The sequence below is a fragment of the Macadamia integrifolia genome, unplaced genomic scaffold (assembly GCF_013358625.1).
Source record: "Macadamia integrifolia cultivar HAES 741 unplaced genomic scaffold, SCU_Mint_v3 scaffold1044, whole genome shotgun sequence".
Taxonomy (NCBI): Eukaryota; Viridiplantae; Streptophyta; class Magnoliopsida; order Proteales; family Proteaceae; genus Macadamia; species Macadamia integrifolia.
In genome coordinates this window covers 5,268-77,356 of record NW_024868063.1, presented here as the reverse complement: position 1 = coordinate 77,356, position 72,089 = coordinate 5,268, and the positions used below count along the sequence as shown (strand labels likewise).

The 72,089-nt window shown below is 37.8% G+C and overlaps 1 protein-coding gene and 1 long non-coding RNA gene across 2 annotated transcripts; both read right to left on the bottom strand.

Moving 5' to 3' along the window:
- Positions 1–19,154: 19,154 nt before the first annotated feature.
- Positions 19,155–58,640, bottom strand: LOC122062472 (putative SWI/SNF-related matrix-associated actin-dependent regulator of chromatin subfamily A member 3-like 1). Its single transcript, XM_042626122.1, has 3 exons — positions 56,900–58,640; positions 44,379–44,667; positions 19,155–20,197 (listed from the first exon to the last, which is right to left on the bottom strand). The coding sequence occupies exons 1-3, from the start codon at positions 58,490–58,492 to the stop codon at positions 19,392–19,394; spliced, it is 2,688 nt and encodes an 895-aa protein (XP_042482056.1). The 5' UTR covers positions 58,493–58,640; the 3' UTR covers positions 19,155–19,391.
- Positions 58,641–66,455: 7,815 nt separating this feature from the next.
- Positions 66,456–68,446, bottom strand: LOC122062473. The gene is made up of 2 exons (XR_006134982.1): positions 67,416–68,446; positions 66,456–66,760 (listed from the first exon to the last, which is right to left on the bottom strand). It is a non-coding gene; the product is annotated as an uncharacterized LOC122062473 (long non-coding RNA).
- Between the last annotated feature and the right edge of the window lie 3,643 nt (positions 68,447–72,089).

The window sequence follows — 72,089 nt, the reverse complement described above, 5'->3', positions numbered from 1 at the left end:
AGATGGCAAAGTCTACACAAGAAAGGCTCACAACAAGGGCTCGAAGAGCGTACCTCAATACCAACCCTCTCAAACCACGGGTCCTGAGGGCGGCAACTCGTCTCAGCAGCTGTTGCTCACTCGTTTCGATGCCGCTTTTGATGATTCGTCGAGTCTGAACCGTTGTCAATCCGCTGCGGCCAACATTCGTGAGCCGCCTTCCAGTAATGGCTCCGTTCGCCTGGTTTTTCCTAGGTCGAAAAATCGTGTCACGAAAGAAGGGAGAGATGAAGGGAGTCACGGACTCACCGGAGCACCGGACTACGGCTACGAACACAATTTCAGAAATCAGAAATTCAGAATTAGGGATTTGGGGAAGAAAACGAAGGGAAGGGATTTGGGGAAGAAATCATAATTCAGAAATCTTAAAACGTTTTCTTCGGTTTTGGGTTTTTTTTTTTTTTAAATAGTATGACAAAATTCCCATTTTGCCCTTACAAAACGTATACGCATTTTAAACTTGCGTTTAAAACGTGTTTAAAATGTTTTATACAGCCGTACCCATTTTTTCCCGCATTGTATGGAAGCATACGATAATATGCGTTTTAAACGGTAAAAAAATGCGAACGCATTTTAAATGCGTTTTAAGAGTTACAAAAGGAGAAACACGGTTGAGCTTTTGACCATGAGCTGGCAGGACTGGATCAATTAGGGGAAAGAGGCCACCCGAAGGATCTAAGCCTACTAGACAGCCTCAAAAGTGCAATAATGAATCAGATATATGGCTCTTTGAATTTCCATAATAAATGGTGGCCACGGCCCACTGAAACCTTTTTCTTTTTCTCCTCTTTTATGGTGGAAGAATGTAGAACACGCCTTCTCAACTCAAATAAAATTGTTTCTCTGAATATATAGTGGAAGAATATAGAACATTCATATGCACACCTTTAAAAGATTTTTCTCTTAATATATTTCTTTTGGACAAAGCTCTCCTATTTTGTGCAGTTAAAGTGTTTTTTCCCCAAGATTGAAAACTTAAGGTTCATTTAATTTTGTTTTTAAAAATCGTTTGATTTTTTTTTTTATTTGTTTAACTTGTTTTTCAAAATTAAAATAAAAATTTATGTATATTTCTGTGTCAAGAAACAGGAATAGAGAAACAAGTCAAACTTATTTTTCTATTTTTAATAACAAGTGGGAAGAGCAAAAATTGTAAAAAACCCAATACTTCACTCGACTTACCCCCGACTACAACCCATTGTTGAAACTTTTTGCTATCCAGAAGCGGTGACTCCAACCTGGTTGTGCAAAACTCATATTTCTAGATTGCATTCATCCTTCTGAAGCTCATCTCCATGAAGCATACCTGCAATTCCAACGCAGTGCCTTCACTCGTGAGACGTGTAACTGCAACGTCGTGCCTTCACTCGTGTCTTGAACCCGACTACACTATTGAAAATGTTACAGAAAATAGAAAAATCAAACACCTTTTGGTTCCAAAATTCGTTTCTTAGCATAGACTCTGTTGTTTCTGTCTATTGTTTCTAGACACGGAAATAGCAGAAACAAAATCAAATAGGCCTTTAGTTCAATCACATGGAAGAATGATGTGGCGTTTCATTGTTGAAATTGTCACCTAACCAACTTAATTTCACTGAAATTTGAGATTTGAACAAGAGTAATTTGGGATTTACTTGTCTATAAAGATATTTATAGATAAAAATCTTTTAAAAGAGATACAACTTACAAAACTCTTCAAATAATTAAGTAAAAATATTTCAAAATTGATGCTCATTATTATTATTATTATTATTATTATAAAATTGATTCTCATTCAATGGCTAGCGATATCCATAGTCGTGATATAAAAATCAAAGATCATACTAAGAATCATAGCCATCCATTGTACAACTTATTCCGGCAAATTTAATATATACCATATATATACCTTCACATGTATGATATGTATACATATATCTACACTTGCATCTCATATAAACACATCCTAATAAAAGGATGTTCTCGAATAAAATCTATTCCTATTTTACTAAACATATGATGAGGGATTATTCTTTCTCCCCTTGCTCCAAAGATGAATAAGGGAAGAAACACAAAGGAAGATAGGTAATTAAAAAATATATTCCATAGGTTGATTACCTTTGAACCTATATATGGTTAAAAAAAATAATAATAATCTAAACCTATGGTTAAAAATAATTAAATGTTTAATCTAATTTGATTAAGATGATAAATCATGACTTGAACCGTAAAACCGTATATATATATATATATATATATATACATTTGAGGGGTTCCTCGTTAGCAAAAAAATAAAACAAAATAAAATGTTGATCTTAATCGCGAAGAGAATTAAATAAATAATGTTCAACTAGTGAATATATAAAATAGGCAGCATCCATGTAACAATTAAGTCACATAAAATGGCCCCATCCAAGTCCAGCCCAATGAAAAGAGAAAAGAAAAGAAAAGGAAAAAAAAAGGTCCAAATACATATAAAAATATTGGTATTTTACAACCACACCCTCGCCCTTGCCCTGACCTTGCCCCCACGGTTTGGTGCAGATGTGCACATGTAAAGAAGCGCCTCAAACTCTCCGACATATAATACCTCTCTTTCTACTCATCCTCACGCAATATGGATAAAAATTTCACAAAAGCAAGACACACATGTAATGGACAAAAAGAAATGCACAAAGATAATGTAATTTTTGAGCCATGAGTTTTGAAACTTCCAACAACTTGCCCCAAAATTTTTAAAATGTAGGAAAAACACGAGAGAGAAATAGAGTATATTAGAGTGATAAAATACATCACTGCAAATATCTCTTCAACTTGAATCTACACTATGTCTAACAAGCCACATTACAAAGTACGGGTGAAGGCAGACTTCTTGAACATTTCTTCATCTATGTAGCTGACTGAAACTTTACTCATATTCTACCACTCGACCTTCAAGCATCCCTTTCGATCACCTAAAGATATGATGCACCTTATTGGAGATGCTTGTAACCACCGCATTGGAATCACATTCCAGCCAAAGATATGATGCATCTTTGCTTTTTCTAGTTGGATTCCAAAGAAAAAGTCTGCAAATTCCATAGAGAAAATTGTATGAATTTGAAGGAAAAAAAAAAAAAAAACTCTATACTAGCATTCCATTCAAGTTTCGAAGAATACCACGTACACCTGAATTACCTAGATTACCAAGGGAACAACCATCAAAATTAAGCTTTAGCTAGCCTATATCAGACTTATTCCAAGAAACCTCCATAATACATCTATGAAGTGGTGAAAGAGATGATATTCCAAAAATTTAGGACACCCTCAGATCCTCCACCGAATTCACATTTATTTTCTTCTGGGGTAACTGATTTGTATATTTTCCTTGCATATTCGACCAATTAAATCTTGGAGGTGGTTTTTGTTCACCCATCAAAAAAAAAAGGTATACCATGGGCCATGATGGTCATAGAATAAAAGTCCAAAGTGATGTTTTCAGAATTTGCCTAACAAAAAATGGACTGAGTTCTTCTAAGACAATGGTAAACGGGTATCCATTCATAGCATGGCCTTATGACAACTCAATGGGATAAAAGGTATAATGGTATACATCTCTACTGTTGATGTAATAAAAAGTTTGTCCTAAGGCTCCGTTTGTAAAGGGAATTAAATGGAAGGGAATTGATAGTTTTATATTTAAAATATATATATATATATATATATATGTAATCATTACCCATGTGATTTTAACATTGACTTCAAATCATTTCATATTTGGTTATAAAATTTCATTTTACTTTGCATCCAAAATCATTTGCTATATAATATGTAAAATAAAAATTACAAATAAAATATATCATTACTAAATATGGTTAAAAAAATTAAGTAGTTTATACAATCATATGGGGTAATGATTATAAACTTTTCTTTTTAAAGTATGAAAATTTCACTTCCTTTCTGTTTAAATTTCCATTACAATCAAACGGAGCCTAAAGAAATACTAGTGACCCTAGATTTGTGGGTTTTGGAGAAAACTTTCTCCTTAATCTTTGATCCACATTTTTCATTTGGGGCTAAATTTTACCTTTAAGATAGATGTAAAAAGGAAATCCATATATGATATGATAACTTTAAAAAAATTTATAATAAACTTTACTTGATTTTAACTTGATTTATGGTGAAATCCCAAGAGAATGACTACCTTTCAGAATCACTTTTGGAGCACATACAAGTGTCAAGGAGATGGCGTCTGTTTTATAAAAAGTAAACCGACACTACCCCACCAAGTACAAAGCTGCTTTTTCTTTTATTCAAACCAAGTTGTTCTCCTTGCTTTCCATTACCTTAACCCTTTTCTTCCTTTTTCTAGCTCTTTCATTAGCTTTTTAGAAGGCCATACCCAATGAAGAATTGCTAGTGGAATATGAACCGTTGGACAGTCACAATCTTTTTTGTCCGTAAGCTGACTGGTTGTAAACCACAGATTTGACTCAGTTTTGGACGTCTCTTATAAAGGTCTCCTTCAGGAGCTTTTATTACATAAAAATGGATTCTATATTACCTTGTCTTGTATATCGCAGGAGTTCACATCTTTTACAGTGAACGGCGAAATGCGATGAACATTTAACGACTGAGAATATCTAAGCATGCGTTTCAAGGGGCTCTAGCCACCCAATGCTCACTGCTGCATGCAGCAGTTGCAGACGAATTTCACACTTTGTCACAGGGATTTTATGGGTATTTAATTAAATGTCTTGAAATCTTAAATACATCTCAAAACATTAACACCCTAACAAGGGTTTTATTTGATCTGTAAAATTCTTTAATAAAAGTCTTAGTAATTAAAGATTAACACACCTAAAGAGTACTACTAATATTCATCCTATCATTAGGTGTGCCTTCTCTTTCATCATTTTTCTTTTTTGGCTTAAAATTAGCAAATGATATATATATATATATACTATTAAAATAGACATGTGCAATTGCACATGTGAGCACATGTGAGCATTTTGTCAGGTGGCAAAGAAATTAAATGTCTACAATAATCTAAATGCATTCAAAAATAATCCTTTGTAAAATTTATTGATCCAAATTTTTGAAAGGCTCAATTTATTTCAATCTAAATTATAAAGAAAAGAAAAATAATTTAAACACGAGTTTAAGATACAAAAGATTAGAGTTAAAAAAAAAAAGACAAAACAAAAACAAAGCAGATTATGAAGCAAGGCTGATCTAGTTTGAATACAAACTTTGTAAAGTTAGATTACAACCTCGAATACAACTTCTCTAATTGATTTATTTGACTGCCAGTTCAAATTAGAGAATCTTCAACAAAAACAAAATCAAACACAAAAAATAGAAAATAATCACCACCTCCTCGACGGATTGTGTTTTACTGTGAGAGTAATAAGGGAGAGAAAAGTGTTATAGAAAGGGAAGGAAAATAGATTGTATGATAGAAGAAGGGAGAGAGTTAGAGGAACGTAAAACCCCATACTTGTAAAATAGACAATGGTCATTCATGGTGAATTTAGATGGCCATTTGTTGGTAGGGACAGACATAATACAAAATGAACAATTGAACATTGAACATACTTGCTTTCAATATTGAAAAAGATCCCATCTAAGCGGAAAAATATTAAGCAGAATTTCATCAAAAACACAAACTAAAACTCAAACAGAGTGAGAAGAAATTAAAACTTATCAATGTCCTTAATCATCAAGGAATCATATAAAACCTATGAGTACATTATCGGGAGAATGACATAGGAATTGCTTCGGACGTCCATTAGACCAAATAAAACCCATGAATGCATAGGAAACATTCTTCAATGCATAAAGAAGACTAAGGGATGGGGAGGCTAATAGAAAACTAAATTCATCTACCCAGTATTGTGCACTCATTCCAGCAAAAAACACTAATAATAAAAAAATAATAAAAAATAAAAATTCTAAATTTATCTACCCAATATTGTGCATTCATTCCAGCAGAAAAGACTAATAATAAAAAACTAAATGTGTCAACCCAATTAATTTATGCACTCATTCCAACAAAAAAAAAAAAAGTTCCTTATTCAAAAAGGTTGCAAACTTACAGTTCCTCCATTAACCATTTTCCGTCAAAAAATATAGGAAAGATAATAAGAAATGGTTCATGCAACATTACTTGCATAGGAGACATTATTCAATACATGAAAAAAAGCTAAAGAATGGGGAGACTAATAAAAAAAACTAAATGTATCTACCTAGTTAATAAAAACACTAATTCTAACGAAAAAAAACTAATAATAAAAAACTACATGAGGACATGGATTTTGAAGAATATGGAGATATTGAAAGAATATATGAAATAATTGTGATGGAAATGATGGTGGTGGTCCACCTAAGAGCACCAAGTACTTTCTAAGAGTACAGTGGTTACCAAACACAACAAAAAAATGTTGAACATTAATTTCTTGAAATATATGCACTGTGTTAGTTTACATCTCTTATAATATTACAGGAGTCAATCTGTAAAATTTATAATTAAATTTAGGCAAAGTAACTATCAATAGGGCTTTTATAAAAATAAAAAGTTTTAGACTGCTTGAACTAATTGAATTTAAAATGGTTATTTATTTATTTATTTTATTATAACTGAATTTAAAATGTTGAGATTCAGATTTTGTGCAAGGAAATAATAATCACAACTTCAAGTACTAAATCTGGAAATAACACATAAAATCTAAGGGTGGGAGGGGAGGTTGTAAAACAAATCCAAAAATTGCCACACTATAGATGAAATTGAAGAATTGATAAGACATAAAAATATATCATCTGAAATTGATAAAATAGTTTGAATTAAAAAAGGGATTACAAAACTTCACAATTTAAGTCTTTAACATAAAAACTTTAATTTCAACAAAAAAAAAATTTTTAAAAGTACTCAATTCAGTACATAACTATATTTTTTATTTTATTGCTTTTTTAAACTAATACCCTTGACCTAACACTAAAAAGGTTGATGAACGGCCAGGTTAGAATATTTTCACAAACAGATTCCTTTTTAAGCATGTGGATTCAAAAAATATAAGAAGATTTAAGCTAATTTCAAAGATGTCTTTTGTTCATCCTGATCAGCAGAAACTAAATCTCTATTTAAACGATTAAACTAATTTAAATTGAACAAAAGACGCCAATAACTTTTTACAAAACAATTAACCAACCACAATAATCCAGAAGAAACACAATATAGAAACTGAAAATTTTAATAAAAATTGCAAGAGAGATGGGGTAGGATTAGGACCTTTTTGAAATCTTGTAATTTCAAATAACAAGTAGCTCGATTTCTGTGTAGATCAGCGCTCTTCTGCGCTTTTGTCTTCTCCATAGTGAAGGCTTCGGTATAAAACGCTAAACGTTTTTCCTTCTTTTCCTCCCTTCTTTGCATTAGGATAGCAACCAATAAGGAAAAAAAGAAGAACAATGAAAGGATCAGAAACCATAAAACCTGAACGGGACATTCTTTTGTAAGGTGCATCACTGAAGGAATATCCTGTTAATTACGCAGGCTCATCTTCAAAACTTCCACTTATTCACACCAACTACCAGTGATTTGCATAATTTAAAAAACAAAATACACCACCAGCAATACCACATCTATTGCTTCCTCCATGTCCACATTACGACCATACATCCAAAGCCATCTCCATATGTCAATAAACCCCCTTACCATTCTCTTCAAAATAAAAAACACCAAATTCCAACACTACAACATAATTCCTGTCAATAACAAAACCACAATCTCTATTGAATGTAATAAATCTTAATAGCCAACATAATCTCCGTTGAATGTCATAATAACCAACATCAATACCTTTTAAACTCAAGAGAGATAATTCTTCAACTATTGCACTTCATTGGTAAGAAGCTCAATTATCTCCTATAAAAAATACCACAGGGACCCATCAGGTTTGATCAATAAGGATAAAATTGAACCAAACTCCAATACTAGAGTGAATGTAAAAGTATCCCTCCTGGTAAGACCAAGAAGAAGGGGGAGGAAGATTTTTTTTTTTTTTTTTTGGTGGGGAGAATGAAAACGATAACAAAGGGAAGTAAAGAAGATTTTTCTGTTACCGTTGACCGCAAAATCGGCCATGCTTGCATTGGTCGTCTCGTAGCAACCAAAAAGCTTGAGGCTAGTGAGGTTACGGAAGTGGAGAGAGAAAAAAAAAATTCCAAAAATATAATTTTTTTGTACAAAAATTTTAAAGTATAGATTTATTTTTTATTTTTTTCATAGAAAGAAAAAGAGAAAGAGAGAAACGTAATAGGAAAGAGGGCAATGTTTATTTAAAAACTCCTAGAATATACATTTTTCTTTTAGAAAGATAGAAACTTGAGAGAGAGGATGGAGAAAATTTAAAAAGAATTTTATTTTTTTAGGTAAAAACGATTTCTTAAATATAGTTTCTTTTAGAAAGATATAGATTAAAAGAGGAAAAGAGAGGGGGGAGAAAATTTAGAAAGATTTATAAAAGAGAGAGAGAGAGAGAGGAGGAAGAAAATTTAGAAAGATATAAGGTAAAAACAACTCCTAAAATTTAGATTTTTTTTTTCTTTTTTTACTTTTTCTTTTAGAAAGATATGGATTAAAAAAGTAAAAGAGGGGAACGTGAGAGAGGGGAGGGAGAAAATTTAGAAAGAATTTTTCTTTTTTTTTTTATATTATGCTATAAAAACTCCTCAAAATATAGATTTTTTTTGCTCTTAAGAAAGATGTGGATTTTAAGAAAAAAAGAGACGAAGCTAAGAGAGGGAGGAAATTTAGAGAAAAAAAAAATGGTAAAAACAACTTATAAATTATAGATATTAGAAGAGAAAAAGAGGGGAACGTGTGAGAGGGGAGGGAGAAAAGGAAAGTGGGAAAGAAAGATAAGGAAAGGGATGTGATAGGAATAAAGAGGGAGGAAATTTAGAAGAAAAAAAAATTTGGTAAAAACAACTCATAAATTATAGATATTAAAAGAGAAAAAAAAAGAAATGTGTGAGAAGGGAGGGAGAAAAGGAAAGTGGGAAAGAAAGATAAGGAAAGGGATGTGATAGGAATAAAGAAACTAAAATTTTAAAAATATAAAGGGAACCAACAATATCGAAAAAATAGAAAGGACTGACAAAAAAGATAATGAAAAAGATGACGAATTTAAATAAGTAAGAGGGGGAAAAGTAGTCAAAGAAAATATCAGCCAAGAAACATGAGTACATGCTTTTTTATATATATATATATATATATTATATTATATAACAAAATGGGATCTTTAAACTTCCTCCACCTTTGGCATTGCCATCAGAAAAGGAAACGAGACACACCATTCAAAAAAAACCCTTATTAAAGGTTAACAATTAGTGAAAATTTAAAACCTTGGTCGGTCTTGAGGGTCCCAAATTAACTCATTATGAATAAAAGATAGAAGATCATTCTAACTTTCAGAAATTCTAGTCACTGATGCTCTTCGAGCTAAAGCATCTTCTACCCTTTTCACCTTCCTATGATAGTGGGAATAATAATCCATGAAATACTCTACAGATAAGGCCATACCACCATCTATTTCTATCTGACACACCAAGGAATTGATTGAGTTATGATACTAGCCACAACAGAAGAATAATCACATTCAATCCAAACATAGGAGAGGCCTTTTATTCTAGCCAGCAACATCACTTCCATGAATATTCAAATTTTCCTATAAAGTTAGAATATCCTCATCCACTAATAGCACAACACGAATAACACCACCAGCACCTGCATGACGAGTGTTGATCAAGTTCTCATACGAGAACCATTCTTGCATCAATAAATCAGATATAGAGGAGATGTTTATAAGAATACCAGATGAAACGAGATCTAAGTCCTGTATCCACTTTTCTATATTGGCCATGATACTATGAGGGTTGGGGGGTTTATCCTGTCCAACACAGTATTTTCTAGCAATCCAAATAAAATAACAAGTAATAACAAATACTGAAATAAAGAAGGAAAAATCTCTTTTATTTGCAAAGTTTTGAAGTAAATGTCTTAAATAGGGACCACTTGGATATTTTCTAACACCCAGTAAAGGTGCTGCCCAAATTCTTTTGGAAAGATAACACGACAGAAAGAGGTGCCGCTTAGTTTCCTTTTTAGGGAAAAGAAGGGGCAAAAATCATCAATACAGAGAAACTTTGATAAAATTTCTATAGTCAGGAAACCATGATTTAAGAGCTTCCACAAAAAATCTTTGAATTTCGGGTGCAAGGATGATATCCACACATTGGATCAGATTGGGCTTTTGGAGCCCAGGGAAGATGATGGGCCCTAATGAGTAAGAAAATTTGCAATCCTCTCTTGCTTGGTTGTCTACGTGCTTAATGTCTTGCTTTTTGTTACCAAATAACATTTGCATGAAATTAGATTCTATCTATCTTCATTTTTCGAATGACCATGGAATCAAACATAATAGGCCTCACTTGATCGGATTGAAGAAAATCAGTTAACCCATATTTTTGGAGGTTTGGGTATCAGAGATTCTGAAACCCACAACAAGGCTTTGCTTCTTAAACTAGGATGGAGGATGTTGAATAGTGATCAAAGTCCATAAGTTTAGGGACTCAAATCCAAATACTTCAATAACAGGTGAGTGTTCCATAAAAAAACCTTAAGAATCCATGGATCTTATTGCTTGAACAGCAGTCTTTGTGCTTTCAACTCTAAAAAACATCATTCATTTCAATAGTAAAATTGAAAATAGGCAATGGCAACAACATATTTTTCTGGGATGATCCTTGGATCTTATCATCACAATCCAACAGAAAACTTCATATTTCCAACCTTATCCTAAATCCTCCCAAGCAATTTTACTACACTGTCAGTGAATTTGTGATAAATGATCAATGGAATATGGGACTCCTGAATATTGCTTTACCTATTCATTTCACTAACAAATTAAATGGATGCTCAAGCAGGTATTGTTGCTCTTACCCTTGCTCACAATGGTGGTGTTTTTATTGAAAAATCAATATCCATCCCAAGTTTAAATTCTTCTTTTGGAAACTCATCAATGCGGGACTACCCACAAAGGTTATCTTATCTAAATAGGTGGACATTGACCCAATTTGTGGGTTCTGTCACATCCATCACAAATCTTTGCAACATATTCTTTTTGGATGTGATTTCACCAGACGAATTTGGGTAGCTGGCCCATTGGTTTTCAAACCAGATCACAACCAAGGCCTATCCTTTAATAATTTTTTTATTTGTTTCTACTCGGGTGATATACCTAAGACAGACTTGCGGAGGTTCTTTTCTATTTTTATGATTTATTGTTATTTCATATGGAAACATAGAAACCAGATTATGCTGTGACATTAAACCAGAATTCTCTGCAATATTGAAACAAGCTGACTTTTGGATCTTCAATGGATTACACTTCGGTAACAAAAAGCTACATGTGAAATCCAAGCAATATGGTAGCCCTACCCCACCCCAAATAATGATAGTATTTTAATAATCACAAATAGTTCAGACAAATATCAAAATTTTTGTGCGTGGGTAGTTTGTTTCTTTTTACAAGGTAAATGCATCTTATGTCATGTTGACTATTTGATGACAAGAGAAGATGGTGAGGGAACAATTATAGGATTGCTCAAGGGAGTCACAGTGGCACGGGATCGAATGTGATAGTGGATGCAGTATGGGGTGGTTGGGAAGAAATAGGATCAGTTCTACAGTGGAACTTAAGGACCCCCCCTTTTAATTAATTATAGTATATTAATATCTCTACGAAGAGAGATAGACGATTACTCTTTTAACCCCTATTTGTTAATTAAAACTAACAATAGAATACTAGGGGTGCTTAAGAAGGTAGCCTTACAGGCGATAGAAGAAAAAAATATATATAGTTATATAGGATATGACATGTATAAATCCTTAACGCTTTTATTTGCTTTCTATATCAAAAAAATGAAATAAAATAAAATAAATCTTGGACAAAATTCCCTTTTTGTTAGCATGAAAAATCACAAAATCTTCATGAATAGAGATGATATTTGTATACAAGTGGCATGAGAAACAAGGCATTAAGGAGTGGAACATTCCACTGTTTATGGAAAATTCTATTTGGGAATATTTTTTTTTTTTTTTTTTAATGGGGAGAATGTGGATAATTCTATTCTAAGTCCACGAACCCAATCAGGGTTAGGAATCACCATCAAGAAGGTTATGGTGGGGGAAATATTTGGCAAGAGTGTGTTTACTAAAGAAAATTTTCACTTTTGTTAAAATAAATGTTTTGTCCTACAAAGCCTTCGAAAAGATCAAGAACTACCTGTAATGTTTGGATAAAGTGTGGCCCTACAAAATAGAAGAGTGTCGTCTACAAACAAGAGATGGGTTATTTCCGGAGCACTTCTGGAGATCAGAATACCTTTAAAAGATTTAGATCTTTGAAAACTCTCAAAATATAGGAGAGACCTTCCATGGTTAAAATAAAGAGAGATTAAGATTAGAACATTTTAATTTTATGTAATAGGAAACCAAAGAGATTAAGACATTGATAAGGTCGAACCAAACCCCTAAAAAACATAAAATTGGAAAAGGGTCTTTAAATCCCTAATTAACATGATCATAGGCCTTAGACATGTCGAATTTTATCACTGTCAGCCCACACAACGCTTACTATGTTTCATAAAGTAGACAAACTCTGGTAATAATTGTGTTGACAAAAATTTGATAGGTAGGAGGGAAGTAAGTAACAGTCAAAAGGTTAGTGCTTGAGACATCTTGGGTGAACATAAATTTTTTGCACACCACAGCTCACCAATTACGTTAGGTAATTGTTGTTAATTCAAACACTTATTATAAAACATGGTAAGAATCCCATCATGACCAAGAGATTTGAAGGCAAAGGGATGGCACATAGAAAATTGTTATCCGCAGCCACCAGCGACTCAGAGACAGGATGACTGGGTCCTTGAGGTTTGATGTCATAAAAATGGAATCAATTTGTTTGGCAAAAATATTAGCAATATCTCTTTTTTCAAATACAACATAGCTATCCTCATCCTTCGAAAAGCTAATGGATAGGATTTTTCTGATTAATTGTTGTAGCCATGTGATAGAATGCCGTTTATTCTATCCCCTTACGAACATAAAGATGTCAATATTTTTAGAATCAGAAAATTTCTTCAGCCTTAAGCATCCAATCAAGGTTTTGAAAAAAATCATTCACTAAAAATAAATTGGCTTCTACGGGAGAGGAGTCTTTTAGATTATTAATATGATTTAAGGGAGCTTGGAAACTAAAGACGTCTTTGTTCCGTTGAAGAATAGAATGCATTAGATCGAGTTTCTAGACAAACTATGACATTTCTACCACTGGTGGAACAAAGTTGCTTGGAAGATGTAACGCATTGACCCCATTAATCTTGGCACAATATTTCATTTGTTGTCCATGGGTCTTAAAATTGTAAACGGCGTTGTATCTTGTTAAGGAGGCTAGATGTTATCAACTAAGCTTAGCTAACAACCCCCCTAAGCGATGTGAGACTAAAGTTTGCACAATCTCACCAATCTCCTAAACCCCTTAGTACTTGTTGTATTCTTAGTAGAGACACCTCACCGATCTCTCAGATGGATCCAGTACACTTTTCGTATTCATAATCAAGACATTTCACCGATCTCCTAAACAAATTTGGTACACTTACCGTATTCTTAGGTGCTATAGAAAATGAGCAACTACTTAAAATGAAAAGAACTAAGATTTAATCGGAGAACTGGGGCCTAATGATCTTAACCGATTTTTAGGAATGGTCAAGAGAGATTCTACCCCAAAACGGAAGCTAAAGCGTGTGAGCAAGACATCTGTTAAGGATCTCCTCGAGTAAATGAGGGGGCTTCCTTCAATAAATCCAAGTAAAAGAAGCATCTGAAAGAGGAATTTCAATTAATTCAAAGGAGGAAAGAGAAGAAAGACCCTGAGCAGCAGGGCTAATGGGGTTAAAATCCCTACTCCCAAATTCTCATTTGGGTCCAAAACTTGATTAAAATCCCCGATAACAACAAAAGGCATCGATAATTAAAACCATAAAAGAGGAAATATGGGACGAATTGAAGAAGATTGTGACTTGTCCTTATTCATAAATGATCGATAAAAAAAAAATTAATAAAAAGGCTAGGGACACTTAATGCGAGACCCTAACTATCATGGATATCTTGGAAAAAATTTTAAAACCTAATTAAGCAAAGGAAGTGGCTCAATATTGAAGATCCAAGTTTATTTGTTTCTAATAGATCTTAATTAATCTTACTTGGATCGAATTTTCCTTAAGCCACAGTGAAGGATGAATTCCATCAACAATAAACATCAGTAGCTCATCATGCTAGCATAGGTATTTGGAATAGTGAGGAGTATTTTGGACCTCCAACAGATAACGCAAAATAATGATGATGATAATGTCAAGATTTGTGGGTGAACCCTTGGATGTAAAGTAAAAATTTTCTCATTTTTTTCAAACTTAGGCAGCGTTTGGTAACATTTTCATTACCAAAGGGTACCTCTAGATTGACATCAAGTTTTGTTGCATGGAAAAGTGATGTAGCAATGTTATATCCGGAAATAGTCTAGAATGACTACATTTTAAATTCCAGGAGTAAATTTAATCATATACCCTCCCATAATTTGCATATTCTTTTGTGTATGAAAAGTTTCATTTCTTTATTGGATTATGAAAGCTTTATTTTGCTACTTCAAATTCAAATCTAACCTGTTAGACCAAAAACTTGTCCACAAACTTTAAGCACTTTCCCTTATTAGGGATTATGATAAGTCAAGGTTCTTGAATGAAAATTCATATTCCCTAGTTGGCTTCTCTACCTAACACCTTAAGCTTATGGGTTTGATAATTCAATATTCTCATTATTTAGTTTTCGTAGATGCAAGTTCAAGTTAGAAGAAAAAAAAAAGAGCAACTCAGTGCACGAGGCTCCCGCTACTGCAAGGTCTAGGAGGGCATTAAACCTGTGAACAACATGTTATAATAGTGCAACTTAACCATTGTGCCATGGGTTCGCCCACTGCAGATCAGGTTTAAGTTAGATTCCAACTTATTCCCCCTTGATCAATGACTCAACATGAACCTAACCGCAATCCCCCCCCCCCCCAACTGTAAGGCCACAAAATAGGTATAAATCATAGGTGCGTCCTTGTGATAGAGAACACCACACCCATTAACTTAGCAATCAAACATGAAACAAAGAATTATTTAAACTGAAAATGAATTTTCATAAGAATGTCGCTTCTTTGTAATTGAATCTTGTGGTATTTAAAAATATTTTTATAATTTTGGACTTCTTTTTTAGGCACTTACTCCTACTTATTTTGAGCTATGTAAGGTGCAGGGTTCTCATGGTTGCTATGTGATTAGTTGGGTACTAATGAACACAAACAATTGTTAAAATAAAACAATTAATGTGAGATGGCAAAACTGGACACTACTGATTCTTACATGGATCAGCTGATTGGCTAGTATTGGCTGGATTGGAGACCCTGATCAGCCAATTCACCTGATCCTATTCTCAGACTTAAACCTTGGTGGCTATTCCTGATAATACCCACTAATTAATGGGTCAGGTTCAGTTTAAACATTCAACTTGAGCCTTATTAATTTTTCCTAACCCAACAAAATTTAGGCTAATTACCCGATTAGGGTGGGTCTTCAACCCAATCTATGGACAGGTCATCTCAGATTGGATAGCTCACTACCTTATGTGGGAGACTTGAAGCAAACCCTAATCACCCTTGTTTAAAGATATTGCATGCCCTAGGATTGGAATATCGAGCTCATATCATTATCATCATCATTGTCATTGTTGTCGTCGTCATCGTCATTGTCATCGTTATTATAAGCACAAGCTGTTACATGATGAATGTGATTATGGTGTTTCAAGCTCATTGTTCAATTCATTCTAAATCAAGTGTCTTTGTTTGTTAATATTACTGTTAATACACTTTTGCATATCTTAAGAGAAGGTTTGCATTCTTAAGCACATCTTGTTAATTTTTTTTTATGGTACTCTCTAATAAAGATGGAAGAAATGAAAATGTATTTGGATTAAGAGGATGAGATAGATAGACAAGTAGTGAGTGCAATTTCTAATGATGCCTTTGAATTGATTTGCTTCACCAAGAAAATTGGGAAGGGAAAGCCAGAAAGTAGGTAAATTAACATTGTGAGGCAAACCCTTTCCCTTGTTTTATCTTCAAATTCCAACCAAACAATATTATGAGGGGGAACCCCTAAGTGTGGATTTATCACCACATTATGTTGTGATCTAGTACGGACGGTAGATTCTCCCTTATCCAATAGGTCTTGGATTGCATGTTTGAGCAGTCACTCTCTCTTATTTTGTGTCTTGCTGGTCCTTCTCCCCTCTCCCCTCTCCCCTCTCCCCAAAGAGGATCTAATTGGGATAAAAAGGATCAAAAAAGATTGTAACTTGTCCATATTAAAATGATGGATAAAGGATTAAGAACTAGTGACACTTAAATGGCGAGACCTACCTTGTAAATTAGTGTGAGATCAAAATTGGCATGGACATCCTTGATAAAATTTTAGCCCCAAATAAGCAAAGAAAGTCACTCAGCATTGAAGATCCAAATTCATTTCTCTAATTTCATAATTTTCTTGTACCAAGTTTTACTTAAACCACAATGAAGGATGAATTCCTTCGCCAATGGCCATCATTATGTTGGGATAGGTACCTAGAATTAGAGGTGCAAGTTTAGCTCTATCAACCCGAACCCACTCTAACTTGCCCTGAGCTTGAATAGGACTTGAGCTAAGATTTCTGACCTTGAAAGTAGGTCAGGTTAGAAATCTATGGCCTTGAGTCAAGGTCAGGCCAGGCCAGGCCAGGCCAGGGTTGAGGCCCTAGGTTGAGGTCGGCCTGACCAGTCCAACCTGACCCTGATTTTGAGCCTGATTTTATATAATGATGAATATATCCTCACTTTACATAATGACTATTCTTCTTACACCGCCTCTCTCTTCTCCTTTGCCCATGGGAGTGAAAAGTCAAAAAACCCTCATTTCATCATTTTTTCCTTTTTGTTCCCTAGATAATTGACCCCTTGGTTTCCACATTCATGGCTTCTTCTAGAGTAAACCATCCCAACCAGCCTTGCACCTACGGTGCTCTCTCTCTCTCTCTCTCTCTCTCTCTCTTGCTAACCACGGGTATCCAAGCCTTTGGCCTGACTATTCCATTCCCGTGGGTCCATACTGATCCCACAACCACATGAACCGACTCATATCAGGGTTGAATGAGAACCATTCAACTTTCACTGAAAGCAGTGACGAACATTAACACCCCCGTGTGAGTGGCCCCAAAGAGATAAGAAGAGTCAAACTCAAAACCATACGCTTCCTAAGGTAAAGGTCCCTTGCCAACTCAGCTACCCCCTTGGGTCTCTCTCTATCTCTCTCTCTCTCTCTCTCTCTCTCTCTCAATTTTGAGCATTCATACACATCATCGTCTTCTTCACTCATGTTTCCTTCTTAGCCATTCCTAATGTCTATAGGAAAATGTTTTCTGTCACTACTATCGAAATAGTGACTATCATGATCATAAGCAGTGTCTACGCCATTGAATGTACTTTTTTTTTTTTTTTGTAGGTACTATATGGCCTACACCATACATACCAAAGTTGGAATTGGTGGGGTTTTCATTAATTTTTGCTAGGAAGAACATCGCCAAACAACGAGTTCATGGTTCTCTCTTTTGTGCTTCAAGAATTATAAATTTGTTTATTAGAATCTCACTTTTATCAACATTGAAGTCAAGGTCAATTAGGGTTAGCTTGGCCTGGCCCTAATGGTGGGTCAAGGTTGGGTGTGGGCCTAGCTAAGGGAACTCAGGGTTGGGCTGTAGTTTTCGAAAGCCTGACCCAACCCGTCCCTGTTGCAACCCTACCTAGAGCAGTAAGGGTATTTTAAACCTCTAACAAGTAAGGGAGAGTAATGATAACGGTAGGTTTCAAGTTTTATAGGTGAACCTTTCAACAAAGTAAAACTTTCTCTATTTTTCAAACCAAGTTTTTCTTGAGTGGCAAGCCTAAATGGTAATCTCTAGATTGGCATTACGAGTTGTAACGTGGAAAAGTGATGTCTCCCATGATTTGCATATTCTTGTGTATGAAAAGTTACATTTCTTCATTGAATTATCAAAGTTGTTACTTTGCTACTTCGAATTATCAAAGTTGTTGCTTTGCTACTTCAATAATCCAAATCTAAACCTGTTATACCAAAACCTTGTTCACAAACTTTAAGCACTTTCCTTTGTGAGGAATTATCATAAGTCAAGGTTCTTGAATGATAATCCATTCCCTAGTTGGCTTCTCTACCTAGCAGCTGAAGCTTTTGTGTTGGATGATTCAATATTTCTCATTCTTTAGTTTTTTGTGGACGTAGTTAGATTCCAACTTATTCCCCCTTATCAATGACTCAACATGAACCTGGCAACACCCTCGTCCATCGTCGTCCCCCACCACCCATATAAAGCCATACAAAGTTAAACTTAGCCAGAAACAAAGAAGTAATTAAATTTTGAATTATTTTAGAACATATTTTTGGGTTCACATGTATCAAATTAATGTGAGGTGGCAAAAGTGGACACCACTGGTTCTTACATGGATCAGCTTATCCAATAGATACTCAAAGATCTTTGAGAGGTCATATCAGTGTAATGGGGTAGTATTGGCCAGCTTAGAGACCCAGATCAGCCAATCCACCAATCCTATACCAAGACTTAAACCTTGGAGGCGAATCCTGATAAAACCCACTAACACTAATAAATGGATCAGGTAAGGTTTAAACATTCAACTTGAACCTTATTAAGATGCCCAAACCCAACAACATTGAAGCTAATTATCAGATTAGGGTGGGTCTTCAAATCTATTACTGGTTGCCCTGTTTTACTTGAAATTCCCTCAATGAAGAAATTCATGGTTTTTCTTTATAGAGGAAATTGGCTATGGCATACAATGAATGAGGGTACTGTTTATCGTGATCACCATAAATAAATAAATCGAAATGCATTGCTAGATTAACATACCCCTCTGAGCAACAGAGGCAAAAAAGGAAACAAAGAAAATATTGATTAGGGATAGAATATCATACATTGGAAGGCAGCAAAGTTATTTCATGTCCAGATACAGTTCCAGCTCAAGCTTTGATGGCCCAAGGGTTATGAGACTAACAAAACACTCTTAACAATTGGCGCTTTCCAATGATATTACCAAAACAAAATTCTCTGACAAAATCTATACATGTAAGCACATATAGTTACCTACATGAGGCTATGCAAAAGAAAAATCTCACAATGACATAAGCTTGCAAAGGTCATCGACACGCATTTGTTTTTTATCCTTGGCACGTTTTCTCCCAAAAGCCTCCCTTGCCAACGTCTTCTTCCTCTCCTGCAACTCTAATATCTTCTCTTCAATGCTATTCCTAGTGATCAGCCTCACTATTTTCACATCCTCCTTTTGCCCAATGCGGTGCACTCGGTCCATCGCCTGTTCTTCAACTGCTGGGTTCCACCATGGCTCCACTAAGTATACTCTTGATGCTGCTGTCAGATTTATTCCTGCTCCAGAAGCCTTAAGGCTTGCAAGCAGTATAGTGGGTGTCCCTGGACTGCTATCTCCAAACTCTTGGATCACATTTGCTCTCCTCTTTGCAGACATTGATCCATCCAATCGCAAGAAGTTAAAACCAGCACTTTTTAATGGCTTTTCAAGTAAGATCAACATCTTTCTGAACTGTGAGAACACCACAGACTTCGTAGTAGGATTTTCAGCCCTAGATGCCACCAAGAGTTTCAACAGGGCAGATACTTTTGATGAGAGAGTTCCCCCAGAAGAACTCCCCAGGTTTTCACTGTCAGAAAGATCTGGTGGAGCTGAAAAGAGGTCTGCCTCTCGTAGTGGGTGGCGGCAGAGAGGACATCTGGCATTTTGGTGTCTGAGAGTTTTAAGTATACATGCCCGGCAAAAGATGTGAGCACAGCATGTGATGATGGTATTAATCGGTGGAGAAATGCAAATTGGGCAGTCAAAGTCATCTCCATCTTGTAGCAATGTGACCATCTTTTTCAACAATTCTGGGTTATTTGATACATCTGAATCAATATTATAATGCATTAGTAATAAATATCCAACCAAGTGAAAGCCAAGAAGGCAAGAGCATATTAGGATTTTAAACACAATCCACAAGGAATAAGATCAGTTGTCCTATAGTTATTGAGAAATATATGTTATGAACATAGAGATAGCCTCACCATGAGATTGAATCAGTTGCCTCCTCACTAGAAATCTACATTAAGTGCATATCATCCCAATGGAAGTAACCACCATTAACAATAATTGAGTTAAAATAACCAAGCATCAGAAGTTTTTAAGTTAACACAGCATAATATAAGGTACTGTATTACCGTAATCAGTGAAAGAACTACATTGTGATTGTTCAATAGAGGTTATAGAAGATCAAATGTCAACCAAATAGCTTCTCAATGGTGGTTGCAGATGCACCAGATTGAAATTGATGTAGACAAGTACTATAGTAAACTGTAGTCGCGCAAGGCTAAAAGGAACATGGTCCACACTTAGGCCCATGGTTCTTCAACTGGCTTTTAGGCCAGGCCAGCCCATTGGGCTGGATGTTATATGGTTCACACAAAACTAGAAATCGTGGGGTTCTTAGATGTAATTTCAAAAGTCTGTCATGGGTAGACTCTGCTAGGGAGCCTAAAGTCCCCTATTGCTATGCGTGGGACTTCCATTTAGCTGTTTTCCTTATTTATTTCTTCTCTACAACAACAAACAACAACCAAAGCCTTATCCCAACTAAATGGGGCCGGCTACATGGAGGTTCCAAGCAAGGACAAATGCAAGGATCCATGCAAAAAGATTGATTGGTTATGGCTGATTATAATAAAGTGCCGGTTGTCCACCTGATGCACCACTATAGATTAACCACGGGCTTCTTACAACAGACTATAATAAGGTACCGGCTGTCTAGCTAATGTACCAATATAGATCAGCCAAGCCAAAACGTCCTACATGCATTATGTCCACCACCAAAACAATCCATCAACCAACCTACTTTTATGAAAAGAGGAATGAGCAAACAAATTCTTGACGGCCCTACTAAGCATGAATAACAATTCGAACACAACTGTGACACCCAAGAATACGGTAAGTACTAGACTCACCTGGGAGATCGGTGAGGTGTTCCCACCAAAAATACGGCAAGTATCAGGGGGTTTTGAAAGATCGGTGAGGGTGTGCAAACTTTAGTTCTACATTACCTAGGTAGAGATTACTGGACTAGTTGATAACCTCTACCCTCCTTAACATGACACAACACATTTTAAAGTCATGAGGCCCATAGGCCAAAGAGGACAATCTTGTGCAAGGTTAATGGGGCCGGGGCATTACACACAACTCCACCTTGAAAATCAACACACAACTCCTAGCGCACACACAATGCACAAGCATGGGTCCTTGGATTAATGAAAACATCCATGGCAAATGCTTTCGCAGTGGTTCGTCTTTCATAAATCCAAGGATTTCACCTCTGACTATGAAATATGAATGCCTCCAACTTTCCCTGTTAATCATTACTCCGATCTTCTCTACAGCACATTATATTATTGTAAGAGCCTTTGAGCTCACCCCATGATTTGATTTGATGAATGAAAGCTTGGTTTATACCATGTTCTGTTGTGTGATGCAGTTGAGGTGAGGTGAGAAGCCTAGGGGTAGTGAGAGACTGACCATGGCCATAGGTGAGAGGCCTTGGTTATATTCCCTTTCTTCCCTCTTTCTTCTCTACCTTCTCCTCTTCTTAGTTTCAAATTTTCATACACTGCAACCTTCTGTTGGAGGGCTTACTGAGACCATTTTTTAAGGCCAACTAAAGTGCTGTTGATGGTCTATAACCAGTCCCATCGGACTTCATCAATAGCCTAAAGACTGGAGTTCAAGCATATACCCTGTGGCGCCCTTATTCTGGAGATTTCTGGCATCAAGCTTCAAGCAGTGATATTCCTCAATCCATCCATTAACTGAAGCCCTTCTTTCAGTATGTTGTTCTCCATATCCTTGGCCTCCTTCGACAGTAGTTTTAAGGCCATTTAATAGCCATAAGCTTCTGAGTCAGTAAGTTTCTAAATCTGGTTCTTTGTTTCTAATTTTGAATCACTCCCATAGCCGGTGACCTAGCCATCAGATGTGGCTGGATTTTTTACGGGTTTAAGGTCTCTTCAAATCCTACCTTCAACTGGAAGTAGAAGCCCACCACAGGTGACCTTAGGGCTATTACTGTTGTTCCCATTAAGTGTCTATTTTGGGAGCTAATCTGTTAACTCAGTTTCTGGTTCCCTGTTACTTCCAAGAGTGGGTGATGTAGGTCGCAGGAGCAAGGCCGAAACCAGTCCTGTTTGATTGTGAGATTCAACTGCTGTGAGAGAGCTTGGTCAGGTGTGGTCCAGTTCTTGGGACAGTTTTATATTTTGCTGCAATTATGGTTCTCTACTTCAGCCATCAAACTGGACAAAGAATGGACTAATATGTGTTATTTTGAGTGTCCAATGGGTTGTGTGGTCCATGGGCTTTATATTTTTTAGTTTACTTTTGTAATGGGTCAATTCTATAAGCCCGAATATTGGGGATTTAAGTCCTATACGGGATTAGTAGTTATGTTTCTTAGTCATTAAGAATATTAGGTTTCTATAAATTTCTTTCTTAGTGAGCAAGTTTTTATTTGTTAAGAAGTTAGTGTCTTAAGTCAATAGGTTTATAATTTTAGTGTTTCCTTTTTAGTTTTTTACAATGTGGCATTGTTATAACATTAAGACATGGATTGATTAATGATATTTTCTGAACTTTTCTTGCTGGTCAGTTCCTGAGAAATGATGTTTCGACAGCTGAGATAGTTGTAGGTGAGAGAACTAGGCTGAAATAACCATCCCCATCCACATCTATCCCTTCTATACTTCTTTTCTCTACTTTCTACTCTTATTATACTTTTATTTATTCATTATTATTGTGAGAACAAAGTCCCAACCGTTGCTGAACAGAAGAGCACACATCCAGGCTATCGAATCCAGTTACAGGGCTTTCCCTGAAAGAATTTTTAAGTGCATAACTTCTAGGTCAGATCTCTGATTGCTGCAGAATTTTGAGGGTTAGTTGAGGAACTTAGGGGACCAATCGATCGAAATTTGAGGATCAACTAACACTTCCAACTCTAAGTTCTTGAAGAATTACCAAAAATTTCATTTTTCTGAAACCAGCATAAGTCCCAATCCAGCCAGCAGAATTTGTTCAACTTTTAATGGTTTTTTCCCTCATATAGGATCTCCATTCCATCCGAATTTCAGCCCCAAAGGATTCCTATTTGGTGAGATACAATTTATGCATTTTCGACCTAAATCTGAGTCTATTTTCAGATCTGTTCTTACTGTTGAATCTGATCTATTCAAAGTCTTGTTGGAGTTTATGATGGATCCTACTGGGACTGATTACCTTGGTAATTTAGTCCATCAATGGGGATATCTTATTGTGCTTGTTAACTACTGTTTGCATCCTACTAACAGTATATTGACCTATGAAACCTATCTTCCCTAGTTACTATTTTGGACGGCAAATTGTCATCATATTCTGTGGGTTGACCTTGTATCGACATCCCTATACTGCTAGCCTTATTATTTGGACTATTACTGCTCTACTGTTACTGTTAAAGAGGAGTTTACTTTCAATCTACACATGCTTGGTTCGATCATGCTGGAGAGGGTTGTGAGCAATGCTAATGGCAGATTTGTTGTCACAAAAGAGCTTCATAGGGAGGGTGGCAAGAATAGCCAAATCTGTGAGAAGACTATGAAGCAATAGTAGCTCACAATGTTCAAGTATGACCACGGTTAGAGTTTTGTGAAGGACAAGAACCCGTGTAGCTGACCCCTTGTAGGGGATGCTCCTCTAGTGCGTCTTTGACTAGTGCTTTATTTCTTCTCTTACCTCCTTTTTACTTCATTTTTCCTCTCTTATGTTGCGTCCTTTTATTTTTTCTTTCCTTATCAGATCTATGTAACCGACACCATTTAGTTGGGAAAAGGATATGGTTGTTGTTGTGAGGGCGACAACAGCGAGGACTAGAGTGGGATTTTTTATTTTTTTATTTTTTTGTAAAAATTCTATTAGTGGCGGAAATATAGTATCATTACTAAAAAAAAAAAAATGTGTCGAATAGGTATTGGAGATCACTAAACACAATAGCAATGGCTAAAAATAATTGCCATTAACTGTACATATCAATACCAGTGGTTTTTTAAACCATCGTTTTGTATAAGCATATGACAACAATTTTTCAAAAACCGTCATTATTAATATTTAAATGGCAGCAGTTTTTAAAACCACCATTAAATGTTACCTTCTATTTATTTTATATTACCTTCTACTTATTTCGTATCGGTAGCCCTGTATTGGCAGAAAATAAAAAATAAAAACAATCCAAAAGAAATTCAGAAAAAATAAATAATACAAATATTCATAAAAAAAAAAAATACAATTAATAATTTATGTGCGAAATATTACACAAACTACAATAAATATATCTTTCTTTGTTAAATATTACGTAAAATATAAAAAAGATTGTTAAAGTGCAGAAAAATCACACACCACATAAATTAAAATTGAAAATAAAATATATTTTTTCTAAAACTTTTTAATTAATATTTTTTATTTCATTTTTAAAATTATGTCAAATTTTATAAATTTAGTATAAGTTTTATGATTTTTTTTAATGTTCACCATTTTTTTAAATACACAGTTTTATAAATTATATATATATATATATATATTTCCCCATTTTAAAATTTTTATAGAGTATGGATTTTTCTAGATGTTTACATATTTGTATTATCTTACAAACTTATTGCAATAAAAATTGCATTTTGCATAATATATTGACAAAAATTTCTAACTGTACCTATAAGAAAATGTCTAACTATTAAAGGTCTTTCTTTTTTTTTTAATATTCATTTTTGTTTAACAGAAAATATATATATTATGGGAAAAGGCTGGGCACACTGCCAGTGAATCGTAAGCTAGCACCCTCTATGTCTATCTCTCTCATCCCCCTTTGAATAGCCCTTACCTCTCTTGTAAGATGCTTCATCCCGTGCCCCCATTGGTGACGCTGCTAAATTATCACGCAAGGATAGTGTGCCTATCCCCCTCCCATTTATGTACTGTATAATTTTTTATGGAATTTAAAATATAATTTTTTTTATGGAAAGCTATATTATTTTAATTTGTCATATTTCACACATAAAATATTTAATTTTAAAGTTTTTTTAATTATTGAACTTTTCCTAAATTGTCTTGGTTTTATTTAAATGGTTTATGATTCAACGGCCAATGATGGCCCTCAAAATGGAATATTTTCCTATGGAACTCCGACTGACCAGTGTTCAATATTATAAGATCACCCTTTCAAATTAGGCCGTTGAGACCTAGGATTTTCAAATTTACAGGTTCTCATAAAAAAACAATTTGTCAACCAATAATGGCACTCGAAATGAAATCTTTTCCCATAGAAATCCAATTGAAATAATTCAAATATTATTGCAACCCCCTTTCAAAATTAGGTAATTGAGACCTAGGATTTTCAATATCTAGGTTCCCATAAAAAAATTTCTTACCGCCCAATGATGGCCCTTGAAACGAATTTATTCTCCCCATTGAATTGCAATTGATTTTTTATTTCAATGTCATTAGATCTCCCCGCTAAAGATAAGTTGGTTGAGACCTAGGATTTTCAATTTTTTTGCGGTTTCCATCACAATTTCTTATCAACTAATGATGGGCCTCAAAATGGAACCTTTTCCTATGGAACTTCAACTGACCTAATTTTCGATGTCATCGGATACCTTTTCAAAATTTGGTGGTTCATAATTAGGATTTTCAAAATTTCAGGTGATTTAAGACCTTGGTTCATATTCATTAATTTAAGGAAGGGTTTGGGGTTTTATGTTTAGTTTCTAGGATTTATTTTGTCATTTCCTATTATTCACCATTTTTCAAATACATAGTGTAATAAGAACCTACATTTTTGTACACAATTTTTATTTTTGATAGTGTATGGGTCTTAATTTATTTTCAAATATTTTGTATATTTTTTACAAACTTATTGTAATAAATATTGCACCATATGCATATCTTTTCTTAGCACTTCTTCAATAGTTATTTTTGGCTTACCCTTACCTCTTCTGGCTCCCTCCAAATGAATCTGGTCACTCCTTGTTGGGGCATCCGTAGGCTACCTTGCACATGACCACAGTATCTCAACTGGCTCTCGCAGAGCTTAACCTAGATTGGTGCAACCCCCAACTTGTTTTTAATATCCTCATTCATTATTCTATCTCTCTTGGTCTTTCTGCACAACCCTCTCAACATCCTCATCTCTACTACACATTCAGATTACTCCACTACATATTTCATAGTTGGGCGTATCTCTCGAGTTCGATAGGCATTCATCTGTCAAATAGCACTCCCGACATACCTCTCCATTTCATCCATCCCATCTTAATTATGTGGATAGCATCATCCTCTATATCACCTCTTTGTTAATGATTGTTGAGTTGCTTAGATAGTTAACAAATCATATGACTACAATGGAGCAACAGAGAGAGTTCATGTCACCTCAAAGTGTTGGACAGAAACAGTCCACAGCCAACAGTGTTCCACAATTCACCAACAGGCCAGAAAAAAGGTCAACACCTCCTCAAGCTACTTTTGAACATCATATTCATACATATTTTGATTGAGATGCACCACTGGGACAGTTTGATGACACTTAAAAAGTGAATCTGGACTTGAATGTTGGATGGGGTAATGACTTGTATTTAACATGACACCATCCCTTTTTATTTATAATTACGGAGAGAAAGTTCTAGAATATTACAAGGACCATTAAACCCCTTAAAAGGACATAAAGACTCATTTGGAATGCCTATCTCAAAAAGAAGGTCAAGCATATACTTCTGTTGAGACAAGTAAATCCTATGGGAAGACCTAGCAACTTCAATACTAAGGAAGTAACGAAGTTGTCCTAGATCCTTGATCTCGAATTCCTCACCCAAGCATCTATTGAGACGAGAAATCTCTACCAGATCATCACTAGTAACAATAATATTATCTACATAGACTATCAGGATAGCAATCTTCCCACAAGATCTCTTGATGAACAAAGTGTGGTCGGCATTGCTTTGAGAGTAGCCTATAACAATCATAGCCTTGTGGAAATACCCAATCCAAGCACGAAAGGATACTTCAGCCCATACAATGCACGCTTCAGCTTGCATACCTTCCCTTGGGTTTTGGAGCACGTGAACCCATGAGGAATGTCTATATACAGTTCCTCCTCAAGTTTCCCATAAAGAAAGGCATTCTTCATATCTAGCTGCTGGAGATCCCAATCTAAGTTAGCGGCATAAGCTAAAATAACACGGATTGTGTTCATCTTAGCAAATGGAGCAAACGTCTCTTGGTAATCGATCCATTGTACCATCAACCTCCTGTTTCACTGTGAAGATCCACTTACAACCAACTGTCATCTTCTGTGAGGGAAGATACACTAGATCCATGTGTCATTTTTCTTTAAAGCCTGCATCTCTTTAACCATAGTTGACTGCCATTGTGAGTCTGCACTCGCTTCCTACCAGGTATAAGGAATAGACAGAGGATAGAGAAGACACAAAACTATAGTAGGAAGGAGAAAGTGAGTCATAAAAAACAATTTTGGCAACAGGATGTAAAGTACAAGACCTAGTGCCTTTCAAGGATTAAAGTATCGGTATCGGTCGCCGTATCTGTCTACCAAAATTAAGATACGTATCGGAAGGTATCGTATCGTATCGGAGATACGCTAAGATACACGCATAAATGGATATGAAACACCTTTTTAAATACTTTTGCATAAAAAATTTGTTAAAAAAAGCTATTAATAACATGTATTATGCATAAACACTAAATTGAGAGTATCGCACTAAGAATTCAAGGTTTGTAGTTATCCCATAAATGTAAAATCCTTGTTCCCAACCTTGATTTCCACTTTAGTTAGAGAAAAACATGGTTGGAAACAACTTTGGAACAAAAACCCCTCATAAAATCATGTTTTCTTAAAAAATACCCATCTTGGCCATTATATGACCGTAGCGCATTGTATCAGTACATACCGATACTCACCGATACGTACCATCTCATAATACTACGATTGATACATACCAATACTCACCGATACGTACTGATATTCATGATACGTACCGATCAATGCATACAAATACTCACCGATACATACTGATACATACTGAAACGTATATTTCACCTCGATTTTATATTTTTCATAGAGTATCAGTACGTATCGATAGTGTATTGGTGCATATCAATATGTATCGTAGGATATATATCGATTCGAAAGGATTTTAAAAATTTCATGTATCGTATTGTTGTGTATCGTATCGGTTGGCTAAATTTAAGATACGTATCGGAGGGTATCGTATCGGTATCAGAGATACTTTAAACCATGGTGCCTTTACAAACAATAATAGGACATTCAAGAGACGGATTAACAGAAGGAGAAGGAGAAAGAGAATCAATTGGGTCCAAGGGGACAAGATCAGGCTCGATAGGAGACAACTGGCATAGTAGGGTAAATGCTAGATGTGTAGTGGTCCGAGTCTGTTGTCTACGATTATAAACACGTATCTCTGACCAAGGCGAAATAGGAGTCACTTCCCCCCTGAAAACGGGATACCATCAGGGATAGCAAGTTCAAAAGGCGGCACATCTTCTACAATGGAAGCAGACTCCCCCTAAAGAGGTACCGCAGCAAAGTGTGACGTAAATTCATGAAAGACAACATCCATAGTAACAAACCAACACCGAGTAGGAGGATGAAAACACTGATAGCCTTTTTGAGTAGGAGCACACTAAAAAAAAAATGCACTAGAGACCATGAGGATCATATTTTCCATGAGGATAATGATCGTGAGCATAACAGACACTGCCGAATACCTTGGGAAGAATAGGAAAAGCAACAGACCCATGCAGAAGATCTAGAGGGGAGTGGAAGGAAGAACCCGAGAAGGCATACAATTAATCAGAAAGCCAACAATGAAAATTGCATCACTCTAGTACTGGGGAGGAACATGCATCTCAAAGATAAGAGAGGTGCTACCTCACAAAGATGGCGATTCTTTTGCTTCGTAACCCCATTATATGTTGGGGTATCTACACAACTAGTCTGATGGATCATCTCATGAGTAGAAAGGTAAGCCTGAAAGGACACTTTAAAGTATTCACGGCCATTGTCGCTTCTAAGGATCTTGATGGTAGCACCGAACTAAGTTTGAACAATGCGGTGAAATTGCTGAAAGCAATGGAAGGACTCACCCTTGGTTCGCATCATATAAACCTAAGTGGTCTAAGAATGATGATCAATAAAAGAGAGACCACCAATAGCCATCGACAGATACATCGTGAGATGGACCCCAAATATCAAAATGTATCAATGAAAATAAGTGGCACTTTTATTTCTAGAAACAGAGTAAGTGATCCGAGTTTGTTTGGCCAATACACATGCCTAAAAAAAAAACTTACTCGAATTACAATTTTTAAAGGAAGAGAGTCCCAACTAAAGTTCCCAAAAGAGGATGTCCTAACTGACGATGCCACTATACTAACTCATAGATAGGAGGTGATGTAGAGGATGTCTGAAGAGTCTAACCAAACACCAACGCCAAGTCATCATTAAGCAAATACAGACCATCATGCACCCTACCAGAGCCAATCATTGCCACTGTCACCAGATCCTGAAAAACACAATGAGACGGGAAAAAGGTGACTTTGCAATTAAACCTGGAAGTAAAACTACTAATGGACAATAGGTTAGTAGGAAAAGAGGGAAAATATACTAAAGGAGTACAACTAAAGAAGCCATTTCCCAAAATAACGGAATAAGTCCAGTTAGCCAACTTGACCTTACCATTACCATAACTAGTGGTGTCCTAGGAGAAAAGAGGCAAGCAACATGTCATATGATCGGAAGCCCCAGAATCTATAATCTCGGGGGTAAAAGGGACAGACATAATATGACCACTGAAAGAGATACCTGACCTACGGGGGGTGGAATGAGCAAAGCTCACAGTAGCTGATGCAAGAGAGTTCAAACCTTTCAAAAGGCATCAAATGGCAGTGAGCTCATCAGATGATAGTGAGGCTGCAGAGATGCTAAGAGCAAAGTCGAGTTTGGAACCTCAGTATGGTTGACTTGACTAGAAGTACTAGCATGACCCTTCCATCGCCCTTATTAGCAAGATGACCATGAAGCTTCCAGCAATGCTCTTTGGTATAATGCTCCTTCCCGCAGTAATCACACTTCACCGGAGCTTTGGTAGAGGAGCCACCAGACTGTGGGGTTGGGCTAAGGAACTAAGTACTAGAGATAAGTGTAGATCTCTCAGTGAGAGTGGCAATAGGTTGTGGAAGCATAATAGGATGGTTGTCCTCAAGTCAGATCACAACATAGGCTTAATCTAAGGTAGGAAAGGGAATACGACTTAGGACTTGGGACCGAAATTGATCAAATTCCACATTCAAACCTGCCAGAAATTCATAAACCCAAATCTTATCCTCTCATTTCTGAAAACTAGTGACATCTGCAGGAGTGGAAGGAGTATACTCCTTATAGAAGTCCAGCTCAATCCACAGTGTGTGCAACTCATAATAGTATTGTGACAGTGTGAACCCTTTCTGCCTCAAGTAATAAACCTTCTAGCTCAGTTCAAAGACCTGAGCATCATTCCCTGCCTGGGAATAGATATCCTTGACAGATTTCCAGATCTTCACAGCAGAGTAAAAAAGGAGATAGCTACATAAAAGTTGTGGCTGCATGAAGTTAACAAGGAAGGTCATAACTAGAGAGTTGGTATACTCCCACTTGTCAATCTTAGGACCAATGGCCGGACGCTTCAAGGTTCTAGTGAGATACCCGTAATAGCCACGGCCCTTGATGGAGATGTAGATCAAGCATGACCACATAAGGTAATTTGTGACATCAAGCTTGATAACATAAGGAGGAAAGGTGGGAAGAGCTGAGGTGTCTCCACTAGTGGAAGCGGAAGAACTAGGACATGGTTACAACTCAACGAGGCTATGGTAATGGAAAAGGCACCATCCGGAGGTAGAAGAACCAAAAAAGCTAAAAAGCAGGAAAAAGGCTAAACAACAACAACAATCTCAGCCTTTATCCCAACTTAATGGGGTCAACTACATGGATCATTGCCCTCTAATAGACTCTATCCAAGGTCATACTTGGGACAAGGCCGAGATTATGCATGTCATTCCTCACCACTTCGTCTATGGTCATTTTAAGCCTTGCCCCTAGCTCTTTTAGCTCCTTCAATCTAAATCAGATCACTCCTCACTAGGGTGCCTTCAGGCCTCCTTTGAACATGGCATACCACCTTAGACCACATTTGCGGAGCTTTTCGTTGATCGGTGTAACTCCCAAGTCACTCTAATGTGCTCATTCCTTACTTTATCCTTCCTAGTTTTGCCACACATCCATCTTAACATCCTCATCTCAACTATACATAGCTTCTCTAAATGACACTTCTTAACTGCCCAACACTCTTCCCCATACATCATAGCTAATCATACAACAGTCTTATAGAATTTTCCCTTAAGCTTTAAAGGAATAAGTTGATCACTCTACACTCCGGACGCATCTCTCCACTTCATCCATCCCACTTTAATTCTCTGTGAAACATCATCCTCTATGTCACATTCTTTTTTTATGGTCAGCCCCAAATATCTAAAATTGTCACTTTGAGGAATCTCTCTCCCAATTTTCACCATTTCATTGTCCATTATAGAGTGGCTAAAGTTACACATTATATATTTCGTCTTCGGTCTACTAATCTTAAAGCCTCTTATTTCCACGGTAGATCTCCATAGCTCCAACTTAGCACTAATCCATGCTTTAGTCTTATCCACTAAAACGACGTCATTTGCGAAGAGCATATACCAAGGAACCTCATCTAGAATGTTTTTCCTTAACTCATCCATGATAAGTGCAAATAAATAGGGGCTTAAGGCTGATCCTTAATGTAACCCAATTGTAATTGAAAATTTATTGCCTCAACCTCCTACAGATCTCACAGTAGTCACCATGCCCTCATATATGTCCTTAATTATATCCGCATAAGTACCAGACACCTCTCTCTTTATTAGGACATGCCAGATTAAATCTCTAGGAACTCTATCATGTGCTTTTTCTAGGTCAATAAAAAAACCGTATAGAGATCCTTCTTGTGGACTCTATAACTTTCCATGAGCCTCCTGAGTAAGTAGTTAGCCTCGATCGTGGATATACCTGGCATAAATCCAAATTTGTTCTCCAAGATCTCATTTTCTCTTCTCAGATGGGCTTCAATAACCTTCTCCCATAGTTTCATAGTAAGACTCATTTTGGGGATAGCTCTAGAATAGAGTCCTGAGACAGTAAAGTGGCTAGTACATACCACTACAAGGATAAGGATCACCAATCACAACATCAAGACGATCGGACCATTGAGTAGGGAAAAAGCAACCTAACAAGAAAAAATCGATTTTATGGGAAACCCTGAAAAATCGATGGGATGGAGCTCTCTCAGATCATTGTATAAGAGAGTCTAAGAGCCCAGGGGAGAAGGGGGATGGAGGCTAATGGCTCTCTTGATGATTTAAAGAACTATCATCGAGAGAGAGAACGAGAAGAAGAGAGATGGAAGGAGGCACAAATGGAGGGAGGTGCTGAGAGAGAAAAGGGAGAAAGAGATGGAGAAAGGAGGGAACCCTTAAGGTTTTGGAAAGGGAGAAAGAGATGGAGAAAGGAGGGAACCCTTAAGGTTTTGGATCCAAAGGCTATGATACCATGTTGGATGGGGTAATGATTTGTGTCTAATATGACACTAGCCCTCTTTATTTATAATAATGGAGAGAAAGTTCTAGAATATTACAAAAGAAAGTTCTAGAATATTACAAGGATCATTAAACTCCTTAAGGACCTAAGGACCCGTTAGGAATCTGACACTTTCACTAAAACCCATTATTACAACATGAAAGAATTTAATTGTAGGTACCGGTCACCATATTGGTCGGAAAAATTTAATATAAGTATTGGAGGGTATCGTATCGTATCAAAGATACGCTAAAATATGCTAAAGATCAAGGATTAAAGTATTGGTATCGGTCATCGTATCAATTGGCTAAATTAAGATAGTATCTGAGGGTATCGTATCAGTATCAGAGATACTTTAAACCATGGACACAACCCACAACAATTCCATGAATGGATGTGTTCCCTCGATGAATATTTCAACTGGTACAAATTGTCAGAGGTTCAACAATTAAAGCTTGCATGCTCTAAATTGGTGGAAACAAGAAGTGAGTGGTGGCACAATCATGTACTAAAGTTAACTTGACGAAGGTAAGAGCCCACTACAAGGAAAGAGACGCAGGAGGAACTCAAGGAGAAAAAACCTACCTCAAACCTTTCAACTGAGGCTTCATGATCAGCTTAATACCCTCCGTCAAGGGTCTCTTTCAGTACAAGATTGATCAGTCCGATGCTCTTATTGCCCGCACCGTTAGATCAGGAAGATGATCAGCTCATTTCCCATTTCAGATAGGGATTGAGATCCGAAATTCATGTTAAGCTTGGGGTGACCAGCATCGCAAGTTCGCAAGATTGTTTTGAGAGGGTTCTTCTACCAAAGGATTTGGTTAAAACATCAACCCGGATTGTTTTGAGAGGGATCTTCTACCAGATGATTTGATTAAAACATCAACCTGGAGGTTTAACCCCAAAGTCCAGCTAGGGTAGAACTTTTCCAGTGAAAAAGTCTAATGGCCTTAGTAACTGAGCTCCACAATCCACAGTAGTTAAAGGCAAGGCCAGTATGACAGGTCGTGCAGCAACAAAATGTTACCATTGCAAGGGCTTCAGACACTTTGCAAACTCTGTCTGCAACTTCACTCAGTTATTGCAGACATTTAAGCCAATCTGGATGTTCAAGTATTGGATCCCCCGAGAAGATGATACAGCCATTAATGCATCCCTTGAGAAAGAGCAATGCTATACCCGTATGACTAGTGGACCACTCAAGGCTCAAGATATTGTGGACAGCAGGAGTTTTGTAAATTCTGTATCACAAGCTTTCATCATTGAGGGTAAGTTACAGCCAGAGAAGCAGCCACAGATATACGAGGTTTCACTTTCAACAATACTCTTGAAGTCAACCAACAATGTTCTGTACACCTAAAATTGCCGACTATGAAGAGAATGCATGGTGAGTCATTCTCATGGTATTAACTGCTGTTCTGCTTGGGAGACCATGGATGCACGACAACAACGTGTTGGTTGGTGGAACAAAGAACCAGTGATTCTTTGTTTTAAAGGCAAGCCTCAAGTACCGAGCCCAATCAACATATCGGCTGAAAAAACAAGACTTAAAGCTACCCAAGCAAAGAAAAGTTCTCATGGCAAACAAGGCCCAAGTACAAGCAAGGGGCAGTGCACTGGCAAGAAACTCTTGACCACAACAGGAATTATAGAGACCAGCAAAGAGAGTCTAATTTTGGCATTAGTAGCAAAAGAAATTGTACTACTAACTTTCCCAAACCCATACTGGGTTAGATTTCTGATTTTTCTGATCCAGTGCTCGATGAATTTCCCAATGAGTTTCCACCTATGAGGGATATTCAGCATGTTATCAATCAAGTGCCAATCTGCCCACTTTCTGTCTTAACCCTTCTGAGCACGCTGAGCTCAAGAGACTAAGTAGATGAACAATTGAGGAAAGGATTTATCTAGAAGAGCCCATGTGGTGTTCCAGCATTGCTTACTCCCAAGAAAGATGGATAGTGGCAAATGTGTATGATATTCCCAGGTTTACACTAAGAGGAGGGTGAATCTGTATCTTCAAAATTTCTCCCAAAATTCTCTCAGCATGGTTCGTGGCAGTATGGCACTCCCCTTGGTATCCCCTACACAATATGGCACTCACTCTCAACCTGGGCACTCACTCAGCTCTGGCACTAGCACTCTTTCTCTGATGATTATTGCACTGTTGACATTGGCATAACATTACCCATACCAATAAGGACACTCCTGACAATGGCACATACACATGCACAATCATATGCACCTCCACCTCGCAACCACCAAGTGGCCAGGTTTACTGGATGGTGCAATGATGTACACCCACACTGCAAGCATCAACAACACTTCCATATCCATAATATACAAAAACATTCACAACATATATTATACGTGTGGTCATAAAACCCATCACCAACAAGTAGTTGACACGTGGCACCCAACAGCTCATCATTCAACCTATATGGAAACTACAGATACCCGTGGGAAACAAGTAACCTCAGATCCTGAGATCCGAGGAAGATCCTACCCTACCACGTTTACAAAATCACAAACGGACTCAATCTTTAAAAGGGGAAAGCTGACGCAACTTCCCTTTTTGAGGAGGATTCTCTATGCCAAAGATGGAAACCCTAATGTAGAAGTAGGTTACACTAGGTAAACTTCCAAGATGTTAAGCTCACACCAATTTCAAATCTGACCTTTCTAATTAGCCTTAACAGAAACCAGAAAATAGGTTCAGAAACAAAGAAAATCAGAACCAGAATTATAGATGACCAAACCTGTTCCAAGGAATCAGAAATAGCTCCCAGTATAAGCACTTGCAGCAGCAAGAGCTAATCCAGAAAACAAACCGACAGCAGCAGACAATGCCCAGGCGGAACTGGTTTCGGCCAGAATAGAGGGAGAGTTTGTAACTGAGATCTGACGGAGTAACAGAGGGTAAATACCTTGTCGATTGTTCCCCTTAGAATGGTCCTTAACTCCTTCAAAGGGTTCCAAAAAAACTGATCAGAAGTTGAGAGAACGGATCCTATCGCTATTGTTGAAATCCCTTGCTTCTAAGAAAAAAACGATGGCTGACTTGGGGTTTCCCTTGTTCTGCAACTTGACTCTGTTGGTCCTTCATTCGATGCTTCAAAATACTCTCAAATCTCCCTCTCACAAGCACAAATAAAGAAGAAGATAAAGAAAAGAAAATAGGACAGATGGAGGGTTGAGAAGGGTGAAAGATAACAGTGGAATGGGTATCTCACCCCTTAGGTTTTGGGTATCACACCCCTCAAGTGTTTAGGCATCTCACTCAATAAATTCATTAATCAAGTCTTTTTCAATTACAATCAGTTAGCCTCTTAAATAGGCACAACAGCTCCTTCATAATATAAGGTTACAAAAATAGGAAACTAACAGGAAAAAGGAAAGTAAGTAACTAGGAAACTAATTCCTTGTCTAACAAAAGATTCTAAACACCAAAAAGGCAACAAATTCTTGAAGAAATAATGGGCTGGTTACTGTTCACGTGAACAGTAACATCCTTTATTTTCCTCCAGCCGTATCTTTATATTAAGGCAATGTAGCACCAGACTGAAATCAGTAGATATTTTCTTGAAGATTCTAACAGTTGTAGCTGCTGAGCTGGCCAGAAGGACCCAAAAAGGAAATTAAATCTGGGCTGAAATCTGCTGATTGATGGGGGTTGGAAAGGCCTGGCTGAACCAAGGCTGGGCTTGGTTTGATGGGGCTAAGAGCCCCTTCCTTGTGCAAGACTGATCTACATCAACTCGCCCCCTCTTAAAAAAAAATTCGTCCTCGAATTTTGTAGAGTGTGAGGGGGAAATCCACATGGTGTACGGCCATCAACAATCCATAAACAAATTCAGGCAAGTCCTTAATCACATGGATATAATCGTAGAGGCATGGTTGATGGTCTTCAAGATACTTTGAGGAAATGACGTAGTCCACGTGCTCAACTTCAACATCTTCAATGGCATCCATGGGATCGTCTTCTAGCTCATCTTGCACTTGCTCTTGCTCCATCTTAGGCTTTTCAAGTTCCTCCTCAGTGTTTGTGTTCTCACCAGTGTTTGTGTCACCATTAGTGTTGGCAATGAAGCCTACAATATAGATACCACGATCAACCGTCTTACCTTCAATTTCAACATATTCCTCATTGTCTTCAGTGGTGGTATTGGCTATCCAATCATCATCAAGTTGTGGTTCACACACTAGCATATTTGGGTTGGCTTCAGGAGCAGCAATGACAAAGTTGGAGTTTTGTCAGTAGGGGCAAAATTTGGCAAAGTGTCTAAAGCCTCTACAATGGAAACACTTGATTTCTCCTTCTTCATTAGTCATAGGTGTTTTCCTCTTGTCCACAGTGGCTGGTGGAACTTTGTTTGGAATAATGGTTGCCTTTCCATTAGCCATGTTGACCTTTCATGAACTGATGGGTAAGGACGTCGAGGAATTGATTTGAGCAAGTCCTCCACCACTAATGCCTTTTCAATACATGCATTCAAGGATGTAAGCTCGACTACACCGATTTTTTCACGAATGTCATGTCTTAGTCCCAATTTGAATCGAGACATAAGCAACTCCTCTTCCTCGTGATAAGTACCTGTACGTGAGAGTAAATCATTAAGCTTATCAATGTATTCCTCAACAATCATGGTCCCTTGTCAAAGAGTGTTGAGCATGTCATAAAGACGACGTCGGTAGGTTAGGGGAAGATATCTATCACTGAGTATTAATTTAAATTCCTCCTAATTGCGAGGCTCTCTCCATCTTTGCATAAGTCTATCCTCTTCAGCTTTCCACCAATCCTTAGCACCACCTGTAAGCTTGGTAATAGCCAATTGGATCTTCCTTTCCTTGGACATACGGAACCATGGAAAATAGTCATCTAATGCATTCCGCCAATCATGGAAATAAAGAGGGTCATGTTTTCCATTATATTCCTTCAAGTCCAACTTCACCTTATGAGTGTCGTCATGGGGAAATTGGGGTCCATCATGTTCATCAAACCCTTCACCTCCACCATACATACGGGCTGGTACATTCCTTTGAACGGGAACTGTAAACCTTCTTGGTGCATTATTATTTTCATTCACCGTGGGTTGAGCATTAGATTGGGCAGCATTGGTCTCTTTCAACTCTTCAAATAGAGAATATGTCCTCCAATAGGCTTGGTTCTAGCTCTCAAGCACTCTCTCACAACAAACAAATAAAAGGGAAATAAGAAAAGAAAGAGAATTCGATGGAGGGTTGAGAAGGGGGAAGAAGAACTAGTGAATAGGCATCTCACCCTCAGGTTTAGGCATCTCACCTAACTGCATCCCACAGCACAACAGCATAAGCCATCTTTTTTTCTTTAACTCAAATCTGTCTTCTCATTATAATTGATGGGCTTTAAATAGCCTTCTATTGCTTGGACACAAAGACATAATAAAAAAGGAAACTAAAGCTAAAATAAAACCTTTTAATTTAACTTCTAACTTGCTAACCAAGTAAGAGCAAATTAGAAACTAACAACTAATTATAAAAAGGAAACTAAGCTAAGTTACAAAATAGAAACTTCTTTTGACCAACAAAATAGGAAACTAACTAGCTCACTAAGAAAATAGAAACTAACTAAAAAAGGAAACAAATCTTCCTAAGTTACAAAGCTTACTTGCCAAGATAAACCAAAGAAATAAAAATAGAAACTAATATCTAATATCCTAACAAGTGCTGGCAGCATCGTTCCCAAACCAGCTGTCAATATTGGACCCCAAGGTACTGTTCACATGAACAGTACCTGCGTGACCAGTAACAGCAGGTTGGCTGATCCGATTGGAGAAAAATAAGGCTGGTTCGATGTACGAAACTGAACCAGAATTGGGCCAGCATTGAATTCTCTTTTTGACAGCTTGATCTATATCAATGGTCATTACACTACATCATACCAATTCACTTTCAATTTACCTTGTTGACCAATTAGTATAATGAGTTATTAGACACCACCACAATTCACTTGGTTTCTTACCCCTTGATGAGTTGTTAGACATGTCACACCTATTATATGTTGAAGCGGGTAAAATGAGTTGTTAAACTGTCATCAAGTCACATATTGACTTAATGGTACTCCTATTTGTAGACAGAAGTCCATAATAGACTTAAAGAGATTCTCTGAACCTAAGATATGCCTAAATCTTGACTTCTAATGGATAGGAAATTAGTGGTGCTTCTCATTAATTACCCACTTCCCACTTTGAATGAGTAATAAATTTCAAAACAAACTACAAAGGAAGAGAGTAAATCGGGGGAAATTCTTATGATCAAAAGCTTATAATGCTTAGTTTCTTGAATCTCAAGTTTTAGTTTAATGATCCAAATTAGCTACCCGAAAAAAAAAAGAAAAAAATTATGATCCAAATTTGAATTCTAAGTCCACGAATCTCTTGTGAACTAATCAGCGTTTGTTAATTATGATCAAATTTTTTTAATGTTTGTTACTTATCTCTTATGTTTTAAAACATTCAAAATTTAAAATCCTAATTTTTTGCATAGTTATCACAGCGCCAAGGCGAACAAAGGAGGTGGAGGGCTGTCTAAACGCTTAGGCGACAAGGCGCTTAAGTCGCCCAAGTGTTATTTTTTATTTTCCCTCTTTTTTAACATTATTTAATATACTACATATCCCATGTATTACCGAAAATCAACACTAGGCTACATAAAGTCATCAAAAATCAACATTAAGCCATATCAAGTCATCAAAATCAACATTAAGTCAAATTAAGTCATCCAAAATCAACATTTAGAGAAATGTCATTCTTCTCTAATAAGTTTGACTGTTCAAATGATTTTATTTTTACATGAGACCTTTTGTATTAGGTAGAGCACCGAACTAGCATTCTAACAAGTCTAAGAACTCTTAAATCTAAGTGGTAATGAAAAATTTATGTTCCAATCAAACTTATTTTAAAATGCGCGAATATTGTTAAAATCTTCTGAATGAAAATAATTTTATTAACATCAAAACAAAATATTATTTTACTGCAAGTTTGGTTTTCAACAATGTTTTATCATATGATAAGATTTACAAAATTTTCAAGATTGAGACAAACCCAAGCATTTGAAAGTTAAAAACCACCCTACAACAAAAAATCTAGTTTTTTTTTCTATTGACTGGAGGATTAACTTTTTATCCTTTTCGAATTTGATTTTTAAATTAATTTTATTGGGTTCAAGTAGGGGTATTTTCTTATTTATGAATTATATCTTTAGTAAATATAATAACATTTACTTAAATGACATTTTATATAAATAAGTGTTGTGCCTTGCAGTAAGGGAGCAATCGCCCAAACCCCAAGTAGGCCACTTAGACGCCTAAGCGACACCTTGAGAACTATGATTTGTTGTACTTCACTAATATCTTATTAATGAGTCACTAATGACTTAGTTAGCATCCATTCCTAGGAAATCTATTCTAATTAATTCATGATTAATGAACCAAAATTTGAACCTCAAGTTCATTAAACACTATAACAAACTTATTAATCATTTGATATTTGAATTTCAAAACATAGTTGTCAAGGTAGCAAGGCAATCCAAGGCGGTGGAGGGGTGCCTAAGTGCTTAGGTGACCTAGGCACCCAAGTGTTATCATTTATTTTCCCTCTTTTCTAACATTATTTAGTACGTTACATATATCCCAAGTCATCAAAAATCAACATTAAGAGAAATGTTCTAGTTCTATAATAAAGTTGACTATTCAAATGATTTTATTTTTACATGAAACTTTTTGTATTAGACAGAGCACGGAATCAAATTTCCAATAAATCCAATGCCTAGGCATCGTGACAAAGTTATATTCCAATCAAACTTATTTTAAAGTGTGTGAATATTGTGTTGCCTAGGCGACACCTTGCTGTCCAGGCACCTTGGTTGCCTGCTTGGTGTTGCCTTATTTTTCTACCCTCTCCAATGCCTAGGCGCCGTGACAACTATGGGCATCACAACAAAAAATTATTTTACCACACTTTCGGATTTTAGCAATGTTTTACTATGATAAGATTTATAGAAATTTCAGATTCCTAGCATTTGAAAGTAGAATATTGCCCTTACAACCAAAGATCCTTTTTTCTTTTTTTGAATTGGGTGTTTGATTTTTCATCCTTTTGGAATTTGGTTTTCAAATTATTTTTCTTGGATTCAAATAGGGGTTGTTTGCTCATTTATGAATGATATCTTAAGTAAATGAAATAACAAATAATGATATTTGGCATAAATAAGTATCACCAAGTGCCAAACTATCCAGGCTAGAGCCTTACACTAAGGAAATAGTCGCCTTGACCCCTACAAAAACCTCTTAGACGCCTTGACAACTATGTTTCAAAATCATCAATTACTCAAACAAACAACATCAAATGTTTTAGATGTTTAGTCATCCGTAGCAGACTTCAGTTGACTGAGCTCTTAAACTAATGTCCTAAGTTGATCAAAGATAGTAGCATATATAATAATACATATATATATACACACAAATTGTCCTACTTTTACCAATCAGGACATATATTTAAGATCTATATAATAATTCACAAAATGATATGTATATAAATAGATTTTTCCTAAATCCATAAATATATATCCAAAACATATAATCTTAGGTATATGCATAGTTATTTACTAACAATTCCTAATATCAATAGTCTTCCATCTCTAGTTCACACCAGAGGGAATCCTAAAGATGAAAGCACCCAAACATAGATTGGGGAGGGGGGGTAACAATGGTGGTAGTTCCCCAGAGCCCCACTGCCCCCCCCCCCAAACCACCAATCAGGGGAAAGCATCACGTGAACAACAAAACAAGGTGAGAGAGAGGCGACCCAACATAACTAACAAAACTGCTTGTTGAGGTAGCTACCTACCCTTGAGTCGAGAGGAATAAGAGTATCCAGCCAGTAAGGGAAATTCCATTGAATTCAACACTATCTCAATGGTCTCTTTCAGACCCTTCTTCTTTCAATTAAGACCAAATTGAATGATACTCAATTTGGAAACTATTAACCAATCATTAAAGTTCTTTAATTAATGATTAATAAATTTGTTTCAACAAAATCATTTAAGAGAGAAAACGTACATCCAATGCACACAAATTTGAATTCAAAATCTCTTAATGAATTTAATCATTGTGCCGGTAGATAAGCTCTAGATTACTAATCCTAAGAGTGATTTTCGGCTCCTCAAAAACTTCTATGATCTTCCATACTGGTGTTGTGACAAACACTTGAGACTTATGAGGTCAAAAATTGCTTGTAAACTAGTGATCTCAAAATACTTGGTCTAGACAGGTTTAGTGAAAAGGGTTCAGCTTTAGATTAAATCAAATCAATACATAGATATATTCTACATAATCCCTCAAATTCGACCCAGAAAAAAAACATACTCCCTCAAACATGTCTTTCTTCTAGGGTTCGAAGAAATTCATGCAAGCCATTCTTTACCTATAAGATAGCATAGGCACAAATTCTCTTGGATCCTCTATGGCCTATAGGAACACTCAAGAGTTCTATATGATTCATTGAAATGATTTGCAAACAACTATTCTACCTTTCTGTTTTGCCTAGTCCAAACTTGGTTGCTCTAAATCTTGATATCTCCATCAACTTTCTCGGTTGAAGGAGAAACTTTCATCTTGATCTTCTACTCAACTTGATCACATGCTTTAAGGTGTCTTTATATGACTTCTCCAATGTTGTTGTTGTTGATCATTGAAGATTGGGTTGATCTTGCACCTTGATCTTTCTTCTTCATAGAAACCAATGTCATCCTCGAACTTGTCAAGGCTCTTTATGAGAAACCTTAATCTAATACCTTTTTGTTAGCTCATGCAATTAGCCTTATAAGTCAGTATATGCATGATCCTTACTCCTCTCATATAGAAGCAGTGTTTCGTATTCTTCGTTACTTGAATTCAGCTCCAAGGAATGGCATCTTATTCTCCCCTTCTAATCACATGAGGTTCGAGGCGTATATTGATACCAAGTGGGCAGTTTCTCCAAATGATCGTCGTTCCACTATTGGCTATTGTACGTTTGTTGGTGGTAACATGGTTACATGGCATGGTAAGAAGCAGGCTGTTGTGGCCAAGTCTAGTGCAGAAGCTCAATTTTGGGCAATGGCGCATGGTATTTATGAGTTTCTTTGGCTTTGAGGTCCTCTTCAAGACCTAGGCATGTCTATTCAATTGCTGATGCTGTTATATTGTGACAATAAGTCAGCCATCAGCATTGCACATAATCCTATTTAACATGATCATACTAAACATGTTGAGATTGTTTTATCAAGGAGAAGTTGGAGCAAGGACTCAGGCATCCCTTTTGTGAAAAGTGAAGATCAGTTAGCAGATATTCTTACAACGGGATTTCATAGTAAAGTTTTTCATTCTATCTTGTGCAAGTTAAGCATGTGTGATATCCATGCAACAACTTGAGGGGGAGTGCTGTAATAATGGGTTCTATGGTATGTTATGGTTGTAACCAAATGGGCTCTGAAGCCTTTAAAGTTTTATTTCATTATAAATAAAGAGAGCTTGTGTCAAGTTAGAGATACAGGTCATAATTTCCCTAAATCAACACTTTCTACAGTGAGAAATTGAATGATGCAAAGAATTGGTACTCTACTTATGACTTGGAACTGTACACAACAGTTCAAATATTAAAAGCATTGGAGACATCATCTCATCAAAAAAAAAAAGTGAAACTATACTCCAATTATGAAAGGTCTCATGCACTTGAGTCGAAAAGTGCTCAAACTGAATATCTTCGCAGCCCAAAGCACTTGCCTTGACTACATAAAAGAAAAGTACCTATCTGAGACTGGCTTTTCTAGTTTTTATCAAATTTCACAACAGCGAGGTACCAATGCGAGTATTCCTTACATCATGGAAAAGCAACTAAACTTCAAGGAACATGTACAAAAAGTTTCTTTAGCAATCCTTAAATTCTAAAGCAAAAAAAAAATTTAGACACTCTCTACTCAACTAAGCCTTCTCAACTAAATGGGTTCAAATAGACAAATCCAGATTCACCATTCATGAGTCAACTCTATATAAAGTCATGCTTAGACACTATCTTGAGATGAAAATTACATATTTTGTTTCTTATCAAAATTCCAACGAATAGCAACATGGATAAGATCTTAAATACCAACTGATTGCAGTTTCTAGAGACAAAATAGAAGATAATAAGCACAAATAAACATCTCACTGATGGGAAAATGCATGGAAGCTTTTAATGAACTAAGTGAAAGGATGCTGATTGTAAGTACATTACCTTCAATGCTGTTAGACAGAAGCAAAGAGTTCATATCAGGACACAGAGCCACATCAACACAGATTTGACGAAGTCGTAAAATAATACTGAGTACAGTTGAATAGTTACGCGTGACACTATTAATGCGGATATACTCTTTGACCACTCTCTTGGCAACAGCTTCCATCTGGTTATAGTGTTCACGTTCTTCAGGAGAAAGCTCCACAAAACAGGTCTCAAAAGTTTTAGATGGCAATTCAATCAAATTCTTGTCCTTTGTTCTTCGCAAGGAAATGGTTGACATTAAGATCTGAAATAATTAATAAGAAAAGTCAGAAATTAGTGACCATAGCTGGTCAATCAAGTTAAGAAGAAAGACAGTATATCACAGGAAGAGCACTGGCATAGGAATGAATTAGTTTCACATATGCCTATGACTTGAAACAAGAATTTTAAAATACCAATGGCCTTTCAGAGATTATGATGGCACATCTGTAACCTCCCAAGCTACATTTTATCTTTTAACTCCCATTGAACAAAGAGGGAATGTTTTTTTTTTTTTTTTTTTTTTACACAATTTATCAATGATCAAAATTTGCTGAAAATCTTGGGAGTACACAAGATTGTGATTGAAGATGACTCAAGAAAATTCTGAACCAAACTTTTAAAAAGTTGCTTGGAGGCTCTCTTTTTTTGAAAATCTTGAAAGAAATACAATTCTGGATGGCTTTTACTAACATTTCACTCTATCCCAATCCACGATCAAGCAGTAATAATCAACTCGCTTTCCAAAAAAAAAAGTCTAGAGTGCTGCAGATAAGGTTATTAGCTATTGACAAGCTGACAACTCAGCCTTTCTGTGAGCTCCAGCTGCTCCGCTTCACTTGAGTCAACCCCAAACTAACCATGCAGCTCACAAGCCAATGCCTGAGATTTTTACTCAAACTGAGTGAAAGCAAGCTAGGTCAAGCTTCGCTTGGTTGAACAATGCTATTAGATATATAACTACAAATTGTATGAGATATATTAAATATATAGAAACTGTCTGATCTAGGCAAACATACTTTATAAAACAATTACAAGATTGTGTTGACACATCTGTAACCAGTTGTTTTATAAAGGTTGCATAAATGGGCACACATTGTGTTCCTAAACTAATTATATCTAAGCCATGCAGCACAATACCCAGAAAATCAAAATGAAACACAAGTGTTCACAAGATTGGGCTTAGGTGGATTTGGATAAACCAAACCAACCCAAAAGCCCAGACATAGATGGTAAGCTATGACAGATTGCACCACAGACAGGAAATGAGCTAAAAACTCAATTTCAAACACCCACCTCCCAAAGCTAAAAACTAAGCATTTTTCCTCTCCTTACAACTTCCAAGTTGTGTCATATGCATGCAGTGAAGGACAAAACAAACTGATGGAGGGCTGCTAGGGGTAGGGAAGAAATCCTTGAGAGGGGTCTCAGAGTTGCAGGGGAGAGGGAGAAATCGCACTGAGAAAAAGGGGAAGGGGGGGGGGAGGAGAACCACTCACGCACGCCCGCAGGCTTCACAAATACTCTATTCATATATTCTTCAATCTTTCTCAATCGATTACAAGCATATAAATAGGAAATTGAAAAACTCTAACATGGAAAGAAATCCTAAAAGGAAACTAACTCAAAAGGAAAAGAAATCCTAAACCAACTCTAAATAAGAAACTACTATCTCCTACGTATCCTACTTGAAATAAAAGATTACGTAATAATCCCAAATAAAAACCTACTAGACCAAGGACCAATATGGGTCTGGTTCATCTCTAGTTGGATACCCAGATGGGTATAGGTCGTTCCACGGGTGCATATCTGCATCAATACCAATATACTTATCCAACTCCTTTTGATTAGGCAAATAAACATTCATCATTTCATAAGGAATGGGCCCCTTTGTTCCTAGACCAACCCTCCCCGCAATGCCAATCATGGAATAGTAATATGTTCCTCGTGCAACATTAGCTGTGGTGATATTATAGAAAAACCATTTGACATTGCATCACCAAGCTGTTGTTTTCATATACCCCATACTTGCTTTATGGTTCTTTGTCTTGTATCCTGGCGTCTATATATCAAAGGATCCTGCTGAAGGACCTCTATAGGATCACCATGTTGTCTTAGGGGTGGGGATGAGGTCATGCCTCCCCTCACACTTTGAGTTCTCTTGAAAGGTAAATCCCCTTGCATTTTGATTCTTCCTCCTCCTTTCCTCTGTAGGACGTGCATCAATTGGAAATCAAAAAGATTAGGGTTAAAATGAGGGAGAAGAAGAGGAGATGAAGGAAGAAGAAGCAGAGGAGTTGAGAAGAGAAAGAGAATGAAGAGTGCAAATTGTGGGAGAGCATTTTTCTCCTCCCACCTATATTAGGTTCAAAGTATTACCTTAGGGAAAGTACATAGTCCTCCCACGGGAGGTAAAAGAGGAAAAAAGGAAAATACAACTTAGGACAACTTAATATAAAGAGAGTTCCTTACGTAACCTATTACATAAACTCCAACACTCTTCCTTAAGTTGTATAATAAATGTCATATATTCCTAGCTTGCATAAGAAGGTACTGAACTGGTAAGCAATGAGTCCTTTAGTGAAGATGTTGGCCAATTGATCACATGTCTTCACAAAAGGTGTGCAAATGTTGCCAAAGTCAATCTTCTATTTGATGAAATGCCATTCCACTTTAATGTGCTTTGTTATATCATGCTGCACTAGGTTATGGGCGAATGCTTATAACTGCTTTGTTGTCACAGTAGATTCGTAGGTCCTCTAGTGTCATACCCTATCTCAAGAACCAACTGACGCAACCAAATGAGTTCACAAACTCCATGAGCCATTGGCCTATATTCAGCCTTTGTACTAGATCTGGCTACAACAGTCTGTTTCTTGCTCCTCTATGTAACTAAGTTACCATCCACAAATGTACGATAACTCGATGTAGATCGTTTGTCAAAGATAGATCCAGCTCAATCAGCATCGAAGTAACCTTCCATCCCCAAGTGATTGTTCTTGGCATACAAAAGTCTTTTTCCCGAAGAGGACTTTAAGCATCTGAGGATGCGGTACACAACACCCAAGTGCCCATTCTTAGGTGCATGCATAAGATGGCTCATTACTCCCACTGCATAAGTAATGTCTGGACGAGTCAGAGACAAATAGATCAACTTCCCCACTAGCCTCTAGTGTTTCTCTGCATCAACAAGTGAAGGACCACAGTCTTCTCCAAGCTTATAATTCTGCTTAATAGGAAAGCTTGCCGATTTACAACCCAACATCCTTGTTTCTTTCAAAAGGTCTTGCACAAATTTTCTTTGGCATATGTTGATTCCCTTTTTAGATCTCGACACTTCAATTCCCAAGAAATACTTCAAGTTTCCTAGATCCTTTATCTTAAATTCTTTGGCCAAATAGGCTCTCAAAGCAGCTATTTCATCATGGTCATCTCCAGTCACCACGATATCATCAACATAAATAATCAATTACTATGATGGTACCACTACCTCACCGGGTAAATAATGTGTGGTCTGCTTGACTCTGGGAATATCCATTTCAGAATGGCCTGCCTGAACCTCTCAAACCAAGCCTTTGGTGATTGTTTGAGACCATTAGGTGCCTTCTTTTGGAAACACACCTAAGTAGACTACTATTGATCTTCATACCTTCAGAAGGGAAGAAGGTTCGACTGAAATCTGGAAGTGATTCAAGCTGTGGTGACAAACTTCTCCATCGCAAGCCTTCTCCTATTGCCGCTGGTTCATAGTTCTATCGTGACCTAGGGAGGAAGAAAGACTGGTTTCCTAAAATCAAAGTAAGGACAGCCATTTTTAATTATAGAAAACCCCTTTGTTCAGGAAATTGTGTTCTAATAAATCCTCCTTTCTTTAGTAATTCCAGAATGCTCCTCTCTTTTATTTTTCTATTCCAGTTTGACCCTACTATTTATTTTCCTCTCTTTTAAGCTCTTAAATTGTTTCTGAAATTAAAAGAATACCCCTCAACCATTACATTGAGTTTTTAGTCATTCTTGTGGGCCCTAAACGATCCGATTTCAGTCCTTGGGATCCGGATCCACATCAAGTGGTATCAGAACAAAATTTTCGGCACCTCCCTAACCATGACAGGTAACGTTACCAATGCTGAGTTGAACAAATTGTATCGCGAGTTAGCCGAGAACCAACAGAATACTGATGCTAGGCTTGAGAGGACTGAAGCCAAGTTTGACAAGTTTATGGAAGAGATGACTGCCTTTATGAAGAGGTTCGACAAGCGAGCTGAAGAAGGATCCTCTACATTACCTCCTCAGCTCAACACTTTACGGATCGAAGATAGACCTCAGAGGCAGCAACTTGATCCAGTTGTTCCCCAAGATGTTACCCGGAAATTTTCTGACAGAGATTATGGCATCAAAGTTGAGGTTCCCGAGTTCAGTGGTGAAAAGGGACCTGAGGAATTTCTTGACTGGCTTACCAAAGTGGAGAGAATTTTTGCGTATAAGTCTCTTCCAGACGTGAAGAAGTGTGAACTCATCATCACCAAGTTTATTGGGTATGCATGTTCATGGTGGGATGATGTACTACATGCAAGGTTTGTCAGAAGACTTGGACCCGTTACCAATTGGGAGGTCATGAAGCAGATCCTGACTGAAAAATTTGTTCCTCTTAATTATGAAAAGGTAATGTTCCATAAATTACTTAACTTGCAACAAGGTAACAAGGATGTGGATTCCTACACCCTTGAATTCCATAAACTGTCTTCAAGGTGTCGACTTCAAGAAACATACCAGCAACGGGTGATGCGATATATCAGTGGGTTAAGTACTGAGATTTGACTTGAGTTGGATAACACTGATTTCAGGTATGTTGATGTGGCAGCGGCTCATGCCAAGACAGCTGAAGAGAAGTCCATTTATTGGAAGGGTATGCTCAAGACTTCTTCAATTTATAGACCTCCACCGTGTATGGAGGAAAAGAAGCTTGAAGCTCGCAGAGTTGAAGAGAAAAGGTCAGAGTTCAACAAGGATAGTGTTGGGGTGAAGAATATCATATGCCATAGTTATGGCGAGAAGGGTCACTATTCCAACAAGTGTCCCAACAGGACTCGTTCTGTGAACGTAACAGAGAAGCAGCCGACAGAGAAGAGTGAAGATGAATCTCATTTATATCCTTATCCCCTCGAGGACGATGATATTGTCGATGACGAAGATGAGGATGTAGAAGTTCATTCAGCTAGCCTTTCATCCTTTTCAAATAGACTAGTTGATAAGGCTCCTCTCTTCAGACAAAAGGTTACTCTCCTGCACGGCTCCGACCTTACTGATGTTCATGCAGTTGTTGATACTAGGGCAGAAGCAAATTTTATATCTACTGAATTTGTTCAAGCACACAACCTTCCACAGAAGCAGCTTTTCAAGAAGATTCACGCGCGATGTTTTGGACCCACAGCTCGAGAAGAGGCCACTGCAGTTGTTCGAGTGCACCTACAGTTTGGGCCGTTACAGTACTATGTCACCTGCTTGGTCACCCCATTGGCTCACTGTGACATTCTTCTAGGGCTACCTTGGCAACGACATGCAGGCATTCTCTACGATGGCGCACAAAACACCATCAAGGTGAAGCAAGGAGGTCGTATGTACTTAATGAGGCCACATGCATTATCAGACATGCCACGTCGTCGACTGACTCTTGCTCTAGTGACATGTCAGCCTACTCTCCCTCCTCTTGGAGTTATGTTCCCTTTTGTTTCGAGATATGTGCCACCTCATCGGCGAGCGATTTACAAGGGAATCTTGGGAGCACGACCTAACTCGACGGAGTCAAGTTCTTTTAAGACCGAGAGAGCTGATGCAGTTGCACAATGGACTTAGGAAAAAAAATCTTTTGATTTGATTTTCTTTTGTTTTAGAAACAATTTCTTTGAAATTAGTTTTTAATTTTAGATTAGTTTCCATTTTAAGTTAGTTGCCGTTAATTTTTTGATTTTTTTCTTATATTGGACATGTAATCGATGGAGAAATTTCAGTTTTAGAATTTGAAGTTTGAAGAATAGGAATTTTGGTATGAAAGCATGGCTGCCGTGAGTTGTTCTCCCCTCCCCTGACTTTCTTTTCTTTTCCCTCCATTCTTTTTTCTCCTACTATTCATTCTCTCTATCGTTGGTCGATCCCCTGTTCTGGGCGATAAATCCAACCTCAGATTAGTGGATCGAACTCCTTGGTGCTTGACCTGGTGGGGCTGAGACTTTGAGTGTAAGTTCCTTCCTCTTGGGCGACATAACTCCTCAAGCTCCAGCTCCAAAGTCCTCTGCTGTGAGAACCCACAAGGAATCATCGCTGGTTCTGCAGGTCACCGCCAGTAGCAGGTTTGTGTCACAGGTTCTCAGTTGTTGCTTCACCTTTGGGGTAGACTACTATTGATCTTCATACCTTCAGAAGGGAAGAAGGTTCGACTGAAATCTGGAAGTGATTCAAGTTGTGGTGACAAACTTCTCCATCGTAAGCCTTCTCCTATTGCCGCTGGTTCATAGTTCTATCGTGACCTAGGGAGGAAGAAAGACTGGTTTCCTAAAATCACAAGTAAGGACAGCCATTTTTAATTATAGAAAACCCCTTTGTTCAAGAAATTGTGCTCTAATAAATCCTCCTTACTTTAGTAATTCCAGAATGCTCCCCTCTTTTATTTTTCTATTCCAGTTTGACCCTACTATTTATTTTCCTCTCTTTTAAGCTCTTAAATTGTTTCTAAAATTACAAAAATACCCCTCAACCATTACATTGAGTTTTTAGTCATTCTTGTGGGCCCTAAGCGAACGATTTCAGTCCTTGGGATCCGGATCCGCATCAATAGGGTACAAAGTCAAAGTACTTTTTTAGGCTTGATTTAAAAAACCGATGTTTCCACTGTTCAGAAGGCCTAAAATAGGGTAGATAGCAAGTTTCTGAAGCGCTACAAAGATCATATGGCCATCGAAACCAACCACTGAGTCGACTGGGGAAAATCTTGTTTTTTTTTGGCTTAGTGAGATTAGGGGCAAGATCGAGATCTTAAACCTTGGTACTAATGTTGTAAGGGAGTTACTGCTAGAGTAGTTATTAGGAGTAGTTAATGCTGGAAAAGTAGTTATTAGGGAGTTATTTCTCTTTTTTCATTTTGGATTTTAAAAGATTGTATTTTGAAATGTAGACAAGGAAGATGATGTTGAAACTTGAAGATTTCCCCAGTCTCTACAGTATGAGTGATTCCTGCAAACCTTAGAGTGAATCCAAGATAGTGTGAAGCCAAGCGCCCTCTCACTTAGCTAACTCTTCCCTCTTTTGCCACCACCCTCTTCCTCTCCCCTATTCCTTTTCTACTAGTCCCAATTTTCCTACTTTTGTCTTAAAATATAGCCTCAAACACAATAGAAATTCATCAATTAATAGCAAAGAGGCAGCAGGATAGCAAAGACTTGTATTAGATTTCCCAAACCTATATTACAACAATTTGGTATCAAAGCCAGATTCTAAAGAGTACATGGAAGAAGTTGCATGCAAGAAGTGTTGGTTCATACAAGATTCTAATCCAGAATGCACATGGATCACCAAGGATGAACTTCAATGCTTTAATCCAGATTTTCTAGAGGAATATAAGAGTCTATTTCACTGAAGGCGAGTTCTTCCCACTGAGGAGAATTAATGAGGACATTATCCAGAGATTTAGTATCAAAGGAGGCGCAGACGTACAAAACAACATATCACTTCATTGTGGCTAGATGTCTCTTGTGTTGATCCATATTCCTATTTACTTTTGTGTAGCTTGTTTTATTTTGTTGTATTTTAATTTATTTAGTGTCAAAATTGTTATGTATTAATGTTATAAGGGAGTTATTGCTGGAGAAGTACCTATTAGGAGAAGTTACTGCAGTGAAAGTAGTTATTAGGGAGTTATTTCTCTCTTTTATTCATTTTAGGGTTTAAAAATGTTGTATTTTGAAATGGAAGACAAGGAAGATGATGTTGAAACTTGGAGATTTCTCCTATTCTCTACAGTATGAGTGATTCCTGCAAACCTTGGAGTGAATCCAAGATGGTGTGTAGCCAAGCCTCCTCTCTCTTCAACTCTTCCCTCCTATGCTACCACCCTCTTCCTCTCCCCTATTCCTTTTCTACTAGTCCCAATTTTCCTACTTTTATCTTAAATTCTAGCCTCAAACACAACGGGGATTCATCAATATACAGCAAGGAGGCAACGGGACAGCAAAGGAAGACTTGTATTAGGCTTCCCAAACCTGTCCTGCATCACCAAACCAGCTCTAATATGATCATTTCTTACTTTATCCTTCCTAGTTTTTTCACTCATCCATCTTAACATCCTCATCTCCACTATACTGAGTTTATCTACATGATGCTTCTTAACTACCCAACATTCCACACCATACATCATAGTCGGTTGTATGACTATCCTATAAATTTTTCCTTAAGTTTTAAAGGAATAAAACAATCACACAACATTCTCAACGCAACTCTCCACTTCATCTGCCCTATTTCAATAGTGAAACATCATCCTCTAAATCACCTTCTTTACTTATAATTGAACCCAAACACCTAAAATAATCACTTTTGCGGAACCTCCCTCTCATCTATTTTCACCACCTCATTATCCGTCCTTATGTAACTAAAGTTATACACCATATACTTCGTCTTTGTTCTCCTTATCTTAAAATCTTTTGATTCTAAGGCTGATCTCCATAGCTCTAACTTGGCGTTAATCCTTGCTTTTGTCTTACCCAATAAAACAACATCATCAGTAAAAAACATACATTAAGAAAAATCCTCTTGAATATCTCTGGTTAATTCATCCATAATAAGCCCAAACAAATAGGAGTTAAAGTTTGCAAACTCAAGCAATTTATGGTCCGAAGCATTCTCCTAGAGTCTGGTTTGATAAATTCAGTATGGTTGTTACTCGGTGTGGATTTACTCACTGTTACTTGGATCATTTAGTGTTTGTTTGTGACTGTGATTCCATGGTGGTAGAGTTGGTTGTATATATTAACGATATTATTATTCTGGAAATGATTCTTCTGGCATTGATGAAGTTAAATCTTATTTACAGCAACATTTTCAAATGAAAGCTTAGGTGTCCTTAGGTATTTTCTGGGGATTGAGGTTGTGAGGAATAGTAAAGGCATTAGTCTCTCTCAGAGAAAGTATATGCTTGATTTTTAGTCTGAGACTGCAATGTTAACATCCAAACCTATTTATACACCTATAGATCCACATCAGAATTTGGGGCTAATGATGATGAGAAGCTTACAAATGAGCATCACTACAGGATGCTTCCTGGAAATCTTTTTTACCTCATTACAACCAAGCCAAATATTTCTTTTGCAATTAGAGTTATTAGTTAGTTTATGTATTGAAGTTGTTAAGAGATCTGCTGTTGGATATTGTACCTTTATTGTTGATGGATATCTTGTTACTTGGAAGAGTAAGAAACAGGCCAATGTTATGAGGTCTAATGTTGAAGTTGAGTATGGAGATATCGCTCATGCTACAGCTAAATTGATGTGGGTAAATTCTTTCCTTCAAGAGCTTGGGTTTCCTATTACTAACCCTATTGATTTGTTTTGTGATAATCAGACAGTTTTTTTTTTAAGTGAATAAATAATTCATTACCAAAAGGAAGGAAAGGAAGAATACACAAGCCCAAGGGCAAAAAAAAAAAAAAAAAAAAAAAAAGAGCCACAAAAAGGGCGGCAAAACCCTGGGGGGAGAAGAGGAAGGAAGACCCCGGGACACAACAATAGGAATGTTCCTTGGGGAGTCGGGGACCGGGCGGTGGTTAAGCAGCCTAAGCTTAGAACCAACCTCAAAGAAGATGGCTTTCCAAATCTTGTCAAAAGAGCAAGAGTTGGAAGTCCATCTTCGAAGATTTCTCTCCATCCATAGGTGGTTAATGGTGGCGTGGAAGACAAGCTTCCCAATAATGTCATAGATCAAAGAGTCGACAAATGTCATTTCTATCCGAATCCATTCTCTACACAGAGGCAAGGGGCATCACCTACCAGGCCAGCAAAGGCCGAGGACTTTTCTCTAGATAGAAGCGGACAGCTGAAGAAGAGGTGGTTGGAATCTTCTATGCTATTCCAGCAAAGACAGCAGAAGGGCGGGACAGCAATGTGATGGAATCAAAGGAAGGATTGGGTAGCAAGGAAATTAGAGAGAGCTCTCCAAACAATGAATCTGTTTTCGGGGATGAGACCTTTAAACCATACCACTTTATGCTAGAGCACCCAAGGAAGGGGAGAGCGGATGAAATTCCAAGCAGAGGAAGAGCTGAATTTGCCAGAGAGGGAAGTAGACCAAATGATTTTCTCTCCAAGAAAAGAGGAGCCAAGAAGAGGAGCCAAAGGGGGAACCAGGCAGCTATTTATATTTCCAGCAATCTTGTTTTCCATGACTGGACTCAACATGTTGAGGTAGATTGTCATTTTTTGAGGAATGTGGTAACTAGAAAACTGATTTCTACTCCGTTCATCAGTTATGGGAATCACCTGAGTGATATGTTTACTAAGCCACAATTTCAACCTGTTTTTCTTGATGGATGCACCAAGCTGGGCATGTGTGATATAAATGATCCAGCTTGAGAGGAAGTGTTACGTAGCTTATTATGTTGTATCGCAGGGGGATACTGTCATACCCTTGCGGCATAGTTCATTAAGTCATGTGCATGGTACAATAGGTAGGGGTACACATGTGTGATGCATTAAGTGATGATCTATGTGTCATTCAGCTTATTTTTTATTATAATTATACAGCTACCAATTGATGATTCATTCGACCCTCTCCAATCAGTAAGACTCTTTTTGCTGCCCTAATCTCTTCTTTTCTTCTTCTCCTTCTCTACAGTTCTACTCATTATTATTCATTGTTCTAGATCTGAAACTGTTACAACAGGCTCACAGTTGAGGTGGGCCATTAAATTTAAATGTGGCAAAGGCAGAGGGTCCACTATCATTCAACTATAGCGCAGGCGATAAAGTCTTCCATGTGGCTTAAGCCAAACCACTTATCATGTTAGGCCTATCAAAGCTCCAGTCATGAAAACCTTTGTCTCTATTTCTTTATTTCGGTAATGGTAACCTTAGAAGAAGAGAGCTAAAATGTTAAAGAAGGCATAACGAAACAAAAGTTCGGTTTTAAATGAGAACCTCAAGTTCAATCAGGAAACTGTTTCAGAGAACCTCTTCAAGAGTTCTGGTTACATTTGCACAATTACATCTTGATCAGGAAAGGGAGAAGAATGAAAAGATAACAAAAAGAAATTTAAAAGTTACAGTCAAGGATTTAAAATGCAAGAGAAGCAGAATTGGCATCTCAAGTTGGCTAGGCTGATTTGACCTGAGTTTGACCTATTGGCCTAGTTGGAAGGAAAACCCCAGGATTTGAGTGGATCAGACTCAGCCGAGCCAAATTTGATTCCTCTAATCAAGCCAACACAGACCAGGTACCTAAAACCTAGCTTCCATTATTTCACAGTGCCAATCTGCATCAGACTTGAGCAGCTCATATATGTGCACATAACAGTTGTAATTTTATCTCTTAATGTGTTTATATCATCAGCAGATAACTGAATAATTTGTGTCATGACTTTTGACTCAAAACTGTTACAATGCCCCATACATGGCAGACTGTGTACCTTGTTCTAACAGTTAGTCACAGCCGAAGCCTGAAGAAAATATTAAGATGAATAGGCTCTCTATTTCAACATATAATCCCATAAACTGAAAGTATCAAGTGTTTAACAGAGGATGATGTATATGTTACTCAGACAGGAGTCAGTGGGTCATACTATGCCAGATGCAGTGATGGAGAATTAAACCACTTTTCTCATTTTATCATATTTGTATTTTTATATTAGAATCAGGTCAAGGATCAACTCAGACCAAACACTGACCTATGAGTCTTTGATTGAGCAGCAGAAGCAGTTGTCTGAATAAAAATACATGTTGTTAACATAAAGAAAAAAATAAAGTTTGGAACAAATCTTAGATGACAAAGTCAGAGTGTCCCAAACCAAGAAAAAACAGTTTTGGTACATTAATTTAGCATGAAATTGGGTTCATAACGCACTTTGACAGTTTTTCTTTGTGTATTCAAATCAAATTCCACTAGAAAATTACATACTTAGCAAGTAATTTAAGTGGCATTTACAAATTATCTTCCATAAATCATATCACCACAAATTTGGAAACTTTCCTAATCATCATGTCTGGCAAATTTCCTAATCATCATTCAATGAAAAAGGCAAAGAATCCATTACAAAAAGAAGGAAACATTTGGATGAAAAGAAAAAACCTTATAAATTCCAAAAGCAAAAGGGAAAGAACCCATTCAAAATTCCAGGACCACAACCACACCAGTACACCCAGAATAAAACATATAGCATGAATCATCATCCAACCTTTTTAAGGAGAGAGGGGAAATGTCTCTGAATAATAGAAAAGGAAAACTGTGAAACATGAGCTTACCTGCAAACGTGAAAGCCCACTTTCATTTCCCTGATCTAGAGGGCGTTGCACCAAGCTTTGCCAATAGCTCTTGATTGAAAATGGCTGAAACTTTAAGAATGCCATGAGAGAAAACAAATCAGAGGAACCATTTTGAATAGGTGTCCCAGTGACAACCCATCTCCTCTTAGCCTTCAGATTAATGACCGCTTCACTCTGGTTGGCTTCCACATTTTTAATCAAATGTGCTTCATCCAATATAACTCGCCACCACTCTATCTGCTTTATAGGCGACCAGTCAAATTTGGCATCAATAGCCAGTGTACTATAAGTTGTCAACACAATGTCAAACTTCCGAAGCTTTTCAGCTTCATTAGTGCGTTCCCCATGATACATGTACACGTTAAAACTCCCAGGAACAGTGTGCTCCCCTAATTGTGTAATCCATGATGAAAATACAGATGGAGGGCAAACTATTAAAGTCGTTTTCGCACCCAAAACACATGAACCATCATCTTTTGCAACCTTCAACTGTCCCTTTCCGCTGTTAACCAAAGTGTTGTCATTCACTTTCCATTTTTTAAGCAAACCTGCTGCGACCTTATAACCAGATTTCCCCCTCTTAGACCTCTTACCAGCTGAAGCTGGCAACTTCTCGTCCTTTTCCTCCTCTACTTCTAAATTGTTCAATTTACTTCCACTGCTAGTGTCAAGTGAATAAGGAACAGTGTTGCTATGTTTATTGGTAGCAATTAAAGAAAGTAAAGTGAGGGTCTTACCTAATCCCATATCATCAGCAAAGATTCCACCCCTCATTGGCTCTGGCCTCTTATTAGTCTCATAGTTCGTCAACACATTAACATATTGCCCATCTTTCTCCTTCCAAAATGGTGGCAAGTCAAGTGAGTTCTCCCTGTGCACCAACCACCCTAACCCTTCCTTCTGATGCAGAAACAGTTCTGACTTGATAATCTCCTTGGGCGGCTCCAATACTTCCCTTACACCTTTGGTGTTCTCTTCTGCAACCAACTTAAATATCTCATCCACACTAGTAATTTCTTTATTTTCTTTCTTCTCTTTAACAATAACAGACTCAGAGAGGCCAAAAGAAGGATCAACATCGGAAATCAAATACAACCCACCTCGCGAGATCTCCGATTTAACAGTTGGGAACGCTTCAACCCGAGCAAAAATATGAATTTGGCAGGAAAGCTTATATTGAGCAGCCTTTGAAGGATTGTTAGGAACAATACCTTCAATGGTGATGAGATTAGCATCGAGTAAAGGAGAAAGAACGGCAGCAGAGGATCTGTCAATGTGACCAACTTGAATGCTTCGTGTGTTGAGGACTTTAATGGCATTGCTATCATAAGGGTTTAGGGGTTCCCGAACCAGGCCCACCATTTCCCTGCCGCTGATTCTTCCTGTGTAGTATTGAAGTCCGACGATGTGGACAATGACAAAGCCTACCATGTAAGTCTCGGAGGAAGAAGAAGAAGAACCAAGATATGGAGAAGGAGAATCTTGGATTTCTTCTTCGTCTTCTTGGGTTTGCGTTTCTCGCCATTGCTCGAGATTATTCAATAGATTCAGTGTCTTACCTTCCATGGTCATAAAGGGTTTCTTTTACTATTCTCCTCTGTTCTCCCACTCTATCCACTGAGCGCTGAGAAATTGAATTGAACTTGACCTTTGAGCGGCACAATTTTGCAGCTTTTATGGCTCTCTCGGGGGTAAAATGAGAGAAATTTGAAAGTGGATATTCTTCGATTCCACCCCCAAAAAACACACACCCCAGTAAAAGGAACCACGTGTCTTAGGCTATGTTTGTATATCGATAAAAAAAAATATTACAAAACACATAATAATATAAAAATCAGAATGACATAATCATTTTTATATGTTTACTTCTCCCCTCAAATTCAAAAATTTTAAATAACATACCCTTAAACTTCTTTTCTGATTCCCAGCTCCCCCGGGAAAATACAAGTTCCACCTCTCATTTTCTCGTGATATTTTAAAATCCTAGATACCCTGATACCCACCCCTTTCCTCTTGTATTTCCCCTCCAGCAGCCCAGCGCTACCCTGCCACCACCACCCCTACTCTACTACTCTCTACATCTCCACCACCATTGCCTGCCCCTCCCAGCCCTTTAGTAAACAAGAAGAAGAAAATCCCCCTTCACCTAAAATTTCTTCGTATCAGAACAAAAGAGAGACATGGAACTAAAGATGGGAATACTTGTGGAGTATTGCACAAAGAACCATTAACAATCACCCTGGCGTAAAAAAATAAGCTCTTTGCTGCTTCATCTTGATGCCTTACCCAAAAAAAAAAAAAAGATCTGCGTGATCAAATGAGTAAAAATAAAAGAATAAATTAGTTGGCTTTCCCTTGAACTATGGTCAGATTGCGCACCAACCCTGAGTTTTAGAAAATTACACCCACACCCTTTAAAGTTATAGTGTTAATCAGGTGTTAGTTGTGAAATATAAAAGATTATTTTACCCTTATTACATCTTCAACCCAAACATCCTTAGGCCTAGTCAAAAACCATTTTACCCTTATGTATGTTATCCAAATGAGAAGGGGGAACCACTGTTGTGTAAGGGTAACGACCGAGATTGAATCTAGCCGTCTTTTTGGAGCACATCTGCAGGGGGTCTTTTTCCTTAGTGGATGTTTCTAAAAATGAATATTAATAATGGGCAAATATTGGGGATTGAGAAATATAATATTTGGAGTTGCCACCTAGGGTTAAAGTCTAGGATAAGATGGGTGAGCCTAATCCATATGGAAAGGGCTAGAATATTAGTCTAGTCCAGAGATAAGGGTAAGTGTCAGGTTGTAGAATTGGGAAGTTGTTATATCACACTGCGCTCTCACTAAGATACCTGCGGTGTGACTAAGACACTTACCCATCTTATATCTCTACCAAGATATCTGATAGCAGTACTTTAACCATCACAACTATAAGACAACTGAGCCAACTAAAATCAATGCAACGAAATCAAAGTATATATACACAAAGTCAACTTTAATCACTGGGGAGAAGCTAAATGTTAAATATATTACATACCAGAGTTTTTCCTTCACAAGGAAAACTGTCAAGATATACATATAATATCCAAAATCATTACATCCAAAAATACGACAACGAATGATAATGGGCAGCATCACCCTTGGCTCATGGTGCAGTATAGGCACAGGTGTTGCATGCACAATCTGGGTTATGCTCCTCTGCTTGGGTGTCTATTAGCCCCCGCCATAATCCGCAATGGAGGAGGAGGTGACATTGCTCATGAGCACGACCATACTTGCATCATCATCTAAAAAGCAACATGCACATGGTGTAAGCTCCAACTAGCTCAGTGAGGGATTAGGTTAATGAAAATAGCCATATATGCAGATGGTTTTATTATTATCTACCAAGCATACATCTAAGTCAGTTTCATGCTACTATGATGCATTAGGCAGTATCCTTGGTCTTGGGAATCTCACATCGATAACCCAGTAATATAAACCCTAGTTGTGAATAGAAGCATGTTGGTTTCAAATTGCGACGTTTGTCACCTAGCAAACCCCTGATAACCCCTTCCTAGCAGCCACGACAGTGGAAATCACACACCAACCATGCCAAGCTAGTTCCTGCCCCGACAACAATCACATCGTACCAAGGGAGTGGCATTTCGGAAAGGTTTAACAGACCTACCACTGTGGGTTATCCAACACCTCACCCTTGTTGGCAAGGGATCGTAGCATAGAGTAATTATACCTAACCATAATAGCGTACATGTCTTTCATATTGATATAGTTAGTATGGTGAGACAGTACTGAAAATCACACATCGACCACTTTGCATGCCATGTCCAAGCCTAATCTAGCATATATACAATTAATAAGACCATACAGTAACGAAAATCACACATCGCCCACACTGCATACCATTTTCAAGTATGACTAGGGTGTACATAGTACTGAAAATCGCACATCGGCCACACCACATATTTATGGACATATCTACTTTTGATGCACACCTAATGCATAATGCAATTCGTACTATGAAGATCACAATACCGAAAATTTCCCTCAGTCACACCGGATCCCACGCACACACAATCCATTAATAATTCATAATTTATACAATTTAATAGAGCACTCATGTAATAAAATCATAAAACGCATGCTTGCAATGGCATACATCAATTCTAAAATTAAAACACTCTAAAATAATTACATTACACTACTCATATTGTTTGTCGACTGGGAGAGTTGAATTCCTAAGAAAAGTCACCTGAATCACACCCGCTAGGCCTCACCGAATGTGGTCGTCTCTATCCTAGTTGCAAGGGTAAACGAGTAGTAGTACATGTCAAAAAGTGTCTTAGAGGGCCCCTCAAAATCCTTAAAAATTTTCCTAAAGGACAGTATAGTAAAACCCATCTGTAGATGTCCACCAATAGGCGATTGTTCCTATTGATGGGTGCTACGTGGAGGTGGACAGAGGCTGATTTGGATCAATAGACCCATCGGTTGTTAATGGTCCTATCAGTGGGTTCCTACCAGTGGCAAACCCAGAAGTTACTGAACTTCATAGGGCTTTTTCATCTAGGGTCTGATTATCAGGATTTTTTCTGTGGGTCTGTAGAGGGTCTTTCCAACTTTCATTCAAACTTGGTTGATTGTGTTTCCACTAAGCCATTTGGAAGTTATGATAAATAAATAGCCGAAGCGCTAACCATCTATTTGGGCCAAAATGATCCCGGAGCTCAGGAATCACACAGAGGAGTGCAATGCGCACCATCCCAACCACCAAAAGTTATCAGGGTCAAGCAGTACACCTCCAATATGGTAAAACTCTGATTCCCTACATACTCAAAACCCAAAAATTGAAAGGAAAGAGGTTGGGGAAGGTACTCTTACCTTCTAGAATGATTGACAACAACGGAATGTCTAGGTTCACTTCCTCCTTCCTTCTCCTTCATTTTCTCCTTCGTTCTCTCCCTCTCACATTTTTTTCAGGTGGGAAATGAGCTTTAGTCAAGACCCTTAGGTTCTATTTGGAAATGAGCTCATTTTACATATATAGTCAAGATCCTTTGGGTCTATTTGGTTGTGCGCTAGGCCTTGGCCATACGAGCTCTCAACTCGGGGTCAGGCCACAGGAACCCACCACCTTGGGTCCATAAGGGTGTAAATATAGTGTGTAGGTCCTGTGTAGTGTGGGGATAAGAGTGGAGTAGGCCACTATATGCGTAACGGGTCCCACAGGAAAAGAATGCAGTTTAACATAACAAGAGTCATTAAGAGATGGCCATCAATAGGTCGCTGTCCAGTCGATGGTTGCTACCAATGGGCAGTACAATTGTTTTACTCTGTTGTTTTTAACCCCTTTTTGCCTACACCTAGGGCTCCCTATGGACTTGTGTAAGGCCTTTTTATAATATTCCTACCATACAAAGGGGGTCAAGTGAGGAGGTGTCCGTTCACTTATCTCTAAGGAGTGAAAGGTTTGAATCATTTCCAGTTTGACTGACAACTTTCGCATTATCATTCTTCTCCTCCAAGTAGTAGATTGTTGCAAGCCAATAAGTAGCAAAGTTGACACTCTCGGGTGCACTTCCTATTGACAAAAATTCAAATTTGACTGGATAAGGGCACTGGTGTAACAAGGTAATCACCCATTCCACTTCGGTTGAACCAATCTTCTTACTATACACTTTAGAATGAGCGTTCTCTCCTAGTAAATCCTATATCGCAAGCATAGGTAATTATTATTACACTACTATGTACACTACAATATGAAGGTCCAAAATCTACATTTTCCCTACTAAGTTGAGTGGTTATAACTGTGCTCGACCCCTGCAGCATGTTGAGAGGGGTGGACCCCTATTATTGTGGATACGAACTTCGTCCCTTGGCATAGGTGACGATGGATTTGATCGTCTCCTTTCCTTCTTTAGAGAACTTAGCATTCCATGACCTTTCACAGCTTCGGGGATTTCTTTTGGAATTTCGATAAAATTTAGCACTTAAATCTAGGTTCAGAAATTCGGTTGATTCAGAGCTCTAGGAGGAAAATTGAAGGCTTCTTAAGGACTCTTGAGTAGTTAGGGAATTTTTTGGTTTTTTTGTATTTTTTTGGGCTTCGGCATGTAAATCAATGCAATAGGATGAACAAGTATATCAACAGAATTTTGGCGATGGCTAGGCTGAGAAAAGACCAAGGCTTACGACTCTTTTCCAGCATGGACACTCTTTAAAAGGTTGGTGAGTGAAAATACAGAGGGATAGGAGAAAGGTGAGTTGTTGTTCTGTTGGGAATGGTGAAAATGCCCCTTTTATAGGGATTCAAACCCAAACTAGGTGAAATCTCGTGGGTCTTCAAAAAATGGCACATTTTTTTTACGAGCTCACAAGAAAGATTCCCTGGGCCAAAGATGTTGATCCTACCCCTCTTAGGGCTTTTTACTTACGAGTGTGATTTAGGAGATCTGGTGGTCCGATTTTTACGCACTATATATCGTCGGAATTGTATTTCAGAGCACAATCAAATAATATAGATGTTGAGCTCCTTTTAACTCAAAATCACATGGAATTCGCAAAAAGGACTCTTATTCTATTGCACCCTAGGGATTTTTGACAATCCTTTTTCATGTTGTTCTCACATCATTAGAGATTGCTTAGAATCAATTCGTCAATATATAATGTATTATTATTGGGTGCCACGAGATTATATATGATTTGGCTGTGTGGAGGTCATTGGCTAGATTAGGGTTTCGAGCCTAGGTTTCAGGATGGATTAAGGTTTTAGGCTATCTCAAGGTTTTAAGTTGTCTCAGGTCACCTCAAAGGGCCAAATTCTCCTCTAATTGAAAGTGATGCTAACATTATCCACATCTTGTAAATCATCATTACCATGAGTGGGTGACAAAATTGGGTTTCTATATAATGCCCCTCTTTGTTGAGGCCTGTGCCACAACTGAAAGAAAAAGAAAATTATAACCATATTTTATCACACAGAGCATGTATTGTTGTCATCTTGCTCAAGGATAGCGGAAGTGCTATACAGAAAGCACAAACGATAAAAAACTCGGCAAATCAATAAATAATGGAAAGAGACTAAAATTTGGGACCAATTGACGAAACTAAGCGATTAACCTCATTAAAGTAAGAAATTAATACGACCCTATATAATGGAATTAACTGAGATCTTAATTGTTCTTATCTGAGGCAGACGATTGCCAAGGGGAGGACACCAAATGGTTCTCAACGCACAGTTCTTGCAAGATGTTAATAGGCAAATTTTTTTGATTGATTTGGTTAATGTGGCCTCATGAGGCAATCAATGACCTAAGTAAAGAGTGCTTTGGTCAAACTAGCTATCCAAGGCTTCTTTTAACCTAAGTGAGGGGGTTTTAGTCAAGTCGGCCTTCCAGGGCATCTTTCGACCTCAACAAGGGTATTTCAGTCAAACTGGCCATCCATGGCCTCTCTTGACTTGAGCAAGGGTATATTGGTCAATTGGCCATCCGGGGCATCTCTTGATCTGAGCAAGGTTATTTTAGTCATTTTGCCTTCCAGGGCATCTCTTGAACTAAGTAAGGGTAGATTGGTCATTTGGCCATCTAGAACATCTCTTGACCTAACAAAGGGATGATTACTTAGTTCTCAAATCTTAGTCATTCAAGGGTATTTTGGTTATTTTAGACCTATGCTTTGGGCCATATACTGTAATTTTGGAAAATAGGCCATCCTAGGGTATTTTGGTCATTCTAGACCCACACCATGGGCCATATAGTGAATTTTTGAAATTTGGGCCATCCAAGGTATTTTGGTCATTTTAGACCCACACCCTAGAGTGCACAGTAAATTTTTTAAATTTGGCCATACAGGGGTATTTTGGTTATTTTAGAATTGCAACCTGATCCACATAATGAATTTTTTAAATTTGGGCCATCTGAGGGTATTTTGGTCATTTAGAACTATACCTTGGGCCACATAGTGAATTTTTAAATTTGGGTCATCCATGGGTTTTTTGGTCATTTTAGACCCACAACCTGGGCCCCGCGGTGAATTTTTTAATTTGGACAATCCATGGGTATTTTGGTCATTTTAGACCTACACCCTGGACCACATAGTGAATTGTTGAAATTCGGACTATCCAGGCGTATTTTGGTCATTTAGACTTATACCCTAGCCACATAGTGAATTTTGAAATTTGGGCCATAAGTCAACACATGGTTTGACCAAAATGTGGGGCCGTGGGGTCTGGGGGTGATTTTTTATATAAAGGGGCGCTCTTCATTTTTTTATCCCTTGACCCTATTGTGCTCTAACTTGGTTTGCATGCCAAGTCGGAATCCTTCTTTTTCTTATTTTATTTTTTATATATTTCCTTGATTATTTTGCACCGCCACAGGGAATAGAGGGGAGAAGTGCACACATAGAGGTGACATTTAGGGGCGACTATCTGGACTAGCCAGGTCAGAGAGATTGAAGGGGACCTGTGACCATCTTTGCAATTCTGCATGAGGAAAGTGGGTAAGTCAAAATTTGCTTTTATTGACTCTCAATGGGTTGCCTAGATGGTTAGGGTCAATTGGGGATTGTGTGGATAAGCGCACGGTCACAGGTGCGATTCCCCATCTATGCATCTGCGATTTATTGGATGGTGCCACACTATGATTGAATTTTTGGATTTTCTTATACACAACCTAGGCCCCGCAATGAATTTTTAAATTTGGACTATCCATGGGTATTTTGGTCATTTTAGACCTACACCCTAGACCACATAGTGAATTTTTGAAATTCGGGCTATCCAGGGGTATTTTGGTCATTTTAGACTTATACCCTAGCCACACAGTCAATTTTGAAATTTGGGCAATAAGTCAACACATGGTTTGACCAAAATGCGGGGCTATGGGGTATGGGGGTGATTTTTTATATAAAGGGGTGGTCCCCTCTTCATTTTTTTATCCCTCGACCCTACAGTGCTCTGACTTGGTTTGCATGCCAAGTCGGAATCCTTCTTTTTCTTATTTTATTTTTTATATATTTCCTTGATTATTTTGCACCGCCACAGGGAATAGAGGGGAGAAGTGCACACATAGAGGCGACATTTAGGGGCGACTATTTGGACTGGCCAGGTCAAAGAGATTGAAGGGGACCTGTGACCATCTTTGCAATTCTACATGGGGAAAGTGGGTAAGTCAAAATTTGCTTATTATTGACCCTCAGTGGGTTGCCCAGATGATTAGGGCAAATTGGGGATTGTGTGGATAAACACACGGTTGCAGGTGCGAGTCCCCATCTGTGCATCTACGATTTATTGGATGTTGCCATACTATGATTGAATTTTTGTATTCTAAAAACTAAAAAAGAAAAAATGTACCTATTCAAATGTCTATTGAGTCCCAACAACCCGGGCACAAGCATATGACCATGGACAATTCTTATGCAACCAGGTGTGTGTGTATTTATTTATTTATTTATTTTTTTTAGGGGGTTGTGCGCATGGGGGTGGGGGTGGGGGTTGAGTTCTTAACCGACCAGTTGATTAATGCGATACCTGTTAGGGAGCAAAACTACCATCTTCTGTTTATAAGGATTTCCACAAATGATTCATCAAACAATGTTGTCTGCAGAGCCACTAAGTAGAATCAATGGTACATGCCCATAAGTATAGTGTGGGTAGCAGAGGGCCAAGTAATGACAATCAACATAAAAAGCCAAATGAAAGATACTCCTACCATGGAATACAATTCAATCGATGAATGAACTAGAACTCTTTCTTCAATTATATCTGAAACTTGCAGCATATGGTCTTCTGCAGCCTCAAGAAAATTTTTGTTGTCGGGGCAGAACACAGTTGAAAACCTGGAATAAATTCCAATAATCAGTATTGCCCTAAGCCAAAATATTGAGCAGCTGAAATGGAGTTAAAGACCTTCCGTAGTGTTTGTCCTGAGATGTCATCTTGGAAAAGTAATTTGCAAACGAACATAGTGAGATCAGTGATGGGGATCAGGTTTCCCATCACATCAACTCATAATTCATTTTATACCCTTGAAAAAAAAAAATGGAGATCAAAGACATTAAACTTTCAAGGATTTCTGTGGAAGTATTGATTTAAGTTAGTATAACTGTACAATTTAGGGCTAAATCCAGAACTGATCCCTGGGTGACAGCGACAAAACCTTTCTTTTTCTTGGGGGTGGGGGGCAGTTGCAGTGGGGGAGGGAGTAACCACTTCAGAGAGCTTCAATGGCTTTTTCCAGGGATTTCTTAAGATCAGGAATTGACTTTGGTTCACTGAATCTTGCTTGACTCCCTTAATATACAAAGAAACTAAAACAAAATAATTATAACACATAAAATCTTTATTTAATAACAGTAATACTACCTTAACATGAGAAATCGATCAAAGCAATTACGAGATGTCTAACTAGATCTCTATCCTAATTCAGTAATTCTGCTGAAACATCTGATAAATTCAGATATGCAAATGACGGGGGAGAAATTGCAAAATTACCTTGAATCTTTTGGAAAGTCTCGAATGAGAAGCTCCAATTTCCTTAAGAATCTCCTAATTGTAGAGATCAAGTTCCCGCTCGATGCCATCGCCACGAGAGGAGGCGAGATTCTTCACATGTAACACATCCGTCAGGATTTTCTGAGGAGATCCATTCAGTTGAACGGTATCAGACCTTGGAGCTGCATTTTTCTTCTTGCTCCTCTTCTTAGACTGGAAACTCTGAAGATTGAAACCAAAATGCTTGGCACAATCGCCCAATAACTGAAGAGCTAGAGGAGAAATCTTGAAGTCTGGGTCTCTCACTGGGTCATCAAGGAAAACCCTTTTTTTTTTTTTTCTGGTAATGCCACTTTATCTATGCAATCAGACATGCTGGTTTCTCCTTCATTTCCCTTAGACCCCTGGCCACTGAAGCTGAGTTCACCAGCTTTGGCCATAACACGAGAAAGGTCAAGAACAAAGTCAACCAAACTCATTTTTCTGCGAAGAATTTTCCTGATAGAGGCAGAGAACTCTTCAATCTTTATGTACAATCCATGTCCATCAGGAGACCTGTCCTGCACCGACATGGCTTCCTTGCCCAGTGACACCACAAAATCATGAATCTGAGAAATAGCAGTAGCCAATTCCTGGTCTATGAATGCCCATCTTAAATGTTTTCATGATTGGGTATTTTGAAAATAAAGTGCTTGATGGAAGGACTTACAGAGTATACCATTATCCACGTTGTTTCCATTGAAGTGATGACTCCAACGTTCAACAACAATGTGTAATACTCTTATCTCTGATTTTCCGAGAGGAGGGCAGTTTGCAATGGTGATTAGCTTCCCTTTGGAGTTTCTTAGAGATTTGAGAACGGTCTTATACCTAAGGACAACAACAACAAACCACAAACCACAAAACTGAAGTATAAAACAAGGGGAAGGATAGAAAGTGTACCTAAATTGCTTTCTCGCCCACAGTCGCTGTAACGTCACCACCGGCAGAGGTGAGACCTGAGAGAGAGAGAGAGAGAGAGGGGTTAATTAGGGCAGAAGTGAGCCGTGAGGGAGAAAGAGAAAGACAGACAGAGAGGGGGGGGGGCGGCTTTAGTGTAGAGGAGAGACGTGAGAAGGAGAGATTTTTTTTCATAATTAAATTAGATTCAGGAGGTTTTGAGAGGGAGACATACTATAGAAACAAGTTTGTGCAGGAAAGGGAAGGAAGGCGGGAAAATAAAAAACATAAATAAATTAAGAAATCTTTCCCGCTCTAAAATTCTTAAATTTAAGATTTTTTTTATATTAAAAAATTTTAAAAGCATTTTGGCGTGAAATTGCAGTTGCCTGAAGTCAACGATTCTATATGATTTTTGGCTATGGTAGTATTTCAACCGTCACCAAATATAAATGATTACATTTGAGCATAAGATATTAGGCGACGGTAGAAAATTTACTGTTGTCTAAGATGTTATTTCACTACGGTATTAAAAAATTCTATCGCTTTAAATAATTTTTTGTAACGTTTAAATTTAACCCATCGTTATAAAATGATGTTGCTACTATATTTTTAATTTCGTCGCTAATTTTTTTTTTTTTTGGTAACAAATATTATTTTACGGTCGCCATAAATGTATTAGGCAACGATATCCATTTTATGGTCACTATATATTATATTTGGCGACGATAGTATTTTTTTACCGTCGCCATAAATGTGTTTTCTTGTAGTGACGGGGGTTTGATGATAGTCCAATATAGAGATCGGGATCATACAAATGGGGGTTTGGAGTCACCACCTAGGATTATGGGCCTAGGACCAGGGAGTGGACCCAATTTCTAAGAAAAGGGTCCGAAATTCGGTTTGGTCTAGAGATTTAGGGTAAGTGTCAGGTTACAGAATTGGGAAGGTGTTAGGCACTAAATGCCCGGTTCAACTAGTCTTTCTACTAGATGCTTAAGAATGAATACTTTTCACAATTATTACTATTCCACATGCATGGCTAAGTTCTCACATATACATTAATTGAATTCAAACTACTATATACACTAAAACAATGTCTATATAAAGTCTACATGATGATAATTGGGTTGAGAAACTATACCTGAACTTAACCACTGTTTCAGGTCAAGAGGGGTGGGCCCCTGATTAGTACTGGCTTGGATTGTCTTTCGGATTCTCCTGGCTCAGGGGAAGATGGTCTTGACCTCCAACTTCCTTTCTTGAGAGATGTTGATCGTGAAGGTATGCGAGCAGGATTCTGGCTAGGAAATGTTACTTTCGGATTTGGATTCGGACAGAGCTTCGGCTAGGGAAGGCTATTTCTGGATTTGGATTCAGACAAAACTTCGGCTAGGGGAGGTTATTTCCAGGCTTAGGATAATGTGGTACTCCGGCAGAGCTTTTCCTGGGGATAGGCTAGGGGAGGGCTAGGCTGAGGTGGCACTCTGGCAGAACTTCCGTTAGGGATAGGCTAGGGGAGGGCTAGACTGAGGTGGCTCTCCGATATAGCTTCCACTGGGAATGGCTATTTTTGGAAAGATTTCAGGGGCACTCGAACAGGGCTTCCACTAGGAACTACTATTTTTGGAAAGAAACAGATTGACTTAAAAATGGACTGAAGATCTCCAAAGTCCCAAAGAACACTTTGAAGATCCGAATAGAGATCTAGATCTTGACAAAAATCTCTTCGTAGACCCGAAGAACCTCAAGGGGGGGTTCTGTTTCTGGTAAAACTCAAGAACACTCAAAGGAGGGGGTTGAAGAACACACTACTTTTGACAAAAACTGGATTGGACTAAGAACTTGGATTGAAGATCTTTAAAGTCCCGAAGAACACTTCGAAGATCCAAATAAGATTTCGGATCTTGAGAAGATCACTCCGAAGACCCAAAGAAACTCAAGAGGGGGAGGGGAGGAGAGAGGTCAGAGCTTCACTACTATGGAGTGAGGTGGGGTTGTTTGGTGTGTAAAATCCAAAGGAGGGGGGATTTATAGGTTTTTTCGGCCAATGGGAAAGAGGGAACATCTTTATCCAACGGACAAAAGAGGCTTTTTAACTAAAGTGGATAAAGAGGGCTTTTATACAATGGGTAAAAAGGGAAATGGGTGAAGAGGGCCTTTATACAATGGGTAAACAAGGGGTTTCTGGGAGAGAGAATCCTTAGTAAAAAGGGGTTTTTTGGTCTTGAGTGGGTGAAGAGGGAATTTCTTCACCCATCGGGTCAGGGGAACATCAATCTCGGCCATTGACAACGGTGCTCGAGATTGGACTGAAGTGCACTGGGCATGGTCAGTATAGGTGGGTAGGCGATGTGTACAAGGTGTGCAGCCAATGTCATGAGTGTGCAGCGCAAAGCACACGGGCAGTGGCATGGGTGGCAGGGGCAGCACACATGGGCAGCATGCATGGGCAGCAGTGGCAGCACACATGGGCGGCAAGTAAGGGCAGCAGGGGCAGCACACATGGGCAGCATGCATGGGCAGTAGTGGGCTATGGCCAGAGGGGGTACGACCCTGTGCACGTGGGGGCACGGGCTTGTGCCTATGGGGACGTGGGCCTGTGCCCACAGGGACACGGATCCACGCGGGCGTGCGAGGTAGGCTTGGCTGGGCTGGTGTGCGAGACATGCGTGCGAAAACTATGATTTTTCAGGGAAGATTGCGGGAGATCCGATGGTCCGATTTTGACGTTCCATATATCTTCAGAATCGTATTTTCAAGTACTATCTATCTATGCGGTCATCTTAATCAGATTTCTTCGTATATAAAAAGTTAAAATTGGACCCTCTTCTCTCCCACATGAGGGTTTCCAAGGTTTTAGGTATGAGAGTGTTTTCGGTTTATTTGGGTAGGTAGGGGATGAATTTTAGGGTGTTTGGGGTAGGTAGGGGATTTTTCTAGGTTTCCGGCTGGACTAGCCGCGTGCACGACATACATGCGGGAAAGCGTAATTTTTTAGGGATGATCGCAGGAGATCCATCAGTCTGATTTTGACATGCCATATATCATCGGAATTCTATTTTTGAGCACTATCCATCTATGTGGTCATCTTGACCAGATTCCTTCATATATAGAAAGTCAAAGTTGGACCCCCTTCTCTCCCACGCGGGGGTTTCTAGGGTTTTGGGTAGGGTAATATTTCCATCATCATTTCTATTAATCAGAAGCCGGAAGTCACATCCAAGATCCACATTTCATTATAGCCGAAGGAGAGTGACAAAATTAGGTGTCTACAAAATGCCCCTCTTTGGCCGAGGCCTATGCCAACGGCCGAAGGGCAAAGAAAAGAACGACTATATTTTGTCACCCGGAGCATGTACTGCCATCATCTTGCTCATTCATGATGGAGTTGAAAAATGCAACAGATAATATCTCCCAACTTTTTTGAGTTTTAGGACTTACCTGGACTGCCAATTGCCAGAAAGGAATTTGCTACTCTTCCAATCCTGTTAGAAGATGTTGAACTAACGTTTTACAGAGATTTGAGCCCTCCTTGTAAAAAATATTAGTATATGAAAAATGTTCTTCCTAGGCTGGACTTTCATCTGCCAGTGCTAGGGATTTGTCCATCATTTGTAGAGATTTGAGCCCTCCCTATAGAAGATGTTAGTATATGAAAAATGTTCTTCCTAGGTTGGACTTCCATCCGGTTGTTCTAGGGATTTGTTCTATGAGATCGGGCCACTCAGAACC

Excerpts from the sequence above, each read along its gene's own strand:
- LOC122062472 (XM_042626122.1), bottom strand. The coding sequence starts at position 58,492 with ATGACCATGGAAGGTAAGACACTGAATCTATTGAATAATCTCGAGCAA. Across the intron at positions 44,668-56,899 it reads GTGGGCTTTCACGTTTGCAG|ATCTTAATGTCAACCATTTC; the intron begins GTAAGCTCATGT and ends TAATTATTTCAG. Across the intron at positions 20,198-44,378 it reads TCTGTCTAACAGCATTGAAG|ATGTATCAAATAACCCAGAA; the intron begins GTAATGTACTTA and ends ATATTGATTCAG.